Source organism: Impatiens glandulifera, chromosome 1 (genome assembly GCF_907164915.1).
Source record: "Impatiens glandulifera chromosome 1, dImpGla2.1, whole genome shotgun sequence".
NCBI classification, from domain to species: domain Eukaryota; kingdom Viridiplantae; phylum Streptophyta; class Magnoliopsida; order Ericales; family Balsaminaceae; genus Impatiens; species Impatiens glandulifera.
The window spans coordinates 161,690,385-161,762,054 of NC_061862.1; the positions used below are offsets into that span (position 1 = coordinate 161,690,385).

At 32.8% G+C, this 71,670-nt stretch overlaps 8 protein-coding genes, 1 long non-coding RNA gene and 1 pseudogene across 11 annotated transcripts; 5 read left to right on the forward strand and 5 right to left on the reverse strand.

Annotated features, from left to right (window-relative positions):
• Nucleotides 1-604: 604 nt before the first annotated feature.
• Nucleotides 605-6,626, forward strand: LOC124914020 (probable LRR receptor-like serine/threonine-protein kinase At1g05700). Its single transcript, XM_047454480.1, has 12 exons — nt 605-701; nt 794-1,343; nt 1,647-2,104; nt 2,208-2,346; nt 2,486-2,557; nt 4,705-4,776; nt 4,860-5,110; nt 5,224-5,447; nt 5,530-5,659; nt 5,730-5,792; nt 5,910-6,099; nt 6,197-6,626. Exons 1-12 carry the CDS (start codon nt 605-607, stop codon nt 6,609-6,611), a joined length of 2,661 nt encoding a protein of 886 aa, XP_047310436.1. The 3' UTR covers nt 6,612-6,626.
• A 2,568-nt stretch (nt 6,627-9,194) lies between these two features.
• LOC124918725 lies at nt 9,195-11,910 on the forward strand. 2 transcript variants are annotated; one of them, XR_007097508.1, is made up of 5 exons: nt 9,200-9,625; nt 9,800-9,918; nt 10,011-10,127; nt 11,496-11,553; nt 11,657-11,910. It is a non-coding gene; the product is annotated as an uncharacterized LOC124918725 (long non-coding RNA). The 2 variants fall into 2 exon arrangements; XR_007097507.1 differs by having other exon boundaries at nt 9,195-9,918.
• Nucleotides 11,911-18,004: 6,094 nt separating this feature from the next.
• LOC124914029 lies at nt 18,005-26,164 on the forward strand (annotated as a pseudogene).
• A 3,300-nt stretch (nt 26,165-29,464) lies between these two features.
• On the reverse strand, nt 29,465-30,839 carry LOC124914038 (transcription factor bHLH87-like). Its single transcript, XM_047454504.1, has 2 exons — nt 30,431-30,839; nt 29,465-30,355 (listed from the first exon to the last, which is right to left on the reverse strand). Exon 2 carries the CDS (start codon nt 30,344-30,346, stop codon nt 29,465-29,467), a length of 882 nt encoding a protein of 293 aa, XP_047310460.1. The 5' UTR covers nt 30,347-30,355; nt 30,431-30,839.
• A 5,190-nt stretch (nt 30,840-36,029) lies between these two features.
• Nucleotides 36,030-36,963, reverse strand: LOC124918726 (ESCRT-related protein CHMP1A-like). The gene has a single exon (XM_047458774.1). It carries the CDS (start codon nt 36,815-36,817, stop codon nt 36,206-36,208), a length of 612 nt encoding a protein of 203 aa, XP_047314730.1. The 5' UTR covers nt 36,818-36,963; the 3' UTR covers nt 36,030-36,205.
• A 2,550-nt stretch (nt 36,964-39,513) lies between these two features.
• Nucleotides 39,514-44,296, forward strand: LOC124920538 (anoctamin-like protein At1g73020). The gene is made up of 16 exons (XM_047461038.1): nt 39,514-40,182; nt 40,608-40,677; nt 40,766-40,881; nt 40,975-41,101; nt 41,185-41,285; nt 41,363-41,454; nt 41,533-41,637; nt 41,708-41,974; nt 42,057-42,192; nt 42,271-42,384; nt 42,452-42,522; nt 43,000-43,130; nt 43,203-43,285; nt 43,386-43,493; nt 43,597-43,755; nt 43,842-44,296. Exons 1-16 carry the CDS (start codon nt 40,006-40,008, stop codon nt 43,947-43,949), a joined length of 1,965 nt encoding a protein of 654 aa, XP_047316994.1. The 5' UTR covers nt 39,514-40,005; the 3' UTR covers nt 43,950-44,296.
• Nucleotides 44,297-47,570: 3,274 nt separating this feature from the next.
• Nucleotides 47,571-48,675, reverse strand: LOC124918727 (dof zinc finger protein DOF3.1-like). The gene has a single exon (XM_047458775.1). The coding sequence runs from the start codon at nt 48,289-48,291 to the stop codon at nt 47,713-47,715; it is 579 nt and encodes a 192-aa protein (XP_047314731.1). The 5' UTR covers nt 48,292-48,675; the 3' UTR covers nt 47,571-47,712.
• Nucleotides 48,676-50,718: 2,043 nt separating this feature from the next.
• On the reverse strand, nt 50,719-56,985 carry LOC124920539 (serine/threonine protein phosphatase 2A 55 kDa regulatory subunit B beta isoform-like). 2 transcript variants are annotated; one of them, XM_047461040.1, is made up of 15 exons: nt 56,715-56,976; nt 56,051-56,132; nt 55,855-55,958; nt 55,609-55,707; nt 55,398-55,517; nt 53,995-54,198; nt 53,466-53,557; nt 52,899-53,017; nt 52,385-52,508; nt 52,120-52,243; nt 51,887-51,955; nt 51,692-51,783; nt 51,539-51,616; nt 51,374-51,441; nt 50,719-51,278 (listed from the first exon to the last, which is right to left on the reverse strand). In XM_047461040.1, the coding sequence occupies exons 4-15, from the start codon at nt 55,678-55,680 to the stop codon at nt 51,148-51,150; spliced, it is 1,293 nt and encodes a 430-aa protein (XP_047316996.1). In that variant the 5' UTR covers nt 55,681-55,707; nt 55,855-55,958; nt 56,051-56,132; nt 56,715-56,976; the 3' UTR covers nt 50,719-51,147. The 2 variants fall into 2 exon arrangements, with proteins under 2 accessions (XP_047316996.1, XP_047316995.1); XM_047461039.1 differs by lacking the exon at nt 56,051-56,132 and having other exon boundaries at nt 56,715-56,985.
• An 8,015-nt stretch (nt 56,986-65,000) lies between these two features.
• LOC124918728 (inorganic pyrophosphatase 2-like) lies at nt 65,001-66,140 on the forward strand. The gene is made up of 4 exons (XM_047458776.1): nt 65,001-65,165; nt 65,273-65,394; nt 65,476-65,677; nt 65,757-66,140. Exons 1-4 carry the CDS (start codon nt 65,028-65,030, stop codon nt 66,123-66,125), a joined length of 831 nt encoding a protein of 276 aa, XP_047314732.1. The 5' UTR covers nt 65,001-65,027; the 3' UTR covers nt 66,126-66,140.
• Nucleotides 66,141-68,642: 2,502 nt separating this feature from the next.
• LOC124918729 (serine acetyltransferase 5) lies at nt 68,643-69,742 on the reverse strand. The gene has a single exon (XM_047458777.1). It carries the CDS (start codon nt 69,698-69,700, stop codon nt 68,816-68,818), a length of 885 nt encoding a protein of 294 aa, XP_047314733.1. The 5' UTR covers nt 69,701-69,742; the 3' UTR covers nt 68,643-68,815.
• Nucleotides 69,743-71,670: the final 1,928 nt, after the last annotated feature.

Below are 71,670 nucleotides of genomic sequence, written 5' to 3' on the forward strand. Positions count from 1 at the left end.
TGGTTATTACAAATGAATGAAATAATGTTAAGCGAGATGTGTGCCTAGAAATGATGTTAAGCGTGATGTTAAAAGTAATGATAATATAATTAATATATTTATTTAATGATATTTAATAGTTACAACTTGTGATGTGTAATTTGATAAGTCACTTAAATTTTATTAATATATATTAATATTAATATATTCGGGTATCGGGTTTGGGTTTCCAACACTCCCCATCCCCGACCCCGAACCCGATCGGGTACTATTTTTCACTCCCCATCCCCGACCCCGGCCCCAAACCCAATTTAAAATACCCGAACCCGATCATCGGGTACCCACGGGTATCGGGTATACGGGTACCCATTGCCATCCCTAACCCCAACCCTACAATATTATTTTATACCCATGTGCCATATTGTTTTTAGGAATTAACAAAGCTGACATTTGATAGAGTGTTTTACAAGTTACTATTATATCTACAACTATATAGTCTACTCTAGGAGAATTACCAATTTACCCCTAATTAAGACTACATGGAAATTCCCTATATATATGGAGATGACAAACATTTATCAATAGCCTTGGTAAATCTTAAAGATGGATCACTAGCTAGTTATCCATGGCAATTAATAGTGTGATAAGATTGCATCTTCTTATTGTAATATTGTTGAAGCTCATTGAACTTCCTAATTTACATGCTCAGGATGATCAAGCAGGTTTGACAAATAAATTAATGATTATGTAGTTAATTTTTTTTTTTTATTGATGATCCTGCTTGTTGTCTGTTTGATTATTATATGTACTGCAGGATTCATAAGCTTAGATTGTGGGCGACCTAATGGTGGGTATACAGACAGGGATACAGGGTTGAGATATAATTCAGACAATGACTTCATAGACACTGGAGTAAGCCAAATAGTCGCCCCTGAATTAAAAGGAGAGACTTTGTATCAACAATATCTGTATCTTAGGAGCTTCCCAAATGGAACTAGAAACTGCTACACTTTGAACACTCCTCCTCAAGCGAAGGGAAAAACGTTCCTAGTAAGGGGGAGATTCTATTACGCAAACTACGATAACAAGCATTATCCCCCTATTTTCGATCTTCAGATCGGGGTTGACGTGTGGGGCACCGTTGAAATGTTCAACGAGGGTCAACCAGTAGACAAAGAGATCATGTATACACCAAAGTCAGATTTTATTCAAGTTTGTCTTATCAATACCAACTCTGGAATCCCTTTCATATCGGCTCTAGAGATAAGGCCTTTCAGTGATGATACCATTTACAAGTCGACAGATTATTCTCTCAAGTATCGTGGAAGGTGGGACTACGGTTCAACAAACGCTAACTGGTATAGGTACGTAATTATTAAGTAATTAACAATATTGAATAAAATAATAAGGCGAAGCCAGGATTTAAACTTTACCCGGACTAAACTTTTTTCAAAAATCTATCCGCTCATAATAAATAAACCAAGTTTATGTCGCTATTACCTTTTAGCGACCAAAAATTAACAATAATGACAGTAATATCTTGTCGTTATTGTCAAAATACATACAAAATATTTTTGGCAGCAGCCCGAGCAGCATTGTATATGGATCTGTCCATTATATTGTACTATACCATACCATAGTAAGATTTGGTTTTTATTATCGATCAGGTATAAAAACGACATCTATGACCGCATTTGGATTCCTGTGAACATAATAAACAATACTAGGCTCACAACCGAGTCTCCCATCGCACCTAATAAATACCAGCTCCCTCTCCTTGTCATGAATACGGCCAGCTCTCCCCAAAACCCAAACGATTCCTTGGTTGTTTCATGGGGCCCATTTAATATTAGTGATCAACTTTATGTTTACTTACACTTTGCCGAGCTCACTCCCTTGGCTTCGCGAGCATTTGACATTTATATCAACGGAAAGCTCGTTCAGACATCTTATTCTCCCAAGTATCTCCAGACAGAAACTATTGTGGTACCATTAATAGATGTTAGCTCAACTTATGTATTATCTCTAAATCGGACCAACAATTCTTTGCTACCTCCTCTCTTGAATGTCTTAGAGGCTCACTCAATCAAGAAAGCAAGCAATACTCAGACCACTGATACTGACGGTACTTGTGTAAATCATACATTTATCACATGAAATTCAATTCCCATTTAATTCGGATTAATTGTCTTACAAACTTATGCATGTTTATAAATATATATATATAGTTGGTGCTATTATGGGGATTAAGTCAACATACAAGGTGTTGAAAAACTGGCAAGGGGACCCTTGTGGTCCTAAACCATTTCTTTGGGATGGGATCGTGTGCAGTTACAAGAATCTCAATCCACCACAAATCATTTCCTTGTATGTCTTAGACTCTTATATATATATATATATATATATATATATATATATATATATACACTACTAATTCAAGTTAATTTGTTTCCATCCATAGATCTATATATATCTAATTAGATAAGTTAATATATAATTTGTGCAGGAACTTATCTTCAAGTGGGTTGACTGGGGAGATATCTCCTTTCATTATGAATCTCACGTCATTACAAACTTTGTATGTGCATCCTCTCGATATCTCAAAGTCATATCCCTCCGTTTTTATTCAAAACCTTATATATTATTTCTCAATTTAATAAAATTCATGAACCCACTCCTTCGTCATGCTTTCAAATCTAAAATTCTTTTAGGAGACTAGAGGGTATGTTTATTTCATGATTGTGGGTTTGAACTCCCACAACTCAAACTCAAAATCAATAGAACCAGGTTTTGATTTATGTTATTTAGGTTTCGTAAACCTATAATTGGCACTATAATTGGAGGTCAAAATTCTAATTCTTAAGAGTAAATATTTTAATATTAAGAATTGAAATTAAAATTACAATGAAATTCAATCTAATGGAATTTTATAATTCTAAATTTCACTATTTTTTTAAGTTGAAATTATAATTCTAAATTTTTTATTTTTATTTTAAAACAAAATAATTTATTATTTTATCATTTAAACACGATTAAAGTTACATGTTTAAAAGTTTTTAATCACTAATATATTTTTTAATTTAAAATATTAAAATATTGAACCAATAATTAATTTAATAAGTTAACATTAATATTGAATCATTATTTTATTTTTTAATTTATAAACTTAAAATATAGAATTTTATTTTTTTAATATATAAAATTAAATGAACTCATATATATATATATATATATATATATATATATATATATATATATATATTAAAATTTAAAAGAATATAATGACCATGGAGCTATTTGACTTTGTCAAACCAATATTTTAATAAATAATATATTAATATTATTTGTATTATATTTTTTTATATCAACCTAAGAATTGAGATTAAATTATAATTTAATTCTACAGTTTTTCCGTCATCGTATCAATATGAGTTATAATTTAATGTCACTGTAATTAAAATTGATCCTAATTTAAGTAGGAACATAATTATATTTATTTATTTTTTTAAATAATTCGCGTGTAAAGAGTATATATATCCTAATTAGTTTATATACTATATCATTCAAATATGAGTCTAGCACGATGAACAAAAACTAGTTAAATAGTTTGGTGGTCGACATAAATGATAAATAAGGCAAATTTGTGAGAGAGCAATTAAAGATAACTAAAAACTAAACAAAAAGAAGCAAGTTAACACTAATCTATACATATATAATAATGCTTAATTTTTAAAGTGTCCGGATTGCCGGGTCGAGAGCTGTGGTTAATTTGAATACTTGGGTCGGATTGTGAGTTGACCCGCCTTTAAATTTAAAACGGTTAAAAATAAAATTAAAAACGCTAGAAGTATGTTTCGAACTTGCAACCTAACAAAACAAGTACAACTCTTTAATCAACTAGGCTACAAAGACTTTATATTTTAAATTCAACACCAAATTTGATAACGCGAACGTTTTAATATTAATATTAGTTCAACTTTTTAACTAACTAATCTATATATATATAATGATGCTTAATTTTTAAAGTGTCCTGGGTCGAGAGTTGTGGTTAATTTGGATACTTGGGTCGGATTGTGGGTTGACCCACCTTTAAATTTAAAACGGTTAAAATTTAAATAAAAAATGTTAGAGGTATGTTTCGAACTTGCAACCTAATAAAACAAGTATAACTTTTTAACCAACTAGGCTACAAAGACTTTATATTTAAAATTCAACACCAAATTTGATAAACGCGGGACGTTTTAATATTAATATAAGTTCAACTTTTTAACTAACTAATCTATATATATATAATGATCCTTAATTTTTAAAGTGTCCGGATTGCTGGGTCGAGAGTTGTGGTTAATTTGGATACTTTGGTCGGATTGTGGGTTGACCCGCCTTTAAATTTAAAACGGTTTAAAATAAAATTAAAAATGCTAGAGGTATGTTTCGAACTTGCAACCTAACAAAAACAAATACAATTCTTTAACCAACTAGGCTACTAAAACTTTACATTTTAAATTCAACACCCATAAACTTAAAACGGTTAAAAATAAAATTAAAAATGTTATCCGTAATTTTTTTTACGATTTTTTATATTATTAATCGTGCAAATGCACGGGCTAAATGCTAGTTCCTCTAATTTCTCAATCCATCTCTAGGTGTACCATTTGTGACTTTTCCTTTTTCTTGTAATAAAGTTTTTCTCGCGAGCTTCACAATTACTTATTTTAATCTTTTCAGGGATTTGTCGAACAATAATCTATCTGGGAATGTTTCAGATTTTCTACCTCAATTTGGTTTGTTGCGCATCTTGTAAGTGTTGCAATCAGCGGTTTTCTAAATTTTATTTGAAAAAATATTTGCGTTGATAGTAAATTGTTGGCCACCTCTTGTAGAAATTTGAGTGGAAACAACTTTACATGTCCAATGCCACAATCACTCCAAGGAAAGATAAGTGATTATTGCAATGTAAATTCAACATTAATAACAACACCAACACCAAGCAAGGCTGGTCATAATTATACTATTATTGCAATAGTTGCTTCTGTTGGCGGGTTCATATTTCTTATAGTTGCTGTTTCAATTCTCCTGTATTGCATTTGCATTAAAAGGAAAACAAACCAGACAACAACAAAAACAACAACTGGTAATTAAGATTTCAAAACTCACACATATATACCTGCCTTGCCTATTTGTATATATATATACATTGGACTAATTTGTTGAACTGTTTTTAATACACAATTCCTATATATACAGTGCAAAGCCCGAGGATTAGCTTTAACAAAGGCAGTTCTAAATTTCAGATTAAGAATTGTCAATTTAGTTACTCTGAGATTTTGAATATCACAAACAACTTCCAGACGTTTCTGGGCAAAGGAGGCTTTGGAACAGTCTATCTTGGCTATGTCGGAAACACCACGGTTGCTGTTAAAATGCTTTCTGAGTCATCCACACAAAGTTACAAGGAATTTCAAGCCGAGGTAATATATTCTTTTCATGTTTTGAAAACCACATCCTTCCTTCCTTCTTTAACTCATTCATTCAATTTTATTTATTATCTAGGCTAAGTTCTTGGTGAGTGTTAATCATAAGAATTTGACTTCTGTCCTCGGCTATTGCGACCAAGATGATAAAATGGGACTTGTCTACGAGTTCATGGAAAAAGGAAATCTAGAAACTCATTTATCAGGTAAATAATAAATTAAATGGACCATCTTCTATATGTATTTGATCAATTAATAATAATTCAGTGAATGATACAGAGAGAAGCTCACAAATATTGAGTTGGGAGGAAAGACTTCGAATAGCAGTCGATGCAGCACAAGGTCTACCAAATTTCAATTTAATTAATTACTCATTTTATCAATTTTACGCCTAATATGCTGTATTATAACTCTTAAAAGTATTTATTCTAACTAATTTTGTTATATATACTTAATTAGGATTGGAGTATTTGCACAACGGCTGTAAGCCAATGATAATCCACAGAGATATTAAGTCTTCCAATATCTTACTAAACGAGAAATTTGAAGCAAAGCTGGCTGATTATGGGTTATCGAAGACAATCCCCGTAGAAGGAAACAATTATATCTCCACGGTTGTTGTTGGCACTCCTGGTTACGTTGATCCTGAGTAAGTTAATTGATATGTAGCCAGTATCAATCTTTAATTTATTCATTGTTATAAGTTTCCATCTTGATTTTGATTGCTTTGAATGAGGTGTCTCTAGGTACTATGTTACAAATAGGGTGACAGAAAAGAGCGATGTTTATGGTTTTGGAATCGTCCTCTTGGAGATAGTGACGGGGAAGTCCGCAGTGTCAAGGAGGCAAGGCGACACCCATATAATTCAATGGGTGGGTGGAATGATATCAACAGCGGATGCTAATCAGATTGCTGATAATAGGCTAAGGGGAGATTTTGACACAAATTGTTTATGGAAACTTGTGGAATTGGCAATGGCTTGTGTTTCGCGAGAATCGGTGAGGAGGCCAAACATGACTCAAGTTGTGATGGAGCTAAAGGAGTGTTTGGCAAGCGAGATAGCTCGTCACGACACAAGATCAATGGGTTCGGTTAGTGGCGGTTTTATGTCAATGGGGCTAGTGAGTAATGGGCAGCTAACGGGTCCTCTTGCAAGGTAAAAAATAAAGAAAGAAAAGGAGATGATGATAACAAAACATATATAGAATGTGGTATATATATAATATATATATATATATATATATATATATTGTGACTTCTACTTGTGGAATGTTGAGGGTACTTCTAGTTCTGGAATAATAATAATAGGAATAATAAGAAGAAGAATAAAAGGGCGTTGAGTGTTTGATATTTGGTAAGAGATGCAAGTTATATAAGGTATATATACTATGTTGTTTGGTTTGATGTGTATTTAAAAACGTGTTAGATGTGCCAAAATGTGTAAAACGTGCCAAAAATGTGTTAAACGTGTTAAACATTTGAAAAACATGTTAAACGTGTTAAACATGTCAAAAACGTGTTAAATTTATCAAAACGTGTGAAAAACATGTTAAATGTATTAAAAATGTCAAAAACGTGTTAAATGTTTCAAAAACGTGTTAAATGTGTAAAACGTGTTAAACATGCCAAAAACGTGTTTAACGTGCCAAAAATGTGAAAAACGTGTTAAACATGTTAAACATATCAAAAACGTGCCAAAAACGTTAAAAATGTAAAAACGTGTTAAACTTGTCAAAACGTGTGAAAAACATGTTAAACGTATTAAAAATGTCAAAAACGTATTAAACATACAAAAAAACGTGAAAAACATGTTAAACGTGTGAAAATGTGTTTTAAGTGTGAAAACGTGTTAAACATGTCAAAAACGTGTTAAATATGTCAAAAACGTGTTAAACGTGTCAAAAACGTGAAAACATATTTAAGAAATTAACATTTTGAACCGATATTTTATTTTACAAACATAGAAATTGAAATTGAATTACATTTCTATCATTTTTTCAAACATAGGAATTAGAATTGAATTACAATTCTATATTTTTTCCAAACATAGGAATTGAATTGTAATTCAATAGAATTCAAATTTCAATGTCAATTCCAATTCCAATTCCAATTCCAATTCCAATTCCAATTTCAATTTCAATTCTAATTCTAATTCCAATTCCAATTCCAATTCTAATTCCTCCTCATCTTAGTACTTTATAAAATATATATATCACAATTTTCACAACAATATTCATATATTGATTCTCCTTCCTAACAAACAAATTATGTCTAAAAGTAGTGATTTGTGATTTGTTTTGTGTCCTGGTTTTATTATTTGGCAATTGTTGCTGGTCTTGTTCAGCAAATAAATGATGATGGTTAGATTAATTTATAATTAATTTAATAGTTATTGGACCTTTAATATAATATTTATAGTGTTGGACAGGGCTATTATCTAATAAATTTAAATTAAAGTAATTAAATACAGTATTAATGAGGTTTATGGAATAGGTAGGTTTTAGAATAAATGCGTAATAACCAAAATGTTATTTAAATATCTATAAGAGGTTAATTTATAAATAACCAAAATATAAAAAAGATGGTTATGATCCACAATCTACACAGAGCTACACTAGATCAGGCTCATTGGACTTAATACCTGTCGATTGGTATTAGTAGGGTTACGGCGGCATTCAGTATGTAAAAAAATATCTCTTGTCTCCATCAACAAAGAGGATTCACATAGTGAGAAATTCCAAAGTGAGGTTAAGGGTTGTGCTAGATTGGAAGATCCATCAACCGAAATTCATCCCAATGACAATTAAGAACAATGGAAGTTAAATGTATGTTCCGCTTCTAGTAATTGAATTGATCTATCATCTCAAATTTCTTGTTTATCATTTTATGACTATTTAAAGTGTATATAAAATATTATTATATTTGATTTATAAAATAAAACCATTGACATCTTTATAAGACTACCTAAATCTTCAAGGCACTAATCGTTGATATTGTTAAAGACTTGAAACTGATACATGATTTGGAGGAGGTGAAGTTGAATATTACTAAAGACGGGGTTTACCCAACAAAGTTCAGGTGGGAAAAACTTTGGGCCAAGGCTGGGGTTTACCCTTTAATTTTAAATAACAAATCATCACAAAAATAATTACTTTTAAAAATAAAGAATATAATTATTTTTTTTATGAAAAATATTACTACAAATTACATCATTAATATCTTTTTCGGGTAAATAAGGAATATAAGACTTATCTATAAAACATTATTAGTTGATTGAGGAATTCCGAGAAGTATTTGTGACGAAAATTTACTGACGAATAAAGTCGGTCAAAAAATTTTGACGATCTTACTTACATCATTTGTGACAAAAATAATAAACGTCAGAAAAAGTATGAAAATAGGAAAAAAAATGTAGAAAACAATTAAGCAAATTTAGCGACGCTCATATCCATCGTTTTTGTGGACACTAAATACATGACACAAATTCCACGGAAATATTCCGAAAGTATTTTTGATATATTTTTCGACGAATTTAGATTTCAACATATTTTTGACAAAATTTGCGAATATTTTTCGACAAATTCGAATGTCGTCAGAATTTATTTTTGTTTTTGACAGATATTTTGACGGATTTTGTTATTAAAATTTCCTTAGGAAGTTCCGTGACAAATTTATTAGCCTAATATTTTGTAAGGATCATAATCATTAGACCGTTCCTAGTCGGTTTTGCAATCATCGACTCCATCATCACCAAGTTATCTCTAAATCTCAATCGATAAATATACAAGACTCTTATCTTTGACTTTTTCAGCTTGATTGCTCCTTTGATTAATAGTCATGTATGTATATCTGATAACTGCCAGATGAATTTCATCTATGCGTTAATTTTATTATAAATTTTCGTCTTCTTTCTTCCTCTCTCTCCATTCCGGAAGCCGGGAACCTCTTCTCGGCGGACTTCTACTTCGAGGCTGGCAACAAAGGAAAGTTATGCTTTGCTGCGATTGACTAATCGAAGTTCCTATTCAAGAAGTAAGAAAAACTTTTACCGTTCTTCGTAACCGTCAATTACTGAGAAACCCATAAGAAGAGGACGATGATCAACTGTAATAATTGTAAGGTCTTCTCGTCGGCTACATCTATGATGACGGTCCTCTTCTAATCGGCGGATTTGGTAAGTTTGGTTTAGGCCAGAGTCAGGTCATTCTTAGGTCACCGAGGTATCGATTAAAGATTAAATCTCTTAATATTTCATCTGAAACTTGAGACAAAATTTGAAATCATATTTGGAGGACTGATATAGAGAATGTGCATATGAATATAAAAGCTACACCTACTGATTTGATAGGTGAGCCTGTAAAGAAGTTGCATACTGCTCGGAGTTGAAATGATCAAGTTTGTACTGATTTTTGGCTGTGATGTCGAGATGCCATTGATGCAATTTGTTATCGTGTCAATCTTATTCAGGTTAGTTTTTCTTAAGTTATCGATCAGGTTAGTTTTTATGTTGAAATTGAATAGGATGATTGTTAAATTAGTATTTTATTTGTGATCTACAGGTTGAATTAGTAAAGTTTGCTGTTGCAAACAGTGATATTATAGTTCCTGGTTACACTCATTTGCAAAGGGCACAACCTGTTTTACTACCTCATCTTCTTTTATCCTATGTTAAACAAGTTTCTTTAAATTCCTTTTTGAATAGTTTGTTAATTTTGTTTCTCTAGAATCGTATGTCTTAATGGCTTGAAATTTGATGCTTGAGCTTCTCATGTCATTTGCTTTAAACTTGTACCTTTTTTTTTTATAATTGCAGGTTTAGTATGAATGATTTTTAAGCTTGTTTTGGCTATTCAAAGTACACTTTCTTCTGCAACAAGCATGAGTTGATCAAACTTGTTCATCCTTCATCAAATAAAATACTGGTGTAAACATATTGTTTAGAGAATTAAGAATTTTGGTTTTCAATGAAATGCTTCAAACTACATATTATTAAAAGTATTTAGAACTGATTCGACTACTCGATAAGAATAGAGGGAGATTTTGGAATAATTTTCTCAATGATATATCTTTAAAAGAGTAAACACTCATATGAACATATACATAAGTAAAGAAGTAACATTGATGAGAGTGCAACAATTTAACTTGTGCTACATGCTAAAGATAACTTGTGAGACTTGGTTAGATATTGATATTTCCACACTCCCCTCAATATAGGAAGTAGATTTATGCCCATATAAGAGATTACCCAAATGTGACTTGTTTTCTTTTGGATTTATTCCTGTTAATAATGAAAAATAAGACTTGTTTGGTTTTGAATGTTCTTAGGCAACATACTACAAAGAACAACATAGTCATTCTTGAATCTGTTTGGTTTCAGCACGGAACAAAAAGCAATAGAAAAGACATGTATTAGTTGGATTTGTTTGTACGGAGAATAAACTATTGGAACCCTCATCCAATGGGGGGGGCAACAAAAAACGTGTATTCTACATGTATAATAATAATCAAAGAATCCTAAGCTGGGACCAAGATTAGAATCTACATTTATTGAGAATAGTAGGAATCTAATATAAGATGAGAAATGAATTGCCTAAGCTTGAGGGAAGAAGACCAGAGAATATTCTACATGTATAATAATAATCAAACAACATCTAACTAATTATATATATATATATTCTTTAACTAATAGGCTTTTGGTCAAGCCCCATTGAGGCCTAGCTCAGTTACAACTTGTCTTTGATTGGGTAAACACATGTATATCAAGTTAATTTGCGGTAGATGTTAATAGTTAACTTGTAGAACTTGCCTTAATTTGGCGTATCTCAATTAGATCACCCCAGCAACCCCAGTACCTTTTTTCATGGATTTTGCTACAAAATGTCCTATGGTTTATTTGACTACTGAATTATTGTTTCCAGATTTTCCCTCTATTTCATTTGTGTCTAGCCTTCACTTTTTTAAAATCATACTGTCGTCTTTAGGTATCTCTCTGTTTCCACGAATTCTACTCATGTTTAATGTATAAATGTATTTGTGGATTTCAGAGGATTTCAAGAAATGACCGAAAAGATCTAGATCAATACTGATTGCATAAGTCGCAAGGTTCTTTCTTCTTAATCTTATCAAACTCTCTTGGTCATTATGGGCTGACAACTTCATATTAAGCTATATTGTTTGTAAAATTCCATTTCGATTTATGATGCAGATTGGCGATCTTAAGAACTGTTCATATGTTGAGGTAATTAATCATTTCTTCTATCTTGATGTATTTCACTGCCATCCATCCTTAGAGAATTACTTCATGATGTGAATGTGATGAACTTAGCCATCAATATCCAATATTGTTCAGATTTGCTGGTATTTTATTGAATCTTGGAAGCAATTTATGATTAATGGAAGAGTTGATGTTATTGATAAGTCATGTTTAGACTTGATGAAGCTTCGGTTAAAATTCTTCTTAGTTATAAGTGACTAATTAATAAAGATGTTAGAATGAATGATTTGTTGATAGCCTTGTTTCCTTGTTCTTTGAATCGACACAATAGTATTTAGGCCAGGTCTTCCATCAATCATTAAGTGAATAAGATCTTTCTTCCATAATAGACCATTATGATAGGCCTATTGATCTATTCTGTCAGTTAGTTCTTGAACCTAAGGTCTTAAAATTGTTGTAGTGTTACAAAATTTCCTCATTTTGATTGATATTGTATTTAGAAGTTCACATTTTGTTTTTGTTTTTCACATGCAGGTTGATTATCTGAATTTGAAGATCAGTAAAATGATACATTCACATTTCACATAATGAGTGAAGATAAACATTAAACTTCAGACAACATTAATCCATAATCTATTATGGAGTATAGAGTTTGAGATTTTGTTTAAGTGAAAGAAATGTTTTTTTCTTAGTAAATTTAAACTTAATATTTTTAAGAAATAGTTATTATTTGTTTTATTTTTTATTATTAAAATTTTAATTTATATAGTTGAGATAGTCTTTTATATTTGATGAGATGATTTTCAAATAGGTAAAATTATGAGAAATAATTAGTAAAATAATTTTTTTTTAAATATAATACTTTTTGACAGATATTTCTACATAAACGTCATGAATTTTCCGACGGATATTTCTACATAAATATCATGATTTTTTCGATGGATATTCTTACGAAAAATTTCAAATAAACAAACAAAATTATATGTCGGAAATAGTGTCAGAAATATTCGTCACAAATTTCGCAGGTAAAAATATCATGGAAAAACCGTCACAAATATTCCTGACAGATTATATATTCGTCGAAAAATTTACTGACGACTGAAATACCGACATTTATTATTTAAATGGAAAATCTGTCACTAATTATATATTCTCGTCAGAAATTTTGTAGGAATTATACGTCGCAAATGCTCTGTTTTCTTGTAGTGATGGGTACCCTATACTTGATACCCGTGGGTACCCGATAGTCAAGTTCGGATATGTTAAATCGGGTCGGGCATGGATAGGGAAAAAAAGTACACGATCGAGGTCGGAGATAGGGAGTGCGCGAAACCCAAACTTGATATTTGTTTATATTATTAATAAAAATAAATATTTTATTATGAATTAATGTGACTTTTCAAATATCTCATGACAAACATTTTTTTTAATAGATCATTTATTATATTCTTATCCAAATTATACTTCAATTTTATTTTTTAATATTCCTAAAAAAAATATTCTCTCTTTATTATTCTTCAATTCTCCATCTTTAACTTGTTTTTAAATAACAAAATGATACTTTTTTATATATTTTTCATCTTCATTCTTTATTTTTTTTTTCAAACTTTATTCAAACATTTTTTTTTAACTCTAAAATGAAGTTATTATTTTCTTCAACATCTACAACAACATAAATATGTAAGTAAAGTAAGTAATGTTTTTGTTTATCTTTCCAACATTTTGATTTACTAATTTTAAAATGATTTATTATTTAATAAAGTTATGTTTTTTCAACTTATATAATCTTATAAAAAATTAATCGAGTAATGGGATACTCGTTGGGAAATTGGTATCTGGCAAATCGAAAATGGAGATATAAAAAGAGATACTCGTCTAATCGGATAGTAAAATAATCGGGTTCGGGGATGGGTACTTAACTACCTGACAGGTATGGTACGGGTACAGTACCACGGAGTACCCGTGGTCTCTAAATTATCTATATGATTCTAATAGTTTCATTTTGCTTTTGCTAACATTGTAATTAGATAATGAGATATAAAAAATGATTTGCATAAATTTATTCTTGAAATAATATATATAGGTAGCGTTTGTTATACTGTATTAGTTATATAGGTATTAATTGTAAGAGGTATAAGTTATAAAGGGTATTAAGAGGTATAAGTTATATATGTTATTTGTATTTGGTTGAAAGTATAAGAGGGTTATAAATTGTATAGATTTAATGATTTTGTGTTTGGTGGGTAGTATAAAAATGTTGTATAAAATGTAAAAGACAATTTTGCCCTTTATATTTATATAAATTTAATTTAATTGTTAAATTAATATTTACTTAATTTTTTTTATTATTTCTTTTCATTAATGTATTTTTTATTATTACTTGTAATTTGTAAACAATTTTTTTTTTTGTTATGTTATAAAATGTTGTTAAAAAAAAGGAGATCTTTGTTCATATTAAATAATAAGACTTTGATTCTCACTTCCAGTTTTTGTATTTCTATATTCATTGGGAAATTTTATACTCTTTTATCGAATTTAAAAAACAAGTTTCTTATCATGGTATTAAATTATGACTTTAGTAATAAGTAATTTTTTTACCTCATTTAAAAATATACTAGTTGTTAAAGAAAATGATTCAAAACCAAACAACTTACACTGCTCACATAATTAATTAATAAGATAATAATATAATTATATAGATTCTGACAAATATAATTACCAAAATTATAATTAAAATAACATATATGTTTAAGGGAAAAAAATAATCAAAATAGAAAGATAAATATGAAAATATGACTTTTAAAGAAAAAATACATAATCAAATTTAAAGGTAAATATGTAAATATATTTTTTATACATGTTTATAACTGGTTTTACTAGGTACAAGATAGTACCTAGTTTAAAGTATAAATTATATCACTTTTAAATATTGTTTATACAAAATAATAAACCAAACAACTAACTAAATTTACTATTAGTATTATAATCCTATATATACAGTTTATTACTGCATAACAAACACGGCCATATAGTATAGTGCAGTATATTCTCTCAGAATAAATATTTTTATAAAAAAGTTTGTTGAAGATTATGTGGAATATAAAAAATTAATTGAGAAATACGTGGAATGTCGTGTAAAATAAAAAATATAAAAATAAAATATTCTTAATCACCCAAATAAGTCAAGTTAATAAAATATTAATTAATTTGATAACTAAAACTATTAATTTTGAATTATAAAAAAATAGTGCATGCATAGGCAATCAAAATCTAGTTAATAAAATATTAATTGACTCAATCAGGTAACTAAAACTATTTATTTTAAGTGTTAAAGTTTATGGTTTAGATAATAAGAATTTATTAACTTTATAAATCCCTAAATTTGATTTGTATAATTAGTTGGTTGGTAAGTATATAGGTTTTTTAATTATTTAAACAAATCTATATATATATATAAAATGATGCTTAATTTTTAAAGTGTCCGGATTGTCAGGTCGAGAGCTGTGATTAATTTGGATATATGTGAGAGTAAATGGATACTTGGGTCGGATTGTGGGTTGACCCGCCCATAAACTTAAAACGGTTAAAAAAAAATTAAAAATGATATAGGTATGGTTCGAACTTGCAACCTAACAAAACAAGTATAATTTTTTAACCAACTAGACTAATAACACTTTATATTTTAAATTCAACTCAAATTTTGATAAACGCGTGACATTTTAACAATATAAGTTTAACTTTTTAACTAACTAATCTATATATATATATATAATGATGCTTATTTTTTACAGTGTCCGGATTGCCGGGTCGAGAGCTGTGATTAATTTAAATATATGTGAGAGTAAATGGATACTTGGGTCGGATTGTGGGTTGACCCGCCCATAAACTTAAAACGGTTAAAAATAAAATTAAAAATGCTATAAGTATGGTTCAAACTTGTAACCTAATAAAATAAGTACAACATTTTAACCAACTAAGCTAATAACACTTTATATTTAAAATTCAACCCAAATTTTGATAAACACCGTGACATTTTAACAATATAAGTTCAACTTTTTAACTAATTAATTTATATATATATATAATGATACTTAATTTTTAAAGTGTCCGGATTGCCGGGTCGAGAACTGTGGTTAATTTGGATATATGTGAGAGTAAATGGATACTTGGGTCGGATTGTGGGTTGACCCGCACATAAACTTAAAACGGTTAAAAATAAAATTAAAAATGCTATAGGTATGGTTCGAACTTGCAACCTAACAAAACAAGTACTACATTTTAACCAACTAGGCTAATAACACTTTATATTTTGAATTCAATCCAAAATTTGATAAACACGTGACATTTTAACCATATAAGTTCAGCTTTTTAACTAACTAATCTATATATATATAATGATGCTTAATTTTTAAAATGTCCGAATTGCCGGGTCGAGAACTGTGGTTAATTTGGATATATGTGAGAGTAAATTGATACTTGGGTCGGATTGTGGGTTGACCCGCCCATAAAAAATTTATCAAAATATTTTTTTTCACGGTTTTTTATATTATTACTCGTGCAAATGCACGGGATACATGCTAGATTTTTATAATGTTTATTAAAATATTAATATATAATAATTAAAAAATATATATATATATATATTTTAAAATATATAATATAAATAAAAATATGATAGTTTATTTTTTTTTCAAATTCCCATAAACAATATTAATACGGGAAATTTGACGGAATGACCCTAAAAATGCATTTAGATGGGTCGGTGACCAGTTCATAACCACTTTAAAATAGTTTGAAATAGTTTGAAGAAATTATTGTCGCGTAACGGGAATGGCAGTATCGTCTCGCGATGGAAAAAATTCTGGTTGGTCTATAATTGCATTACTTTAATGGTGCCGTCGCGAGACGATCTTTCCATTCACGTTATGATCTTGCTCTTCGCGTCTCTTTCCCTATTTTTTTGTCTTCTTCCCTTTTTTACAAATATATATATATTTTAAAATATATAATATAAATAAAAATATGATAGTTTATTTTTTTTCAAATTCCCATAAACAATATTAATAAGAGAAATTTGACGGAATGACCCTAAAAATGCATTTAGATGGGTCGGTGACCAGTTCATAACCACTTTAAAATAGTTTGAAGAAATTATTGTCGTGTAACGGGAATGGTAGGATCGTCTCGCGATGGAAAAAATTCTGGTCGGTCTATAATTGCATTACTTTAATGGTGCCGTCGCGAGACGATCTTGCCATTCACGTTATGATCTTGCTCTTCGCGTCTCTTTCCCTATTACTTTGTCTTCTTCCATTATTTATAAATTTTTTCATCGCGAGACGATTCTTCCATTTACGTTACACGACATAGTAATTTCATCAAAATATTTTGAAGTGGTAACCGTCTAATTAATTTTATACACCAGACGGTTTGTAGGTGATTTATTCAAATTTCTCAATAAGAAATGCTATTTTTTATTTTATATTTAAACAAAACATAAGCCTCTTCCTCTCCAGCCGGCGGAGTCGACCGAAGATCAATGAAGTCGATTACGCCGTTGAATCGGCGGCGCTACCTCCATCGATGGCGGGATGATTGTGGAGGAAGAAGACGATTAGTTCTTCGTTCATTTTGTCCTACAATGGAGGAGGTATCATCTCACTGATAAATCACTAGCATATAATTAGTTTGCAACTGATCACTTATAAACGACGACTGCTCTATCATCATTGAAATAATCTTGGTAGGTACTAGTATTTTACTTTTATTAATAGATTGCAAGACAATATTGCTGAAGTGGCCCCATAGATTGTCCCAGTTAATGTCTGGTTGTTATCAAAGTTTTCGGTTTAGGGTTTACGTTTTTTTTATAGATACCAAATGCTAACTTCCCAAAGTCATACATGGAAGAAATAACTTCCTAGGAATATGCTAGTTAAGGAAAATGTTGCATTTGATTTGACTATGTAACTAGTCTTCTAATTAAAATATTGTTTAAGCTATAGATGCCCACTAACCCAGCTATTAGCCGACTATCCACTAACCCCACTACTTGATCAGATGATTAATCTTTATTTAAGCTAAAAACTGACTTTTTCTCAATAAAGTTGACATATTTGAGGGTGCCTTACAATTATATGTACATCAATATATGTCCGGTGTCCATTCCAGGCGAATTGTCAATTTGCCCCTAAGACAACATGGAAATTTCTTACTATATATATATGGATATGCATCATGTGTACACAAACAAACGTTTACCATCCTTACTATTATGTCTTACAGACTTACCATTTGAGCAAGAAAAAGTTTATGATTTCAATTTGATCACGAAGATCAATGGCAATTAATTGCATGATAATATTCCAATTTGTTATTGTAATCTTGTTGCAGCTGATCATTGCACTTCCTAATTTACATGCTCAGGATGATCAAGCAGGTTAATTAGTTTGACTACTTAGTTATAACTATATATGGATCGCATTAATTTATATATAGAAAAACTCATTGAATCAGACTGACCTACTACTCAACCTATTTTTGTGTGATCCTTTTAATTCTCTGTTTTACACTGCATGCAGGATTCATAAGCTTAGATTGTGGTCAGACTTCTAATGGGTACACACTACACAGACACGTATACAGGATTGAGATATAATTCAGACAATGACTTCATAGACACCGGAGTAAGTCGTATGATTTCCACAGAATACCAATCAAACACGGCGTATCGACAGTTCCTGTATCTAAGAAGCTTTCCCAACGGAACTAGAAACTGCTACACTTTAAACCTACCTCAGGCGAATGGCAAACCATTCCTAATAAGGGGGAGATTTCTGTATGGAAACTACGATAACAGTCGTTCCCTCCCTAGATTTGATCTTCAAATTGGGGTTGACGCGTGGGACACTGTTGATATTTACAACGAGTCTATTCCAATAAGAAAGGAGATCATACACACACCAAAGTCAGATTTTATTCAAATTTGTCTTATCAATACCAACTCTGGAATCCCTGTCATATCGGCTCTAGAGATAAGGCCTATGAATGATACCATATACAGGACAGCGTATTCTTTGAACTTTTATGAAAGATGGAACTTGGCTTCATCTGTAAATAACTTGTATAGGTAGGTAGGTGATCATTCATTACCATCAATATCATCTTTAGTTAATTGATTCTCTCATGGAACTGATCTAACTGTTGTTTTTCTTTCTTAAAAGGTATAAAGATGACATCTATGACCGCATATGGCTGCCGGGGAACATTGAGAACAGCACTAGTCTCAGCACCACATCGCTGATCATGCCTAGTAAATACCAGCTCCCTAACATGGTCATGAGTACAGCCAATGTTCCCAGAAACCCAAATGACTCCTTAGTTATATCATGGGATCCTGTGAACATTACCGATCAATTCTATATTTTCTTACATTTTGCGGAGCTTACTCCCAATGCAACACGAGAATTTAACATTTATGCCAACGGCAAGTTATTGGACGGGCCTTATTCTCCATTGTATCTTCAGTCAGAAACTTATGTTGAACAAATAGATGTTAAGTCAACTTATATGTTATCTCTAAATCGGACAAAAAACTCTATGCTTCCTCCTCTCTTGAATGCGTTCGAGCTCTACACAATCAAGCAAGTACTCCACTCTCAGACTAATGATAAAGACGGTATGTTAGTTACCTTATAAGCAATTCAAATTCATGTGTTACAACAGATATTGAAGATTTACATTTACAAAGACTGATGGACTTGTTTAACTTGGGGGTATAAACATTGAATTGTATATGTATAGTTGGTGGTATTATGGGGATAAAGTCAACCTACAAAGTTATGAAGAACTGGCAAGGAGACCCTTGTGGCCCTAAACCATTTTCTTGGGATGGGATTATCTGCAGCTACGTGGGCTTCAATCCACCCCAAATCATTTCCTTGTATGTGACCTGACTGTTAATGGTATCTATAACATTAAATATATATATAATATTTGATTAATTTGTGCATGCAGGAACTTGTCTTCAAGTGGCTTGACCGGGGAGATATCTCCTTTCATCAAGAATCTCACGTCATTACAAACTTTGTATGTGTTTCCTCCTTCTATAAATCTTGAGGTTAATTGCTTGGTATCTAACTAGCTAGATTTTACTTTAGGAGAATGTCTTTTTTAAATCAACATGAAATTTAATTCGCACTAATCATGAGAAAACCAAACAAAGGCACTATATGAATTTCTACGAATATAACAAACAAAGGAAAAACTTCAAAAACAAAAAATGTATGCATGGAGTTGTCCATCCATATTCCATACCCCCTCTCAGAACAAAGATTTTTTCACTAATATTACTCCATGCACTACTATGTCCAGCTGCCTGGTTTCTAGGTTTTGAAATCCTCTCATTCGTTTCTTTCCCCTCATTATCCATTTTTTTGGAGTACATGAAGTGGAGGATCATAGAAATAGTTATTATTAAATATTTATTTATTTTCTTAAATTATAGTTTAATCTATATCACCACTATAAACTGAAGTTCTTTATGTGGGAATTATCAAATGATTACTAATATATGACTTAATGTGAATATGTATAATATATTTTTCTTTTTAAAGTAAGATAATTCAATAATAAATTTTAAAAAGCCACCTCCTTTTAAGTGGAATTAAAATAGGTGTTTGATTGATGTTAATCAGTTCAACTCAATTTTATTTAATGTGGAGCATTTTATTTATTTATTAATTGGATTATAATAATTTGAAAATACATTTTATGATATTTATATGTATTAACTTTGCTCCTTTACATTCCAGTTGTTGTTCGGTCTTTTTTTTCATTCTATATTTTGTTCAGTCTTTGTAATAAAATAAAATTTATCTTTTGTTTAAAAAAATATTTATATGAATTTAGTTTAAATATTATTGTTTTAAATATTATCAAATACTTGGTATTATTATGGATTTTTTTAAGTAAAGTATTACTTTGATCTTTAATTTGAGGGATTTATCGAATAATAACCTATCTGGGAATGTTCCAGATTTTCTATCTCAGTTTGCCTCGTTGCGGGTCTTGTAAGTGTTGCAATTGTTTGCATGGTTAAATTTTAATGGGAAAAATATTTTGTTGAAAGTAAATTGTATTATGTATATACTTTGTTGTGCACCTCTTGTAGGAATTTGAGTGGAAACAACTTTACATGTCCAATGCCACAATCACTCCAAGGAAAGATAACTGACTATTGCAATGTAAATTCAACAATAATAACAACAAAAAGCAAGCCTGGTCATAATTATACTGTTATTGCAATAGTTGCTTCTGTTGGTGGCTTCTTCTTCTTGCTTCTTTTAGTTGCTTCAATTCTCGTATATTGCATTTACATCAAAATGGACAAAGGGCAGCCAACAAAAGGTAGGAGGAACACACATATTATATGAATGAGCTTTGTAACTTTGATTTGGTCATGAATTATTTTTAATACACAACTCATATGTTGTATACAGTGCAAAATTCGACGAATAGCCTGCAGAGCCATAACATAGGCAGTTCTAACTTTGAGCTCAAGAATTGTCAATTTAGTTACTCTGAGATTTATAAAATCACAAACAACTTCCAGACGGTTCTTGGCAAAGGAGGATTTGGAACAGTCTATCATGGCCATGTCTGAAACACTGCAGTTGCTGTAAAGATGCTTTCTCAGTCGTCCGCACAAGGCTACAAGGAATTTCAAACCGAGGTAATTATTTTAATAATTATCTTGTTTTGAGATTTCTTTGGTTCATTATTAATTAAGTTCTTGACCTATTTTCATTGATTTATAAATATCCAGGCTAACTTATTGGTGAGTGTTAAGCATAAGAATTTGATATCCATAGTCGGTTATTGCTATGAAGATGATAACATGGGACTCGTCTACGAGTTCATGGAAAACGGAAATCTAGATAATCATTTATCGGGTAAATAAATGGAGACCATCTTGTATATGTATTCATGTATTTCAACTAATAATAATTCAATGAATGATACAGAGAAAAACTCACAAATATTGACTTGGGAGGAAAGACTTCAAATAGCAGTTGATTCAGCACAAGGTCTGCCAATATTTCAATCTTACTAATTAGTTTTATATATTTTATTCAAATCTGACACTATATATATACATAGGATTGGAGTATTTGCATAACGGCTGTAAGCCAAAGATAATCCACAGAGATGTTAAGTCTTCAAACATCCTACTTAACGAGAAATTTGAAGCAAAGTTGGCTGATTTCGGGTTACCGAGGACAATCCCTTTGGAAGGAAAGAATTACATCTCGACGGTTGTAGCTGGGACTCTTGGTTACATTGATCCCGAGTAAGTTAGCTGATATATATGCAGTGTATTATATTTGATTCACACATGCACTATTAATATTATTATATGTGATTTCTTTCGCTGGATGGATCTCTACTCTAGGTACTTGGTCACAAACAGGCTGACTGAAAAAAGCGATGTATACAGTTTCGGAATCGTCCTGTTGGAGATAATAACAGGGAAGCCGGCAGTGTCAAGGAGCCAAGGCGACGCCCATATAATTCCATGGGTGAGTGCAATAATATGATGCAGCGTGCGTGGCTAGGATGAACCTTTATCAAGATTCGTTGATTCTTACGAATACCGAAATTGATAGATATTGAGGAAACCTCGTTTTCTGATTAATAATCCTCCCTAACAAAGTGTTTTAAGATCCTTTAAATACTCAAACCCTAGCTTGCAAAAGAAATAAACAACTTTTAATAAATTGCAAAAAAACACCCGAAACTAATAAAAAATGCGATTTTGAGCCCCTAAATGTTTCCGCCCGAAAAACACTAGGCAATCGTCGAAATCTGACACTTGCGAGATATTTTCGGATGCTGCAACTTTCGCATAAACGCCTCTTCGACTCGCACCGCATCATTCCCCCCAGGGTAGAAAAGATTCGTCCTCGAATCTGGAACCGCATCATCCTCATCAGAAGAAGACTCATCCACAAAAGGAACAAGATGCTTCACATTGAACACATCAGAGGTACGCACATGGCTGGGAAGGCGTAAACGATAAGCATTGGGGTTGATCTTCTCCACAATCTCAACAGGACCAATCTTCTTAGCAGCAAGCTTGCTATATTCATGAGCTGGAAAACGATCCTTAGTCAGAATAGCCCACACAAAGTCACCAACTTCAAAATCAACAGCACGCCTTCTCGAATCAGCCTTCTCTTTGTACTTGGCAGTAGCAGCAACCAAGCGGTCATGAGTGGTCTGATGAACCTGAGCCAACTGACCAACAAAATCCGCAGCAGTGGAATGAGGACGCACCTTGCTGGGCAGCGCTAACAAATCAAGAGGAGCACGCGGAGACAGTCCGTAAATCACATGGAAAGGACTGAAACCAGTGGAGCGATTAACAGCATGATTGTGAGCAAACTCGGCCTGAGGCAGCTTCAGATCCCAAGCCTTAGGATGATCCCCAATTAAACTGCGCAGAAGGTTCCCCAAAGACCTATTAACAACTTCAGTTTGGCCATCAGTTTGCGGGTGATAGGCACTGCTAAAATTCAGCTGAGTATTAACCAAACGCCAAAGACTCCTCCAAAAGTGACTCACAAAGCGAGTGTCCCGATCAGAAACTATGGAGGCAGGAAGTCCATGAAGGCGATACACATCCCTGAAATAAAGCTGTGCAACAGCCACAGCATCAGAGGTTTTCTTGCAGGGAATGAAATGAACCATCTTCGAGAATCGGTCAACCACCACAAAAATCGAATCAGAACCACGCTGGGTACGTGGCAGCCCAAGGACAAAATCCATACTGACATCAGACCATGGTTGAGTGGGAATAGGCAGAGGCAAGTATAACCCGGCATTAGTCGAAGCGCCCTTAGCCAACTGACAAACACGACAACGAGCAACAAAACGCCCCACCTCTTTGCGCATCGAAGGCCAGAAATAAGAAGCTGCAAGAAGCTGGAAGGTACGATCACGCCCAACATGGCCTTCTTTGTGGAGTTCCTGAATCATCTTCAAACGCAGGCTGCAATCTGGAATGCACAGCTGCACACCACGGAAAAGGAACCCATCCTTTTTTGGGGTAAGAAGGGCCGGGACAGCACAGGGACTAAGGCTTTCTCGAATGTGTCCCTTAGCCAGCAAGTCCTCCACCTGTCTACGCAACTCTTCATGTTCTTTGGGACTCATGCGGTAATGAGGACGGTTGGGTAGGGCAGCACCTGGAACCAAGTCAATGTGATGCTGGATATCACGCAAAAGAGGCAAGGCACAAGGGAGATTCTCAGGAAAAACATCTGCAAACTCCTGTAACAGCGGCTGCACTGGAATAGGCACCTCAGAACTAGCACCACAGGTAATCAGCGAACAAAATGGAGCAAACACCATGCCCAATTCAACCATGGCGGTCTGAAAAGGACCCCGAGACAACAAGGTGGTAGGGGGGGCGCATGATGAGTGGGGGCAGCACCCTTCTTGGGCTGATTTGGCATCAACACAATCTTGACTCAGCCAGGACAGACGATAAGGCTTGGGGTGAGGTTCAGTGGACAGACCCAGCTTCGAAACTGCAACCTCAGAAATCACATTCTCACAACTCCCAGCATCAATGATGAAGGTGCAAACTTTGCCACCGATGGTACAAGTGGAATGGAACATATTATTACGTAACCACTCGTTGTCAGGAGCACGAGGGGTTAAACATGATCGACGAATCACCAAAAGGGGGCCAACATCACCAGAAACATACTCCTCCGCTGCCTCATCATCATAAACATCATACACTGGGGCTGAATCTGAAGGAAGAGCAGAGTCAGGATCCTCCACCTCAGTAAAAAGACCACGATTGGTGGACTTTGGGTTGCGACACTCTGCTTGGCGATGGCCAACTTCACCACAATTGAAACAACGCAAGCCACCGGGACGTCCCTGCGGGGGGGCTGTAGTGCTGCGAGGGGGGGCTGGGGTGGGATGGGCCGGCTGAGAAGAAGAACCAATGCCACTAGTGGGGACAACCTGTTTTCCAAAGCTACCCGAACCGCGCCTGGCTAGCTGTTTCTCAGCTTGTGAAGCACGCTGATGTGCCTCAGAAACAGTCAAGGGATCAAACATATTCAAAATATCCTGCAACTGGAGGCGAAGGCCACCAATATAGCGAGAAACCAACTGGAGAGGGGACTCAGACAGGTCAACACGAGCCACAAAGGTGTAAAACTCAGTGGAATAGTCATCCACGGAACGAGAACCCTGACGAAGATTCTGGAACCGCTGGTACAGGTTACGTTCGTAATTATATGATAGAAACGCAGCCCTAATATGCTTCCTGAATTTGTCCCAATTCGTGAGCTTTGTCTTACCATGACGAACACGTGTCTGTTTCAACTGCTGCCACCATGCTTGTGCACGACCATGTAAGCGGATCGTAACAAGGGGTACACGACGATCTGCAGGAACTTCCTTGAAATCCAGAATCTCTTCAACCTGAGAAAGCCAATCAATAAACTCTTCCGGTGATAGACTACCATCGAACTTAGGGATGTCCACCCTGAAAGCCTGCTCCCAGCGATGATTGGGGCGTTCAGGGGATCGATTCCGAAGACCACCAAGAGGGTTTTCATCTGTCATCGTAACATCATCTTCAGGGTGGTGCATGTGCATAGATGCATCCATCCGTTGCGTCAACCATTCAACCTGCCGCCTCAAATCGTCGTTATCACGGCGAAACTCAGCGTTTTCACGTCGCAACTCAGCAAGGTCACCATCATCAGCACCAGGGGTAGGGTTGCGCGGCTGTCTTCGGGGCGGCATACCTCAGGGTCGACTGGAAACTGATACCAACTGATGCAGCGTGCGTGGCTAGGATGAACCTTTATCAAGATTCGTTGATTCTTACGAATACCGAAATTGATAGATATTGAGGAAACCTCGTTTTCTGATTAATAATCCTCCCTAACAAAGTGTTTTAAGATCCTTTAAATACTCAAACCCTAGCTTGCAAAAGAAATAAACAACTTTTAATAAATTGCAAAAAAACACCCGAAACTAATAAAAAATGCGATTTTGAGCCCCTAAATGTTTCCGCCCGAAAAACACTAGGCAATCGTCGAAATCTGACACTTGCGAGATATTTTCGGATGCTGCAACTTTCGCATAAACGCCTCTTCGACTCGCACCGCATCATAATACCAACAGGGGATGCTGATCAGATTAAGGATCATAGGTTAAGGAGGGGAGATTTCGACACAAATTGCTTATGGAAAGTTGTGGAATTGGCAATGGCTTGTGTTTCGATAGAATCTGCGAAGAGGCCAAACATGAGTCAAGTTGTGACTGAGCTAAAGGAGTGTTTGGCGAGTGGGATAACTCGATCTAAAGATTGTATGGGTGGTGGTAGTGGTGATCCTCGTTTTATGTCAGTTGGACTCATGAGTGATGGCCATCTAACAGGTCCTCTTGCAAGGTAATCAAAAGTATGAGGAGGTTATTGACTTTATTTTCTATGTTTCTATTCTATATTTAAATGAATAAAATTATTAATCGAAAGATACTTGTAACATATGAATGATCAAGTGGTAACCTTGATTCATTTCTTTCCCATTGTTCATATTTTGCATGACATGCAAATCGCAATACATTCATTTCTCTTTTTTCATTTTAAAACATTTACATGCTTAGAAATACAAATAGAAAACCAATGTCTTATTAAAAAATCACTTATAATGGCAGTTTCTCTGTTTATATTTCTATCTTGGATAACTAATTAACAATAATTAATGTCTTTCATATTTTAAAATGTCAAGCATCTTTCTATCTATGAAATCGTCATCCAAAAGCTGGATATGCTCATTTCAATGTTAGCTAAATTACAATTTTAATAATAAAATATTTGGCCGTTTAAACATGCTGTCACTATTTATTTTTGTAACATTTCTCTTACAAGAAATCCGCAATTTTCGCATTACATTGACAATGATGAATACCAACAGTTACGATATTGTCTGTCCTGTCATAACATGCATATTTAATTTATATTATTTATATAATTTGATTTATTCATCGTATAAATATTGCCCAAAATTAAGGTCAAAGTTGAATTGTCAGCAAAATACATCATATCAGATTGCTCTTTGCAGTTTATTGATTCTGATGATTTCAAACAAATTTTGACACAATTCTCCCATTTATATTTCTTATTTATTTATATAAATTGATGAATTATATATAGTTATATTATACTGGATATCTTCCTAAAAGTATAAAAATTAATGTTTCTACCATTTCAAAAACAATAACGTTCCAAATTCGAATGTCAATCCCAAACTGGAGAACTTACTTGATCTAGGGCTATTTGAAAAGAATCCTGATTATGAAATTAACTTTTCTGTCTTTGAAAAATGTGAAATTATATTTTTCCATAGAAATTTTTTTTACATGAAATAAATATAATTTTGGACATTATTTAGGTTAAATTATTTCTTATTAAAAAATGTATTTAATATTTTAAAAAAAAATTAAGGGTAATTTGATATTTTTATTAAGATTGATGATAGAGTTTTTTGGGAAAAAAAAAATCAAATAACTCACGATTAAACAAGTCAAAGTTAAAGATGTTAGTTTTTTTAAATAATTAATGCAAAATAATATAAATAATAGTTATTTGAGTTCTTTAAAAAAATTGATAAAAAAACTAATAATAAACACCCAACACAAAAATGTTCATAATGAAAGAAAAAAAAAATATTAACGAGTACATAAGTTATGACAACCTCAACCGGTTTACCCATTAAAAACTTTATAATTATTATAATAGAACTATGTATTAAACGCATTTATAGATAACTATCCTGGAATGGTCTAAGAAATGTTAGGCAGTTATACTATAAAACTTATACAATTACATAAAGATCAAGGGTCCAAAAAATTTTAAATTGTCAATATGCTTAGTAATGTTAATTATTTAATTAATTTATATATTATATATTTTCTTTAGTGTATTAATATTTGTTTATATAGTATGAAATTTATTTTATATATATAATTTAAATATATTTTTTAATTTTGTTAAAATTATAATTAGTATCATTTTTTATTTTTGTGGGTAACAATTTTCTTTTTAATTTGACCTATAATTCGATGCCTGATTATAATATATCTGTCGGTTGGTTAATAAACTAAAATGTACAACCAAATCGTTCGATCGGTTCAGTTTGCTCGGTTTGATGATTGACTCGGTCAGTTTATTCGGTTATGTCGTTTTTTAATAATATAACTAAAACTTAAAATTAATAAAATAACTAAAAATCTTTTTTAAAATATGTATCAATTATCAATTTCAACGAATAAAAAAAACTATATTAATCACCCACTATTGAACAAAAATTCATTACCCATTTTAACGAATAAAAAAAAAAGTTATACCAATTGAAGTTTTTAATAATTGATCAAAAATCTAATTAACAAACAATAATTAAACTCAAAAATTAAAATATTAAAATTAAAATAAACACAACCTAAGATCAATTGGTTAATAAAAGTGTAGAAAAAGAATGAGGTTAAAAGTTAATTTATGTCACGATATATGAAGAGTTTCTCTTTCGTTCCTTGAAAAATGGAGTTTATTTGTTCAAATGAATGAAGACTGATACTACATTAATGCTTCTCCCAAAATTATAACATGCCAATTGGTGGACCGGTTTATCAATCAATGAACCAACACACCGAACCAGAACGTTCTGATTCAAGCTTTTTCAGATTGCCGGTTTCTTGGTTGGGTTCGTTAGTGGTTCGGTTTTGAATGGTTTGATCTGGTTTCAGGCGGTTTGATTGGTTGGCTTACAGACCTAAATTATAAAGCAAGTCAAATAATACGCAGAAGATAAGAGGGTAAAAACAATCGAGTTGACCGTCTTTATCTGAAATGAAACATGATTAAGTGGATTTACGGGCTAGGTGTAGTCCTGACCCGTTGAAATTAGAAATGAAAACAGCTTTCTAAACAGAAAAATATAAGTTTTTTTAAATCAATAAATTAAGAATGAAAGGAGAAAAGTTCATATTCACGAATTGGGAAACTCAACCTCCCTCATGTAGACCTCCCACCAGCATCAATATGATATGAACATTCTCCTTTAATTTGAATTGAATTTTGATCATTATTGTGAAATAAGGAATTTTTTTTTATTTTATTACAATTACTTTTAACAAACTTGTCTTTTTGTTTTTTAATTGTGAATCTTATTTTTATGTTTCCTGTGCAAATGAAAAGTATATTTGGTTTTATACCAAAAGACATTATTGTAGTATAAATAAAATTTTCAATTTTTATAGTTGTAACAACCAATTTTTTAGATTACATTTGAAAAAATTATAATTTCATTATTTTGAATTGTATTCTAAAATTCTGTTTATATCTCGTTAACTTAAAAAATTATTAAAATAATGTTTCTCCGCTTCAATTCTAGTCAGCATAAAGATATCATGATTGGAATATTATATTTGATTAGCATTAATATATAATATAATGATTGATTATGGATATAAAGTTGAGATTAATAGTTGTTTATGGGTTTACAAATTCCAATTCCATGGGGCACGTACATGGACCGACCATGCATAATCAATCAACGAGATCTTCTAAATAATTAAAATACAATTAATTATCAAAAAAAGATCATTAGACAAAAACTATATCAAAAAATTCGATAAATAAACATAATTAGTAAATCATAAACTACAGTAATACTGTTCTTGGGCACAAGCAGAGTATTTTAAAAATCAATTCTTTAGTTCTTCTTGGGGTTGTTTTGAAAGAGAAATCGGGAACGAGTGGTCGAAGTAATTTGGAGTAGGAAAAAAAGAAAAGGGATTTAGATTTGGATTTGGATCAAACTTGTGGTCTAGGTTTTCTAGTGACTTAACCTGGGACCTTAAAAATTTAAGGTAATTTGCAGCCTCATCAAGCATTGAAGCAGTATCCATCTTGCTTCCTCCTGGCACAAGCTTCTGCAATGCCCTAATTCTCTCACCTATCCTTTCTCTTCTCTGTCTCGCCGCCACCGTTTGTGGGTCCTTTGAAATTCTCACGTTTTTCCTTTTCGGCTTCTCTACTACTTCTGAACCCATAACCACTGGCCTCAACGCCGCCTCTCTGTATATCATCTCCTTCATCTGCGCCACTGCCTCCGGTGAGTTCTTGTTTGGTTGTTGGAAACTAATGTTTGATGAAATTGGGAGATTTTCTGATCTGGGTAATAATTTCCTGACCTTTTTGGAGTTTGGGTTTGTTGGGTTATCTTCTGTTTTGATCTTCAAAAATGACGCACCTTCCCTGTTCGATGAAATGTCTGAATGAGATGTTATTAGCAGGGGATGATTATAATTTAAGCTTTTCCTTTTGATTGAACCAAAGTTCCAAAGATTATCGCAGTGGTTTGAGAAATCATCTTCAATTACTGAAGAGTTATTAGTACAGTGATGATCAAGAGAATCGAGTGAAGATCCTTGAAAGCTGTCATACAATTGTGGTCCATTAATATTTGATGATGGCTCTTGAACATCATCAAAAACAGCATAATTGAACATGTTCTGCTCATTATTGCTCCATAAGTAAGATGAACTGTTTATCGAAGAAGAGACATCCCATCCCAAGTTATCCATTGATTTTTGCTGAAAAACCAAACCAAAAACATTAACTACATATGCCATGAGTTTAAATAGATTGAAGGAAAAGATTAAGCTTACCCTTAATTTGGAGAAACCCCAACTAAAGATGGAAGATGTTGAAGAATCAAGATCATTCAGTTGAACATGGTATCTTAGAAACTAAACCATTTTTCAGCACACAAACAACAAGTTATGTAATAAAGATGAATCAAATCAATCAAGCAAGATTGATTTTGTTTGTTGAATATATATTATATATATAAACCTTAATTGGGAAGGAATGAAGAAAGGAAGGAACAAAGAACAACACGAAAACCCGTGTGCATTTATATATATATTATGTTGGCTATTTTAGCTTAAACCAGAGGAATGTGAAAAGGAGAGGAGGGGTCGGATAAATTAAATAATAGTTTTTCTTATTTCTGTCAAATAAATAATTATAATAATCGATTTTTGCAGAAAGATAAGGGTTTCGGTCACTTTGGTCATGGTGAGCTACTGGGCTGTATAAATATTAATTTCTTATTGAAGAGGTTGCAGAGAAATTAAATTAAATGTTTTTTAATTCTTATAAAAATCATTTTAATTTGATATCATCATTTCTCTCGATGAATACGTCACAATGTTTATATAATGATATAATTAATTACTTAAAACTCAGCATTAACTCTGATAGATAGACAGTTTCTCTAGAATATTTGAGATTTTGTGGTTGTGGGTATTTATGTAATTACATCCCCTTTGATCTTAATAACAAACAATAAAATTTGAATATGTTTTATTTTTAATTTTTTTTTTTATAAAAAAATATGGTAGAGCCTTTTAATTAGTCCATGATAACAAAAAGATTGCATCATGGTTTGAATATATATAGTTTAATTATTTTATTTTTTAAAATGTCAGTCTGTCATGCAATAATTTAATTTGAATTTATATAATTAATTTTTTGACAATCTTGAATTGGAGTGAAAAATTATGAGGTTAATTTCTCACAACTTATCTCAATTAGATTCCATTAATCTTAATGTTTTTAATTTAGTCTTAAACCATATTCATATATTTATATATAAATCAACATAAGACACAAATAATGAGAAACGCAACTTTAAAGTCAAACTCAACCGTTAATTGCTTAATTACAAATAGGTTAATTAAATATCTAAACATTTTGTCTTTTAGGATAAAATAAATATGATTCTCAATCACTTAAAAGAATTTTATGGAAGGGTTGTTGTGTTAATTAATCAATTATGCCTAGTTTGATTATAGAAAATATAGTATTAATTATGGTTCTCTTTATGGGTCTTGTGTACTAAGTGCTGTATTATATATTTCTATAATCTATATAATTTGTTTTTGTGGTCTTAATTTAAGAAAAATAAAAAATATAAGATGATAATCTGTTTCAAAGAAATTAAAAAATATAGGATAAATTGTTTGAGTGTTAAACTAAACAATAACAGATCGTATAAAATAGTTCTCGATTCAAAATATATATTCTCGATTTTATCTTGAAACACTTTGAATGAAAGTGGAGTTATGGTGGTGGAATGTCATGGATTTATGTTAATTCTCTTTTATTTTTATTTTAAAAAAAACGCATTCAAAATTATTATTTTTTTAATGCATGATTCTATAGTATATTAATTTGCAGATAAGAAAATTGGATGGGAATGAGTTGTACAATATATATTTTGATAGTAAGAAATATATATAGATAGAGACACCTATTTATTTGATGAAAATATTTAAATTCTATCACACCCTTTGAGTGACTATTGTGTCCTTTTCCTCACTTGTGTTTTACAAACAATCAACATCATTAATTTAAAATTAAAATTGACATAAAATCTTAACTCTTATTATGTAAAACATTTATAAAATTATATCACTTTTATACAAATACTTAATTTCACTTTATAATAAGGTATATGTTAAGAACAATACAATTTTGGGTTAGAGAAGACAATTTAATATATATATATATATATATATTAAATTAACTTTATAAAATTAAAAATATTTTATTATGTAAATAATAATTCACATTATCTTTGTAAGGTATGTAAATATTAAATGATTCAAAAGAATGTAAGATAAGTTTTAAAAAATTATCAAAAAATTTTGTGTTTAATTATTTTGTAAGATAATGAGTTGTGAAAATATAATAATGACATTATTGTATTTGAGTTGAATGGACATGCGTCTACCCAAATCAATACATTATGTAATATTCAGATCCAAAAATTTTGGTCTAAATTGTGTCCTTTCAAGATTGGAGATTATATGAAACTCAATTTTTATATTCCTTAAAGGTCATAGTTCCATAGACACTTTGTTGATCAAAATTATAATAAGTGCTAGTTTTGTTATGGGTTAGGATTTTAGAAATGATCCATTGGATCAATTGTTTTTCATGCAAGGTTAAAACGTTGGTAATTTGTATCACTTTGTTTTTTTTATCGGAAAATATAAGTAAGTTAATTTTTTATAAAAGTGAGGATAATAAATTAGAAATATTTTTACGAGGCTACTAATACAACAAACAATCACTAGATAGTAATTAAGATTTAGATCCACATTTAGTGGAAAATTAAAATATTCCTTTCAAAATATGTTCCATGAGTATAATAGAGTAAAAGTGGTTTGGAGTGACAACAATTAAGAATACATGAAGTAGAAAACTTATAAATAAATACTTCTTACCAAACAAGTACAGTTGACATCACTTTTTTTTTAATTCTTTTCAATTGAACTAAAAAATTAATGAGCCTCATCCTTTGATAATGGTATTTCATTTGGCTGGAATGAAATGTCAAATTTGTACTGCTATTTTTATTCTAGCTAGTAGTTGACCGATTACAATCATTCAATGAATGAGTTTCATATCATTTGCCACCCATCAAAGTGCACAGTTTTACCACTTATTTTCTTATTTATTAAAATGGTCATCTTATTTTGAGATATATAGTTTAGGAGTAACAGATGTTAATCAAATTTAATTTGCAAATAGTACTAAAAAGAATGTAGGTTATCGGTTTTATTGGCTTTATACATTTACTCCATCATTAATTTACGTTTATAACTCTACTCGTTAAGGACTTATTTGATTTGAATTATTTAAATAACCAAAATAAAAAAATATCATTTCATACTCCCTATTCTCTATTATATCACTAAATTCATTAAATAAAATAATAAAATATTTTCTATATTAAATTAATATTTTTTATTTTATCCTTATATATTAATACTCTTTAAATTTTTTTTTTTTTATCAAAAATATTTTATACCTCCTCAAAATTAACACAAATTATTATTTTCAAATAACATGTTATAATTTTAACCCAAATTCTCTAAAAATTAACTTATTAATATCTTAAAACATATATATTTTTTTTTTAAAATTTGAAAAATAGAATTAGTTTCAGCTAAATGAAATAAATACAAGAAGGATAAAAGAAATAAAGACAGTATTGTACAACAAAATTATTAATGTACACAACGATTTTCAAGAAGTCACAATCAACTATACGAACTTAACTAATTTTAGATAGTGTCATAATAATAACGTTAGGTAGACGATTCATTTAAATATACACGACAATATAGAAGAAGATGAGAGATGAGACTTCGTTTCAATCTCTTCGGAATACAATTTTTTTCATATCTATGAAGTCCGTCAAAATTTCACTATAAATAATAGTCTAACCAAAAAAATCTTAACTTCTCATATCTTTCTCCCAACAAATATGTTCCTGAAAGACAAAACATAATAGGTTAATAGTTAATACATAGTATTATATATGTTATTTAGTATAAAAGTTTGTAATTCAGTATATTAAAAATAATTAATAATATAGACAACATAATTACTATTAAGTGGAAACGCAATGATTGACGGCATGAGGCCGCGGTTGTGTGGGCCTCAGTTGGGTGAGTCCAAAATCCAGCCGATCCAACGGTCGGCCCTCCATCAAAGTGGTCCTTTTTGTTTTGTTTTTTTCTTTCAAGACTAAGGAGGTCAAGACACTCCCCAAATGTCAAAATCGTAATTAATTTATGAGTCGGGCTGGATGGTCGGCTCGGGCATACAGTGTCTTTTGGAGTCACTTCGGTTGGGGGTTCGGTCGGTCAGCCGGTCGGGTGGTCCCACCGAATAGTTGAAGAAGCAAGGCCACGCCCGCCAGTCATCATCTGAGTCACACGTGAATATATCTTAAGTGGCTGCTCCTGATTGGATGAATGGGAACTAGATAGGCTGACCTGCACATGGCAAATCGTGAACTGTTTGGAAAATGTAAACAAAAATGGGACCAATTCATCTGAATTTTGGATCAGAAAAGACAAACCAATATATTCACTTTCAATCCCCATATGGGTATTGGCATTGACATTGAATCTCTCTGTCTCTTTCATATATAATTTATGTTATCTTGTTCTTCATCAACTATGATTTTTGATCCATTCTCTTCAATGGGATCGATCGATGATTCCATGGCTGAGTTAGTTGTCAAATAATGGGTAAACTTTGGATTCACATTCTATCAATAATTTGGCAACTCAAGTCTCAACCCCAGCATAATCTATTTCAAACACATAAATCACCATCATCCTAAGAATTAAGTGTTAAGCAAGTTCTTGATCATATCCAATGACAGATTGGCATATGACTACATTCATGGTACCTTTTTGAATAGTGGTGACTACTCAAGATGAAGAACAAATGAGGGCATGTTGAGGTTTTTAGGTACATGAATGAACAGTGGAGCTGTCACATTAAGATTAATTTAGCTAAAACGAAACAAAAAGCTGAAAGTCAGTGATTTGGTTGGTAGTTGGGAAGGTTAGACAGGAACAAATGTAGACAGATTGATCGATATTATTGTCTGCATTAATATTGTAATTCAATAAATGTTGTTTACTAATTTGATGTGGTGTTGTTGTTTTGTTTTCATCTCCAGCCAAAACATGGATAGAAAGAAAGAACAATTAATAATGTGCCCAGTTTTAAATATATATACAAAAACTGGAAATCTTTTCAACCTGGATAGAAGCTGCTGGTTCATGAAAATCATGTGGTAAAAATAGGAAGATTTTGTATACTCAGATTTGGATTCTTTATATATCCTTTTTTTGACTGCATGGGTCGTTTGGCTCCAAAGTTGTTATGATTTGTTTAAGGATGTCTGGAATAAGCTAGTCTGAACCATCTAATACCATAAAGAGATTGATTTTTAAGATCTTAAGTTGAAAAAGGGACACCATTTTCATTCTTGGTGAGGTTTAAAGGGAGATGTGGCTGGGACATTGATGCAATATTGGAGACTTTCCTCTATTACATGTCCACCAAACAGCAGCACCCAGAAAGAGACCAAACAGTCTTAAAATAATCAGTGCTTCTGCAGTCGATCAAGGATTGTAGTACTATTTTTTACAAGTAAATTCAGACATCATATCCATATGTTGTAACAAAAAGGTTTTGATGCTTGATATGTTAAAATTCATATATGTGTAAACAGACAACTTCAACCAAGAACAGTTTCCAATTGCAACAAGAATAAATGATGGTATACTCAAAATCCAAATTCAGATCAATTCAAAAAACCCCTGTCCTATAGTATTCTCTAGTTCATCAAGGTAATCAGAGAATTAAACAGAAAGATGACACAACCTTAGAAAAAAACAGTTACCATATATATATATATATATACTCAATGTTCTTCTTCTGCTTCAAGTACTACATGGAATGAGAAACAGGGTTAAATAGATGATGCTATAAATTTCATGGAAAGTAATAATATGGCAGATTATTAAACAGGGTGGGTGGGGTTTTCATTCTCGCGACCGGATTCAGCCACGGGCCTTAAGCTCAGCAAGGCGCTTTGACAAGCCATCTTCCTCTACTTTCTCCTGTGTCCTGCTTGGCACAGCATGAGCTGCTGGCTGAGGCAGACCCACTGATACTTCGAGCCCATAATCATCCGCAACCTGTTGCATTAAGGCATTCACCTCGCCCTCTGGAGTCGAAAGAGAAGTGCTTCCAGCCATTGAACTTTCCATAAACTCAGCCTGAACCTCCATATTAACGAATTGCCGCTCAAACTTGTCCATGGTCTCGGACATCTTCTGTAAATTTCCGGTGGTGAGAGATGACTCAAGGGATTTGACAATTGATCCCATGGATTTACTAATAGTCATCATCTTAGCTTGAGTATCGAGTCTGGAGACGACGGCGTCGAGGCGAGACGAAAGGCGAAGGTAATTCAACTGCTCGCTGCGCTTGCGAATGGAGTTCTCTGCGTAGATACGAGCGCCGTCCATGTTTCCTTTCTCGATTGCTTTCTTGACCTTGAGCTTCTCTGTTTTCTCTTCCTTTTCGCATTTCTTTGCCTGGCGCTGGAGACTTTTGGATGTGAATTTGAGCTCCATGATCTGGTTCATCAATTTATCGGTGTTACCCATTGTCTATGATCGAAGGAAGAGAGAGAATTTGCGGATGATTGCGGTGGAGAAGATTGAAATTGATCGAACACCGCGTTTTAGGGTTACGGAGAGGAAAGTGCCTCGTAAAGATTCATTCTTCAAGATTTCCGAGAGGATTAAGGTTTCTTCTTATCAAGTAATCTTGTTTAGGGTTTGTAAAAAAATATTATAATTATATTTTGTTTTGAAAATTAAATATCAAAATTATGTATATTTTCGAATTTTTATAAGTTTTAACAATTCGACCGCCAATAAACGATGGCTTCAAATTTAATAGCTTACGTCAATTTTAGTTCTACTTTATAAATTACTAGCATTTAGCCCGTGCATTTGCACGAATAATAATATAAAAAATCGTGAAAAAAATTACAAATAACATTTTTAATTTTATTTTTAACCGTTTTAAATTTATGGGTGGGTCAACACATAATCCGACCCAAATATCCATTTACTCAACATTATTATATATTAGTTAGTTAAAAAGTTGAACTTATATTAATATTAAAACGTTCCGCATTTATCAAATTTGGTGTTTGAATTTAATATATAAAGTCTTTGTACCCTAGTTGGTAAAAGAGTTGTACTTGTTTTGTTAGGTTGCAAGTTCGAAACATACCTCTAGCATTTTTAATTTTATTTTTAACCGTTTAAAATTTAAAAACGGGTAAACCCACAATCCGACCCAAGTATCCAAATTAACCACAGCTCTCGACCCGGCAATCCGGACACTTTAAAAATTAAGCATCATTATATATATATAGATTAGTTAGTTAAAAAGTTGAACTTATATTAATGTTAAAACGTCCCGCGTTTATCAAATTTGGTGTTGAATTTAAAATATAAAGTCTTTGTAGCCTAGTTGGTTAAAGAGTTGTACTTGTTTTGTTAGGTTGCAAGTTCGAAACATACCTCTAGCATTTTTAATTTTATTTTTAACCGTTTTAAATTTAAAAACGGGTAAACCCACAATCCGACCCAAGTATCAAAATAATCACAGCTCTCGACCCGGCAATCCGGACACTTTAAAAATTAAGCATCATTATATATATATAGATTAGTTAGTTAAAAAGTTGAACTTATATTAATGTTAAAACGTCCCGCGTTTATCAAATTTGGTGTTGAATTTAAAATATAAAGTCTTTGTAGCCTAGTTGGTTAAAGAGTTGTACTTGTTTTGTTAGGTTGCAAGTTCGAAACATACCTCTAGCATTTTTAATTTTATTTTTAACCGTTTTAAATTTAAAAACGGGTAAACCCACAATCCGACCCAAGTATCCAAATTAACCACAGCTCTCGACCCGGCAATCCGGACACTTTAAAAATTAAGCATCATTATATATATATAGATTTTTTAGTTAAAAAGTTGAACTTATATTAATGTTAAAACGTCCCGCGTTTATCAAATTTGGTGTTGAATTTAAAATATAAAGTCTTTGTAGCCTAGTTGGTTAAAGAGTTGTACTTGTTTTGTTAGGTTGCAAGTTCGAAACATACCTCTAGCATTTTTAATTTTATTTTTAACCGTTTTAAATTTTAAAACGGGTAAACCCACAATCCGACCCAAGTATTCAAATTAACCACAGCTCTCGACCCGGCAATCCGGACACTTTAAAAATTAAGCATCATTATATATATATAGATTAGAATTTTATTATATATAAAGTCTTTCTACATTTTTTTTTATTTTTTTTTTTTATTTTTTTTTAAGTTACATTACTTTTCAAATAATTTATCTTACAACCAATATTCAAATCCCAACCAATTTTAGTGGTTTGCTTTGAATTTAAAAGTTTGGGTGAATATTAGTTATAGCTTTAGAGTTAGTTTGATATTTAATTATTGGAATAAAATAAGGTTTTATTTTAAAATTCAACAATTATATCATAATTTAAATATCAAAATTATTCTTTATTTTTTTTAATATAAATTAATTATTAAATATAAATATAAATATAAAAAAAATAAGGATAATTTTGTCAAAATAATAAATTTAAAAAGAAATGTTTTCTTAGTTTTAATCAAACAAGGTTTTGAAAAGAAAAAAAATCAAACAAAAACTTAAATCACTTCCTCAAACAAGGCCTTGGAGATAGTTTGATATTGGTTTTTGATACTTTATTTATTTTTTTTATAATTTTTTTACTTATAATTATTAGTATCAAATTACAAATTATTAAATATTCTTATTTTATTTTACATAAATTAAATTTTAAATAAAAAACAATATAATAATTTAACAAATTAAAAATTCTAAACACTTATTTTCTTAATGGATAGACAGACAGGTCTCAATTTATACAAATTTTAAAAATTAGAGTTTCAAATAACAAAATTCAAAGTTAAAACCTCCAAAGCACAAAAATTTCAAGTTTGAGTTGTCATTTGAAATTGTATAGTGTATTATTAATTTATCATTCCCTCCAAAAATGGTGTGAAATTGAATTTTTGAATAAAAAAAATGTTATTTCATATAAATTAATATTTCGTTAAGTTTTTTAATATTATTTTTTCTCATTCAACAAAGATCCAGCTCAGCTTTGAATCTGACTTACTAATTATTATTATTAATAATAATTTATTACTACTACTACTACAGTAGACTACAGTGATGAATATGAATTGAAGTAAATGTCATGACAAACACTAAAATGCAGTCTTTGATAAGCTCTTCTCCTCTGTAAAGGCGCCTTTTTTTTTGTCAGCCCTCCTCCTTCTTCAATACCCTTTATCTGAGAAAACAATGTCGCATTGAAAATACTCTGATTCTTCAAAGTTTCAATTTGGGTTTTGGGTCATTTAACGAAACAACACCAAATCAGCGATTGCCCACAAGGCAATTATATCGGAAACACGTGTCCACCCATTTCCCGTCTTCCATTTTACACCGCCATTGCCGTTTAAGCATACATCTGTAGATTGTTCTTCCTTTTGTCTCCCCCTCACCTGCGATTTCAGAAAACAAAGATCATTTCGTCTTTCATTTATTGCAGCAGCTAGAAGGAAAACCAAAAAAACCCATATCATATACATCTGTCTTGTCCCTTGACTTTCATGCCAGATCTTTGAGCTGATTTAGGGCTAAATGTGGAGACCCTTTGTCGGTTTCTCCTAATACTGTTGTTTTGTGTGTTTGCTTTCTTTGTTGTGCTATTGGTTGGTTCGACGAGATGAATGGGCAGGAAGATGAAAACGAAGCTCCTTTTGAGGTAGCGGTTGTGGTTACAAAGAGGGAAAGAGAAGATGGCGATGAGTGCTATGATGCTGTTGATGTTCTTGTTGATCAATTCAGGAAGGTTGGTTTAATCGTTGATAGAGCTGTTGGGCTCCAACATGAATTTATAAAGGTTTGTTTCCTTCCTTTTTACATTTTAGCGGTTTTGTGCATTCAATATGAACACTATTTATTCCTTTTAAAAACTGTGTATCAGCTAGTTTTCGTGGATTTTGAACATCTATATTGAAAACCCGAGTTCTTAAAGAGGCTGGGCAACCTGAATTTGTTCAGATCATTTGACAAGTTCATTGGCATAATCGTTGTTTGTATATGTGGTTCTGATTTCCTTTAATAGATAGGTTTGAAAGAATGGGTTAGACTTCTTTGTACATTTTTAGATAATTTGTTGCCATTCTAGTAACGAACAATTCAAATATAACTTGATCTGCTTGTTCAAAAGAAGCATTGTCTTCATATGAAGGAAGGTTGTACTCTTCATTAATTGTTTCCTGAAAAAGAAGAATGACAGCTCTACTATTTAATATCTTTTCTCAGTTGGCAGCAACTCTCCAAGTGTTGGGAAAGGCTGCGTCTGAGTTACAACTGAAGAAACAAACGCATATCGGTAGTTACTGCTTTGGCCCGTATTTATAAAGAAAAACACATTCCTTCTTTTGCTCACATAATATTATATTTTTTGCTTTCTCGTCTAGGGGTGGACGTACAGTTTCAGTGGGAAGAGACTGGAGCTTTCGTCAGACAAATCGACGGTTCTCTCTTCAGTTGGAGTGAGCGTTACCAATGTTATCATCACTTGGTTTATGGAATAGTTGCGTCAATTTCCAGCCTACAACCTCTCTTGTATTTTTGTCTGCAATTGTTATCCTTTTGAACTTATATATGGTTTATAAATTTTTAATAGGTAAACGAGAGTGATTCCTATATAGCCCTAAAGTATGAGAGCAAAGAGTTGTGCTGGAATACTGGGGAATCACTTGTTCGAAAGCTTGAAACGGAATCTATTGTGAAAGAAATCTTTCCGTTGCATGGTATCCTTTCCTTTTCATATGATAAGTTTGAAAAAGCGTTTTTTAATCTCAAAACAGGCCTTGTCTTCATTATTATTTTATAGATGAAATAAAAAGGAAGCCGCTTCAGAGAACTTGGGCACTCAATTGGTGGGATTTCACTGAACAGCCTCTTAATGAGATCTATTCATATTTTGACACCAAGGTGAAAAAAAGACAAAAAAGTTATTAAATCAGTTTGTCATTTTATTTTGATGGCTAAACATAGTTTCCACACTGCAGATTGCGGTTTATTTTGCGTTTCTGGGAATGTATACACGATGGCTCTTGTTTCCAGCTGCATTTGGATTAACAATACAGATAGTTGATTTTGGGTAGGCTGTCTCATATCAATTTCTAATTGAATTATTTTGCTTGTCCACACTGATTACTTATCTTCTTTTTTTCCTCAGAGCTTTACAGCTATTGGTACTTCCCGCCTTCTTCATAAGCATTGTAACATGGGCTGCACTGTTTTTCCAGTTCTGGAAACGTAAAAACTCCGCTCTTTTGGCCAGGTAATAGTTATTGCAATTTTCAGAACCAAGTGAGATTTTGGGGTCTAATCATTTTGGTTTTTCTTACTAGATGGAAAATTAGTCATTCAATTGGACCATACCCTGGATATAAAATTATGGACACTGAGGATATACAGATCCCTTTGGAGAAAGTGGAGAAGAAAGGAAGCCTCAAACAGTTGAACGAGAAGGAGTTATATCAGCGAGAGGAATGGTCTGGACGGCTGATGAGATTCAGAAATGACGCCATAATTATCTTAAGCATCATATGTCTCCAGCTTCCATTTGAATTAGCTTATGCTCATCTCTATGAGAAGATCGTATCTGACCTTCTGAAGTGAGTATAGAGATAAATCTGGTAGTTGTAAAAATGAGTGCATACTCCTTATGACATTAGCTTATCTATCTTCCATTGACAGGTTTGGACTTACAGCAGTCTATCTGTTTTCCATCCAATATTTCACGAGACTTGCAAGCAAAATATCAGTTAATATGATCAGAAAACATGAAAAGAGTGATAATACTGAATACAGGGCTCGGAGCCTGGTTTACAAGGTATTTTTCTCACTTTGCCTCTTTTTTATTCTACATCTTTTAATCATCTCATTACTAAATCACTCGAGCATTTTGCAGGTGTTTGGTCTGTACTTTATGCAGTCGTATATTGGACTTTTCTATCACATACTTCTGCATCGCAACTTAAGAACCCTTCGACAAGTTTTGATTCAGCGGTTGATAGTTTCACAGGTAGAAACATGATTTACCTTTCTATCCAATGATCTATGATCCTAACGTTTTCATTTATCCTTCTTAGGTGATTGAAAATCTAGTAGAGACTTCTCTTCCGTATCTCAAGTACAGTTACAGAAAATTTGGAGCTGTTCGGTAAGTCTTGCTGCATATTATTTCTTTTTATTTTTTTTAATGTTGGAAGCTAGCATAGCCGCCACAGCCATGACATCCACTTCAACATAATGCGTTCTAAGTGAGAATTGAACCGGTGACCTTTGGTCTATTAGGAACTACTCTTGCCACTTGAACTATCTTAGCGGGTTCCTATTATTGAATTGGCATGCTGTGACTTGAAACTCTGTGGTTCTCTTAAAGTGTTTTTCTTTGTTGTAGATAAGAGGAAATTCCTTTTAATTTAATTTAGCTCATGGAAAGGACAAACTTTTCATAAACATAACACTTGTCATTTTCCATCTTCAAATTCATCTGAGTTTCTCATCATTTGAAGGATCTACCCATTCGTTGGGTGGTAGCCAATTGTTAAAACGAGTTTGACTCTTTGCTCCAGATTCCACTTTGAATAACTGGAAAGATTCTTGTATTCCTTTCTCAAAGTGTTACCTTATATAGAAACAAGAAGAGGTGTGATAAAGGAGCTACAGCTGGGAAAAAAGTGTCCATCTTGAGGGTGGAGAAGGATTTTATGAAGCCTGCATATTGTGCGAGTATTGGTGAAGGACTCGACGATGGGCTATTTGACGGTAAGGGATGATGAAAACACACACAAATAGAAATGCTTAAATGAACCATTTTCCGTTTCTCACTTGATGCAGATCTACTGGAGTTGGCTTTGCAGTTTGGATTGGTGATGATGTTTGCTTGTGCATTCCCTCCAGCATTTGCATTTGCGGTGTTGGTACATATTGCTCCCAAATATAAATTTATTATTATTGAAATTGTAAGTGGCTTTGATTAGTAAACAATGAGATACTCTCTCCATCTTTGTTTTGACATAGAACAACATTACGGAAATTAGGACGGATGCATTGAAGCTTCTTGTCATGTTGAGAAGGCCTGTTCCTCATGCTTCCGTGACAATTGGCGCTTGGATTAACATATTTCAGGTATCTTTCTATCTTTTGTTTAGTGATAATAACATGAGCTAGTTAATTAATCTGTTTATACATAATTAACACGCACTGAGGTTGGTTTCTTTATGAATTTCAGTTCCTGTTAGTGGTGTCAATTTGCACCAACTCTCTGCTTTTAGCGTGCTTATATGACCAGGAAGGAAAGTGGAAGGTTGAACCTGGACTAGCTGCAATTTTGATAATGGAACATCTTCTCCTTTTCATTAAATTTGGATTCTCTCGCCTTGTTCCAGAGGTAATGAAATGAATTTTCCATTATCTCTCGTTTCTTTTTCTGGGTAATACGAGACATTTGATCCATTGGGGGGTAATAATAAATAGGAGCCTGCTTGGGTAAGAGCCAGTCGAATGAAGAATGCAGCAGAGGCACAAAACCGATACTCTCAGCAGCTTCTGAGGAGTATTTCCGGAGAGAGGAAAAGAGATTGAAATGATCAAGTGTGAGAGTAGAAGATAGGTTGGAGTCTTGACATGATTTCTCAAAGGACTCCAAGGTGTTGTTGTTGGAAGCAAAGTAAAGTAAGTAGTGAGATTGTTTTTAGGTAAGAGAGTAAGTAACAAGTACAGCCGCTCAGGTATTATTTCCACATTAGTTGTGTATGAAAATATAGTCAATTTCATCAACTGTTGTTCCACTTTAAAGGTCTCATGCTCTACCTCTACGAACCAATTTTGTGTTTTTAAGGATCAGACAAGATGTGTGGGTTATATAGATATATAAACTTCAAATTTGTTGAATTGGGCTTCCAATCAGATCAAAGATTATTTTCATGTAAGGTTTTGTTTCTTGAAACCATTTCTCACCTTCAACATGTTGTTTAGGATGAGAGGTTAATTACCCAACTATATTTTGGATCTTCATTTTTTTTCCCACATTTTTGTGTATCTTATTTAGAAGATTTTGTACTTGGATTCTTCTTCTTGGATTAATGCTTGTAAATTTTGGAATTGCATTCCTTGACAATTCATTGATACCATTTATATTCACTTTCTCAAAACTAAACCTTCAAAGTAGATAGTGATTTTTTATTACAATGTTTGGCAAGAAGATATTGAAAATCTTCTTTTTCGGCTTATAATGTGCAACACCAATCACTGGTTAAATTATAGGAAAATTTTGGCAGAGAGATTGACTTAAACTAGGGTGTTCTTATTATTAAGAATCATGAATATCAACAGTTGAGGCAATAGTTACATAAACTTGAAATTAGTAAGAATTGTTTATTTTGTGTTGTCCTGTTTTCTAATAGTTATTTTTTCAATTTTTTTTTTGGTAATGTTTTTATCGTTAAGCTTAAAACAAATTCTCATTTATATCATTTTGTATGGATTTAAAAAAAATAAAAAAATTAAGAATCATCCATTTGAGCTAATGTGGATAAAAATATAGAAAGCTTGGAGTAATTACTACTTAAACCTGTCTATTTCTCTTCTTAAGGCCGGATTTGGACACCCTTAGGCTCTGCTAAGGGCACTCAACCTGACAAGGGCTGCTTAATTTCTTCAAATCTGGCCTTTACGCAAATACAACACATTTAATCAAGGGGAACTAGCTAAACCCTAAACCCATTTGCAGATTGTAGAATTTTAACCTGCCATCATTCATTTAATCATATTATATATATAGTTTGCTAAGTGATGATATACCTGGCTCTCAAATCCTTGGACATCAACTTTATTTCAATTTAAGAGAACAAAAGATCATGAATTTCATTCCACTTGTAATGCTTTGATATACTTTGATCATGTAAGTCAAAATGAAAAAATAAAATTGGGTGAATTGGATATCTGTAATATGGTCCAGTATGTATGATGCTAGTGGGTGGGGGGATCATCCGAGTCTGTTTTACAGAGTAAGAAGCCTAAATCAAGTAAATTAGTTCTTCGATCAGTAACTAGATAGATAGTTAGTCAATTGCATTGCATTGCATTCATAGCTAGTTAGCCTAGCCTAGCCTAGCCTAGGCCACCGACTTATTATAGCCCCAACAGACAGTTGATTGAAAATGAAGTACACAATATTGCTATTATTATTATTATAGGCTCTACTTAGATAAATACATATTGGTGGTCCACTCCCCCTCATGAACACACATTAATATTAATATGGGTTGTGGCCCTTACTTTTCCACCGATCAAAATTAATGTTATTAATTATGTATGATCATAATTCATACCTATAGCAAAGATAGGGATGAAGAATATCATCTTGGAATGGATGGATTGATTATTCAACTCATGACCCTCCTTGATCAATTCAATATTTTATCTAGTCAAATCAACCACTATTCATTGCATTTTGACAGATTCACTTCATTTTTATAAACAAATATCTATTGTTATCAAGAAAGAAAGAATGAAAGATGTTGGAAACCAGAAGACCAAAAGGGAAGAGACAAGATATGACATATGATCAAATCCCCATGCACGAATCCGTCCAATTAGTTTGGCTACTTAAATTAGTTGGATTAAAAGCATGGTAGTCCACCACCCCACCCCCAATCTAATCTTTCAAGACAATCTACCGTGATATAATGGCATGATTTTTTTTTTCTTTTTTTATTTATATATTTTAAAGAGCATAACCCATCCTTACTAAGAGGGTTCGAATAACAAGATTGGTTTTTAAGAGATTAAATGTCGTGTTCGATTCTCACATAAAACACCTTAAATAAGTAAAAGTCATGATCACGAGACATCACGAGACGTAATGTTAATTTTTTATACAAACATATAAAACATAAGTGGGTTATGAATTTTGGGTTATGAATTTCTAACATATTAATGCTTGAACCCTAATTGCTTAAACAACAAAAACAAAAGGGTAAATCATAGATATGACGTCCACACCCACCTCCATTGATTAATAATATATGCATTCATTTATACCAACATAGCACATGCCTCCTCACTCATACATCCATCCAATACACTTTTCATTCACTTCAACACCCAACAAATATATATAATTATTATTATTTTTTTTCTATTTCTCATCCCCACTATGTTTGTTTTGAGATAATTCTACAACCTATTTCTATACATGCAGATTTTTTCTTATATAATAAGCAAATATAAGTGACTTTACAAATTAATAAGCACATTCTGCAACAACTTTATACTTTTGTTTTAGTAAAATTGTATTGTGTGAAATGGGTCACACTCAAATACTGTCAATTTACCATTTAGTATCTAAATAAAAATGTGTCTAAGTGTCATCATAGTTAATTATATTGAGAGAAGAATACTATATTATTTAATATAAAATAATCCAATAGGCTATATATTTCATCTACAACTCTCCATTTTACAAACATTAAAAAATAAACCAAAAGACAAGGTTCTGAAAATCGATCTGGTAATTTTTTTTTTGAATTATGGTCCGGATTTAAAACCTTTGTACTATACAATATGAGTAAATTAAAATTGTATGAAATAGGTGTCCTATACAGTCTAATGTAATAAAAATCAATGATTCATTAAATTCTTAAAATCTAAAAAAATTAATGATAATTTCGAATATAATCATATTACGGTTGATAGTTGCTCATCATATTTACTATTTTAAAGAATATTTACGCGATAATGATAAATAAACTTCAGTATTGTGTTTGTATAGTTTATTCTTCTTAGGTATCCTTGAGGCTGTTTCACATCCCGATCCCGAAGATGAAAAGCTTGTATCAGATCAATTGAGGAATGCGCGAAAATGTGATAGTTCATGGACGAACCTATATAGGGGCTCGGGTGGGCGGAAACACAAAATAATATATATTTTATCTATTTAAACTCTCATTTTAACAACACAATTTATTTTTCAAGCCCACTCTAACTCGAATTCATCTCCGGTGGAAGCTGAGTGTATATGATGGAGTTGAAGATTAACCAGAGATAAATTACAAAAGTTATGGGCGCTGGAAAAAAACTCCCCTGGATTTGAAACAATCTTTCGAACTAGAATTTTCAGGTTAAAAAAAGGTAATCATAGAAGTCAAAATTCGTTTAGTTAAAAGAAAGAGATTAATGGGTCATTGTTAAAAAACATGCCAATAAGAAAAAAAAAGCCAATCATGTTACAAATCACACGAACTAATTTCAATAGATACATATAAATAGTGGTATTATGTATAATTGAGATTCTTCGTAAACATGAAAACAACATCAATTAATTAATTAATTAATTAATTTAATGTTACAGATAAGTAGAACCTGGAGTGTAAATTGAAAGGTCGGGCCAATTAGTACCACTAAAATCTCCACCACCACCGCCGCCTTGTAAATTCAACTCCGCCTCTAAATCTCTCATCTCATCTGCCGCCGCCGCCACTCCGTTCGAACAGAGCAAATTGCCGAATTGATAATCGGACGTCAACAAGGGGCTGAAACTCCCGCAAGTATCCAACGTTTGCATTTCGTTGCCGAAAAACGTGGGGAAAGATTCCCGCACGGCCACGACTGGCGGCGGGGAAGGAGGAAGAACGTTAGAAGACGATGATGATGAGTTTTTCTTGTTGGAAAGACGTTGTTTGGCGGCGTTGTTGTTGTTGTTGTTCTTACGTGTTCCGCCGCCGACGGGAATGTTACGAAGAATGCCTCCTTTGGTCCAATAACGACGGCAACTCTTGCAGAAATGTCGTGGTTGAGAGAGATTGTAATTGTTGTAATAACAGAACTTGGTGTTCATTGAATCGCAACGAGGGCATTTCAAGTGTTGGTGCTCTGGAAATGGTGGTGGTCTGATTTGAGGGAAAGATGAAGAAGGGTCTTGCATATTAGGATCAAAGGCTTTAGCTTTTTGAGATTTTTTTGATGAATCGGAGTGGCTAGCAAGCAAGCAAGCAAAGCAGAAGAAAGGGGTGGGGGAAGAGAGTAGTAATAAATAAGGGGACAATTAAGTTGGTGAAGAAATCAAGATATTTGAAAGCTCTGCATCATCATCATCCGTAAAGGGAAAAGACAGAAAATCAAAGGCAGAAAGGGTTGATCAGACAAATGGATTGTTCAAGTGAGTGTTTGAGCAGAAAAAGATTCAAGAAGATGAGAGAGAAAACAAGATATGCACTAAAAGAACTGATCAGTGTTGTTTTGGTTTCTGCGGTTGTGCCTTTGTCTTGTCGAAGTTTTTTTTTTCTCTCTTTCTCTCTCTCTGGCACAACACCTGTCAAGGGGAGAGAGGCTTAAGATCAGCTTAAGAAGAAGATTATCTTATAGAATTATTTAATTTACTTCATTTGTTTTATAAATAGCAAACATTAGTGTCATTAATGTTGTCGGGATTTGATAGGACAACATTAGATTTCAAATTTACTCGAATGCTATCAATTTAATCTCGACATCGATCTTTCAACTGCTTCCTTGAAAGTCGACGCCTAAATCACTTGGCATTCCTTTAAATACATGTGAGGCGATCATTAAATAGGGATCAAGTCCTTCTACGCCCCTCCCTACGTATCCCAATGGTGTAAGACCGTCGACTTATTTGTGATGAATCTAAAAGTTTTTCTAAATCGCTTGTAACGATATCATATTCTCATAATTTATCCTTACTCAATGTTTTAACTAATCCAATATTATAATGTAACTTTTTATTTGATTGTTATGAGCTCAATTTAAGTATCATAATAATTTCACAAATTAATTAACTATTTTATCATCAAAATAAAAATCATAAACAAACCCAACACAAAAAAAAATCTATATACACTTTCAGTCTAAGTTTAAAGTAAAAATTCACAATTTTATGGCAGATAAGAGACAACATTAGGTATAACATGTTGTTACACTATTTTGTATTTGATTAACGGTGATGTGCAGCATTCCAATTTTTTGTTTTATTTTAAATGACAATTTTATTAAAAATAGTGCAAAATGCAGCACAAATGGAAGAAGAAAAAAAAACACGGTAAGAAGTTTATATAGAAATAATATAAGATTGAAAATTTCAAATATGGTACAGCCTCATTTTTTCTATTGAAGTGAACTCATGCTTATGAGGTCAGATTATGTTTTTAATATTGAAGATCATTTTGAAAGGCATTTGATGAGTAATATGACCAATATATAAAGAATCATGTGAATGCTTTAGTACCAAACTTGGATTTGATTGGATTGATGATGCATAACAAAAAGATTTCCAAATATCTTGAACAACAAAGACATATTTGGCTTATTCTTATTATTGCATAGGTTTCCAAATTGTGTGACTAGTTAGGTTGTGCTAGCCTACTTGAGTGACTGCAAAAAAGAGTCATCATTTTAAGACAAGTTAAATCAGATTTTACTTTTTAACAAAATGAGCAATATATTATGAATACCAAAATCAAACTTTGATGAAAGTTCACATTATCTCTCTATTAATAAACTTTTTGCAAATGATCTAGCTACAATTCAATAAATACAATAATGTTCTTCATTTAAAATAAATTATTACTTTTTTACACCTAACATGCCATCTGGATACGACCCAAGAATCGACCATTAAAATCTAAACAGAAGGAAACATCAATTCAATATATATATATATATATGATTTTTTGGTTTTAACCTTTTGTGTGTTGCCTTGTCCTTTTTGCCTCTTGTTAGAGAGGAATCTTAAGTGGCATCAAGAAGAAGAATGTGTCGGTTATTACAAGGAACGTGCATTATATATTAAGACTTGATTAACTCTCTTCAAAGAAGCCTAAATCTTTTTTTCTCTGCAAAATTGTTCATCAGCCAACATGAGTGGCTCCTCCACCCAACAGATCCGGCGTGGGAAATGCAGCAAGAAGTTTACTGTCAAGGGTCACTCTGGCGACAGATATATCATAAAATCTCAATGGGACGGATGTAATCAGTTTGTTGTAGCAATGGCTAGCGACCAAAACGATGTCAATGAAATGACGCAAACACCCAAGGGAAATTGCATGGCATGTGGGTGCCATTGGAGCTTTCACGAGAAGAATCCCGAAGAACAGAATCCAGAAACGGACTATTCTGTTCATAGTAATATACAGGAACGCTATACAGAGTGTTGCAAGAACCAGATATTGAAACAGTTCTATGCAAATGAGACGCACATGAATGATGGATGCAAAGAGTTTGTGCCAGGAGAAGGCCCTGGCTTTGACCTAATCTGTGATGGTTGCAACTGCCACAGGAGTTTTCACAATAGGGAGCAGCAGTAAATGCATAGTAATTGAAAATGGTAATAAAAATATGTAAAAGAATAAGATGTTTAAGAGTACATTTTGTCCCAACAATCTTTGTGCTAGTCACAACAACATGATCAATGCACATCCCATGAAAAGTGTTTTTGTCTGTCATATGATATTGAGACCTAAAAACCATACCCTTTTCACCCTGCCCCCCACTATGGCATCTGCTGCATGTTCGATCCATTAAGAATGAAAGTCAGAAAATTAAATCACTAAAATTAAATAAATAGAAAGCAGATCAGATCTCTTCACGTTGGAGCGCCAATCTGCCATGGGGATATAGAAAGGAGGACGAAGAACTCATTCAGCAGCTCATTGAAGTTTGTGCTAACCCCTTTTTCTTTTTTCCGCATCTCCTCTATTGATGGGGCCAGATATGGTGTGTCCTCCTCTGATGACAATTAGTTTGGCTTTAAAGTATACATCTTCCTTCATGCATAATACATGTATAGGCTGTTAGCTGCCGCACAAGCAATTGAATTTTCTGTTGGATGCCAGGCTAAGTGGAGCAATTTTGTAGTGAAATCAAAAGCATTCCCATTTGCATCCACTCCTTGGTTCTCTGCACATGTTCACAATAATATACTCTTAACATGAAACAATTTGCTTAACAGTAATGACAAAAGTAAATTCGGATCAATGAAAGGTGAGGCTGACCTCGTCTGACAACTCGTGTCAAACTACTAATGGATCGGGATGGCCTAGATGGAATCTGAGTTTGATTCCTGCATAATAATAGCCAATATTGTAAAGTGCATAGGTAGTTGTACTTGGCCTCGTTTTTAAGGGATTTTTTGTGCTATTAAAGTAGTAGATACCTACCTCATGGGATTTTTGCTAGCCTCCAATGAAGTTGCTTCTGTGCTTCCAGTAGAAGATCCAAACACTCGGAAAAGATTGCTACAAGTGAAAATCATTATGACTTCAGATATGATGTTTTTAAGGGAAACAACAGAAATGCAAGTAGACAGACACCTGTAGGAACCCGATGCCACACGGAGACCATCTCCACTCAAGCAACATTCAAATTTATCAAAGATGGAGTCATTGTCATAAAGATCACAAAGCTGCAATGCATAATCAGCTCCTTTTTAAAAATATCTCAAAGGTAGAAGAAATATTTCATTTTTTTCTATAAGCAAAGATGTGGCTAGAAAACATAATACTCACCCTGGGTCTAAGATGCTCGTGAACCTGAAATGTTGTCACTGGACCCGAATCCATATTAATGTCCCACAACTGAAGTAAAACAAAAGCCAAATTCCAGGGAAATAGAAAGATAGGAGTCAGGTCAAACCTTTATCCTAGGCCCTAAAGATGATGACATGTACAAAAATAACTCTAAGAACAAGAATGAGCAAGCAATTGGACTGATATAAATGAAAGAGAGACAACAAACAAACCTTAAGTGTCATATAATCACGACTCAGGATGTACCTGCCTTCCTTTCCAAATTTTATATCTGAAATTGATGCTATTATTTCAGTGAAAAAAGACCTTGAACCAGGTGCCTCTTGTTCCTCAAATCTGTAAGCAAATGATTCATGATCAATCTAAAATCCACATAAAATTCTAATATCCCAGATATTTGTGATGTCATTTCAGATAAGTATCAATAATCATCAAATCGTTCCAGAATAAAGTAGAGTTACCACAAAATGAACTTACAACTTAGAGTGGGTATCACATAGAGCTGATTGACGCAAATCAATAAGGCGAATCGATCCTTTTGAACTACTATATGCCAACATATTACAATGTGTGGGATGAAATTCTGCTGATGTTATCACCTCTGGAGGAACATAAGAGAGATTGATATGAGCATTGGAGAGTTGAAGAAATTAAAGAGGCTGATTTCAATCTTAACTACTGAAGAAAACTATAACAAATTAGTTATTTTACAGTATGAATTATCAAAGCGTAAAATTTACTAGTAGCAGTAGCAAAAAACACCCCTTGCAATTTAATACAAACATAAAATGGTTATTATCAAGACAAATGGCATACCATGCTATTCTGGAATCCCTAGATAACCTAGTTAAAAATATACCACCCTAGCAGTGCAAAGATGAGGTGAATAAAATATATAGATATAATCGTTTGACATATCTGAGATAGTCAATGTGAAGATAAATATGTTGAATGAATAGGCGGATGGAGAACATAATCAAACAAGAAATACCAGTTAGGTCCTCCATATTTGAAGGCTTCACATCAACAATATTGAAGCTTTGATTGCTAATTTCCAAGTTCCAAAGGTTTACCCGCAGGTCATCAGCCGATATAAATGTTTCACCGTCACTGAGATAGAGAGAAATTGAGACTCAGCTGATGTTGCAAAAACTATAATATAAATGAGGCAGTATGCAGATATTTGTTTTCTATTCATTTATTGGAGTTCATGTAATTATATGAATGAATAATAAAGTGTCTTATTCTAGTATTGTGTATGTGTGACTTCCCACTTATAGGCTTGTTATGTGTCATTTGGTCTCACGTCAACGAGTACCAAGAACAAGAAAAGAACTATGTTGCATATAATTCCAGTCATTGACCAGAAACTTCTCAAGTCATGCAGACATGGATTTTGCGATAAGAGAAAAAGCTGGAACAAAGTAATAATGAACTCAGACATTTTTCTATTGGTAAACACAAGACCTGCACCAAACTAAAAAATCGCCAGTAGATTTGTATTGCAGATGTAGAGCTTTAAAGAACAAACATAAGTATTATTTCTGAGTTTTCCCACCTATTATTTGAAATAGAATTGATGTGGTAATCATGTGCATGAGCATATACCCTTCTACATCTTGCAACGAGGCTGGTGTCATGACTTGTTACCTGCAGATTCTACTCGGTAAGTTGCAATACAGATGCTTCAGAAATAAAAGTTAACGACATATTACACCAATAGTACAAAATCAACCATTATTAGGTACAATTTGGCACTCTATAAAGGAAGATATATAGTTTAGGGTGTGCTTCAACAATCCCTGATCTCACAAGCTGCCTTTTTCTCCATTCAAAATTTTTTTTATCTTATCACACCAGGTATCATACCACTCAGTAGCCAGAAATCCTTATTCTTTCCTGGTGGCAATATCCAATTGACAATTACAGATTCTAGCTAGAATTAGCAGTCATATTCATGACTGTATCTGGGCATTTACAAGGAAGAAGATAAGCTTTGTATATCTAGTCTAACGACGGAACACCATGTTTCATCGAGAAAGAGAAGAGGATAGTAGAAGTATAGAGTATTGGTTGATATTAACTACCACTGGAAAACGTAGAGATGAAATTCCGCCTGGTGGGAATGTGAAGTCACTGGTCAGACTATTGAAGCATTTGTCAGGGTGACTACCATTTACAGGCAATGGTTTAAGGCCAGAAGAGATGCTCGAACCAATGCTACCATTTCCAGCAGTTTTTGAAGGATCTATATTCATTTCAGAGATTTTCTTAACCTTCTTTTCTAGAACCTGCAGAGAACGAAAAATATAATAAGCCATAAAAACTACAAAGAGCCATCCAAGATAGAATCTTGGATTATCTATGTACAGACATAGAGATCAACATACTCTAACATGTCTGTTAGGATAAAGTAAAACGTGAAAAACATCTACTCCAATCTAAAATAAAATAAAAATTCATATGGCTGAAAGATATTAAATTTGTCCTGAATTCTTGTTCACATATCCATTTTAGAACTTCTGCAGATATCAGTAACTATCCGGTAAAAAAGGATACTTTTGATATTGGAGAACTTTCTACCAAATTTCAAAATACCGGTCATATCCAACAATAATCATCATTTTGTCATCCTTTTGTATGTTTCAACAACTAACATATCACCTGGAGATCTAATGACATATGGCAATCATAAAATTAGCATAAAACCTACCAGATATTACATAAGAAATCATCAAAGGATTTCAGGACCCAAGAGTAAATAGATTTACTATCTTATCTGACGCATCTTGCAGTATCCACTGGAAGAATATTCTAAACTCTAAAGTATCAATCCAAAGCACAAAAAGTTTAACCACTTCTAAAACTCAAATGTTCTCTATGCAGGAGGACTGACATCATTTCCCAATTTTTCCATGTCCGAAGGTGTTCAAAAACAGACGCTTTCCTATATACTACATATTTACACATTTGCTTAGAATAGGACTTTCCAGATCTTCATTCAGACAATCTGACTTCAAATGCAACCCCCACAAATAATTCATTGGATTTCTTCATTAAACTTTTAGTTTTCAAAAGTGGGTAAGATTTGAATTCTTCACTTGTCTTCTAACAATTCTCTAACACCTAAACCAAATCTTGGCTTTTTCTATTAACCTCTCATTTTTTATCCAACAGTAGAATATGTAAAATGAAAAATTCTTTTACTAGCAGTCTAACACTCTGACCAATACAATTAAGTTTATGAACAACAAAGATTGATTCCTTCACGGATCTGCACAAGAAGCAGACTGAAAAAGAAATGCAAGATTTATCATAAATCAGATGGTCAATGGTATCAATTGGAAAGTATTTGGTCTGCAAAAATGATATTAAGGATGGAGTTTTATTGATTTGTTGAGATTATGGCAAATTGACAGAAAATTAAACACTAAAAATCTAACGGACCAAACATAAAGAATATTAAATTTTAATGTAGGATGAGTCACACCTTCCACAACTTAATGGTTTTATCATTGGTAGATAGCATAAATATTGAACCATTAGCTGTCTGGCACCATCGAATTTTGTTGATTTTCTCTTCTATCTCCAAACTCTTGAGATAATCAAACTGGAAATAGAGAAATAAAAAGAAAAATATGTGGAACGGCTTAGAGTAATTGAAATACAAGGAACGGACGAAGTTTCATAAGAGTAAACACCTCTGGTTCATGACTCTGAAACTCTGTTTTGTAGCGGAATTCTGGATGTCTACTAACTGAATAATCCATCATTTCCAAACCTCTTCTGCTTCCACCATGCTGCAATGCACATCATTTTGAAAAATAAGTGAAAAGGCTGCTTTTGTACTCTCGGATGTCTAGACCAAGCATACGCAAAATGCAGACGTGTTGAAAAGTGACAATCCAGGTACACAGATCTAGTAAATTTGGAAGTAAGAAACCTACATCCTTTTTATCAGCTCTTTCAAACAATACAACTCTACCCCCACGATCACCCGTAGCAAGATGGTTGCCAGTCTTATCAAATTCAATAGCTGAAATGATATCAACTGCAAAGGAAACAAAAAAAACATTCAGCAAAAAACACATAAAATAGAAGGTTATATAGTACAGCAACTAATTTCTTCTATAAGCAACATACCCACTAATATAATCACAGAGTTAATAAAATCCAAGCTTCATTCCACTTTTACATACATGCATATCCTGCTTACAAGATATAGCTTTATACAGCCCCAAGAAAGAAGTTAGCAGGTGCATCCATATGAAATATTGTACAATGAACTAAGAAATGACCATAAACACTCAGACTCGCAGCTTATAACAATTTTCTCAGATCATTCTACATCAATTAGTAGCATTAAAGTTGGGCATAGTGGAAAACTCAATCCATCTAATGTGTAAAGCAGGTTCAATTCAAGCATCAATTCAAGGTTAAAGCAACATCAATTCAAGGTTAAAGCAACAGTAAAACACTCACATTCTAAAGACAAGCACAATCTGATAATATGTAACATGTAAGAACTCAATTACTAGCCCTACAAAGATTGTCTCTTTACAAAGAGTTTATATCATGGGTATAATAATAGCATGCAGGGAAATATCAATTAAGAAAAAAAGAGTTTAAATTTAGCAAGGAAGAAAAAAAGGGGTTAAATGTAATGACTTTCTCAGTAACAGTAGAGTAAGAATAAGCGATTAAATTGGGATTTGCAATCAACGATCTGGTATAATATGCAACACTAAATCGAAACATAAATGAAAATAATTATGGATCCAAAAGAATGGTGTGATTGCTGCAATACCTTCTTGAACCTCTTCACCGGCTGTCCGTTCGCCGAAGACCTGGGAGAATTTCCAGTCGAGCGGCGGCGGCGGAGGAGCAGCCGCGCCATCTGCATCAGTAGCGTCCATCTGTTCCAGGAAATGATATAAATCAGAGCATCAAACGATCTCTTTCAGGGTAGTGGTAAATGTCAGATTCGGATTTAACCATTCCAAGTCGAAGCCTTTGCCCCCCTTAGATTGGATTTCCTTTTCTCTCTCTTCTTCTTCTCTCTCCACTGCTATTTTTTTTTTTTTTTTTAGAAATTTGGGATTTCGAGAAGAACCTTACTGTTTTTATTAAATTCATGGCAATTTATGAAACTTTATTAGTTTAGATAAAAAAATTAAAATTTATAGAAAAACTGTAAAAATAATATTATTAATTTTGTAAATATATAATGAACACTTAATTAATTTTAATATTAATTTTATATTAAAGTAAAAATAATAATAAAAAAATAAATGGGTCCAGGCGTGACAAGATGTCCCATTTGTGTCTGACTTTTCAACCTTTTTCATGGTTTTAAAGTCTTTTTCGTTTATCCTCCTGACATATTTTGTCGTAACCCTCAACACTAAGTAATTATTTATTAAAAAATAATGAATTTATTACAAAATTATATTTCTTTTATAAGTTTATGTTTGAGACTCAACTGAATAGCAAAACAATTTTATATAATTGTGATGCTGAGATACTTGATAAGTTCATAAACACAACAATATTAATGTATTTATTATATCTCTTTGTCTTTGATTCAGTACTAAATAATGTTTGGTAGGAAGTATTAAGAGATATAATAGTATTATTATAGTAGAAATTATATAGTAGTTTTGATATTATAGTAGAAATAAAAAAAATGATTGTTTTTGCCACATTCCATGTGAGGAGAATATGTAAATAGAGAAAATTTAGGAGTAGAGGATCCTATCTCCAAAATAAACATAAACCCACATATTAAAAAAAATAATTAAAAATACTTAATTCAGGAAAATAATATTTTGAAGAAGTTTACTTCTCTTTGTGTACTCTAAACATTAAAAATAAACCCTAAATTTTAAATAGAATGCAAATATAAGAATTCTTACATTTTAATTGACATTTTCAAATTATCGTACACATTTATCAAACTAACAATAAAACATGCATAAAATAATATATTAAAAAATGATAAAATTACTTCATTTACGGAAAAATCATGACATGTTCAACTGGTTGGACCCTCTTTTAAAATCCTCTCTTTCGATGAAAGTTTCCCTCTCTCTCGATAAGGAGCCAAATTTGACCTATCTCAATGCATGACCCTTCTTTAAAATTCTAATATCTCTTTATGAAAAAATATTCTGACATTGAGACATTCCATGAGATTTACTGACCCTCTCTATACATGATTTTGAAGAGTTTTTAAGAAAGGCACAACTAGTAGAACATGAGTTGAAATAGCATATTCAAACCCAATAAAGAACTTCTTTGTATAACTCCAAACAAAAAAATTGGAGTCACATATCTGATAAGTGTCCACTCTTAATTCAAACCACAATTATATCGTTCCTCAAATTCAGACTATTATTAACTGTTGAGTTAGGAAGCCTACACTTATAATAAACTCTACATTGTTAATTAGAGTTTTTTGGGTTTTCTTTTTGGTTTTGGGCTTGGGCCTGACCAAAGTTATTTAGGTTTATTACCTGAATGTTTACCCTATAAATATGTGATTATTAAGGGTTTACATTTTTGAGACAGAATTCTAGAGAGATAAAGTGTGAGGCAAAAACTCTGTATTTCTTTTTCTTCTTCATAGTAAATTTGGTGGTGGCTGAAGTGGATGTAGCTCAATTTGAGTGAACCACTATAAATCTGTGTGTTCTTGTGTTCTTCTTTCTTGTGTTTTTACAGATTATTTTCAAGCAGGTCGGATTTGGGAGATACAAATCCTAACAACTAGTATCAGAGCAGCTAGGCTAGATCTGAGCATTGGAAACAATGGCAAGTGAGAACAGTATAGGACATGGGATTGGAAGATTTGATGGGACAGATTATGCCTTCTGGAGAATGCAGATTGAAGATTATCTCTATGGAAAGAAGATTCATGTTCTTTTGAGTGAGAAACCAGAGAAGATGGATGAAGCTGAATGGAAACTCCTTGATAGACAGGTTTTGGGAGTTGTTCGATTGACGTTAGCCAAGACGGTTGCTCACAATGTAGCAAAGGAGAAGACCACCATGGGTCTGATGAAAACTCTTTCTGATATGTATGAGAAACCATCTGCTAACAACAAGGTACACTTAATGAAAAGACTATTTTACTTAAGAATGGTTGATGGTACTTCTGTCACTACTCATTTGAATGAATTCAATACAATTGTGAATCAATTGCTATCTGTTGAGATTGATTTTGGGGATGAAGTTAATGCCTTAATTTTGTTAGCATCTCTACCAAATAGTTGGGAACCTATAAGGGCAGCAATTAGTAATTCAGTTGGAAATGCTAAACTGAAATTTATTGAAGTTAGAGATCATATATTCTTGCTGAAGAGGTTCGTAAAATTGATTCTGGTGAAACATTCAAAGGTTCTGCTCTGAATGTGGAAAACAGGGGAAGAGGTAATGATAGAAATTTCAACCGAGGTAAGAGCAAATCTATGTCAAGAAGCAGGAGGAGTCAGTCCAAGTCTGGGAGGACATTTGAGTGCTGGAATTATGGTAAACAAGGTCATTTGAAGAGGAACTGCAAAGCACCGAAGAAAAAACGGTGATGATAAAAATGATGCAGCCAACGTTGTTACAGAATCTGTCACTGATGCGTTACTTCTGTCTGTTGATAGCCCGATAGATTCATGGGTTTTGGACTCAGGAGCGTCTTTCCACACCACTGCCCACAAAGAATTAATGGAGAATTATGTGGCTGGAAACTGTGGGAAAGTTTATCTCGCAGATGGTGAGCCACTGGATATTGTTGGCATGGGGGACATCAAATTGAAGATGGCAAATGGTTCTGTTTGAAAGATTAATAAGGTGAGACACATTCCAGGTTTAATGCGCAATCTGATTTCTGTTACACAACTTAATGAAGAAGGTCACAATTTCAGTTGTGGAAATGGTGCGTGGAAGGTGACTAAAGGAGCAATTGTTGTTGCTCGAGGTCATAAAACTGGAACGTTATACACGTCTTCAACTTGCAGAGAAACAGTTGCTGCTGTAGTTGATAACTCGAAGAACAGTGAGTTGTGGCATTGCAGGTTGGGCCATATGAGTGAAAAAGGGATGACAATTCTTTTGAAGAATGGACAGATTCCAGAACTGAAGTCTGTTGAACATCAGTTATGTGAAAACTGCATTCTTGGAAAACAGAAACGGGTGAGTTTCTTAAAGATTGGGAATGAGCTCAAGAAAGAAAGACTAGAGTTGGTACACACTGATGTGTGGGGACCTGCACCTGTTTCTTCTATTGGCGGATCATACTACTATGTGACTTTTATAGACGATTCAACAAGAAAAGTATGGGTTTACTTTATGAAGCACAAGTCTGAAGTATTTGCTATTTTCAAGAAGTGGAAGGCTTTGGTTGAAAATGAAACAAATCAGAAAGTTAAGTGTTTGAGATCCGACAATAGAGGTGAATATATCAATCTAGATTTCAAAAAATATTGTGCTGTGAATGAGATCAGTATGGTGAAGACTGTTCCCCGAACACCTCAAAAGAATGGAGTAGCTGAACGAATGAATCGAACATTGAACGAGCGTGCTAGAAGCATGAGATTGCATGCAGTGCTGCATAAAACCTTCTAGGCAGAAGCTATTAATACTGCTGCCTATTTGATAAACAGGGGACCCTCTGTTCCTCTTGAATTCAGAATTCCTGAAGAAGCTTGGAGCAATAAAAAGGTAAATCTTTCTTATTTGAAAGTGTTTGGTTGTTTATCATATGTTCATATTAATGAATGTGATAGGAGCAAGCTTGATCCAAAGTCTAATAAATGTTTTTTCATTGGTTATGGTGATATCGAGTTTGGTTATCGTTTCTGGGATAATCAAAATCGGAAGATCATTCGTAGCAGAAATGTTATCTTCAATGAACAGGTTCTCTACAAAGATTGTGTTGGGAAGACATCAGATGGTGATTCCAAGTTGGAAGAGACTGGTATAGTCGATTTGAGAGATTTTTCAGCTGAATATATACCGACTGTCGAAGAAGAACAATGTGTTGTTGAAGATGAAATCATTGAGAACGTGGCTCTAGAGGTAATCAGCAAACACCGGTTATACAGTTGAGAAGATCATCAAGAAATCGAAAACCAGTTGATAGGTGGTCTCCATCTCTGAACTATATCTTGTTGACAGATAGAGGTGAACCTGAATGCTATGAGGAAGCAATACAATCTGATGAATGGGTTAAGTGGGAGTCTACGATGAAAGATGAGATGGACTCTTTGATGTTGAATCAGACTTGGGAGCTCACTGAGCTACCAAAGGGAAAGAAAACACTTCACAACAAATGGATCTTCAGGATTAAAGAAGAACATGATAAAACCATGAGGTACAAGGCAAGGTTGGTTGTGAAAGGATTTCAACAGAAAGAAGGTATTGACTACAATGAAATCTTCTCTCCAGTATTTAAATTGATGACAATCAGAACTATTTTGAGTTTGGTTGTGAAAGAAGACCTTCATCTTCAACAAATGGATGTCAAAACTGCTTTTCTTCATGTTGATCTAGATGAAGAAATTTATATGCGACAACCAGAAGGATTTGAAATCAAAGGAAAAGATGAACTTGTGTGTAAGCTTCAGAAGAGTCTGTATGGTTTGAAACAGGCTCCAAGGCAATGGTACAAGAAGTTCGATAGCTTCATGAAAAGTAACAATTTTTTGAGGTGTGAAGCTGATCATTGTTGCTATATCAAGAGGTTTGATAAATTGTACATTATTCTAATCCTCTACGTTGATGACATGTTGATTGCTGGAGAAAGCTTGTATGAGATTAACAAGCTTAAGAAAGAGTTGTCTGAAAATTTTGTAATGAAGGATTTGGGTGCTGCAAAACAAATCCTTGGGATGAGAATTTTCAGGGATGAAGAAGTTCTTAAGCTTTCACAAGAAGAATATGTGAAGAAAGTTCTTAGTAGGTTCAACTTGTATGATGCAAAACTAGTTACTACCCCTTAGCTAGTCACTTCAGACTATCTAAAGATCAGTCGCCTTCAATAGAGGAGGAGAAAAATTACATGGCAACTGTTCTGTATGCCTCTGCCATTGGTTGTAATATGTATGCGATGGTTTGCACAAGACCAGACATAGCACATGCAGTGGGAGTTGTTAGCAGATTCATGAGCAATCCGGGTAGACAACATTGGAAAGTAGTAAAGTGGATACTACGATACTTAAGAGGAAGTATGGGTCTTGCTTTGTGTTTTCGAAAGTCTAATATGGGTTTGGAAGGATATGTTGATGCTGACAATGGTGGTGATGTTGATAGTAGGAAGAGCACAACAGGGTACATTTATACTCTGGGAGGTACTGCAATCAGTTGGGTTTCAAAATTACAGAAGATTGTTGCTATTTCTAGTTGTGAGGCAGAGTATGTTGCTATGACATAAGCTGCTAAGGAGATGATGTGGTTACAACCCTTTTTGCGAGAATTGGGTCAAGACTACGAGGGAAGTGTGTTACGATGCGACAGTCAGAGTGCCATTCATTTGGCAAAGAATCCTGTTTATCATGGCAGGACGAAACATATACAGGTTCATTATCATTTCATCCGGTCAACTTTAGAAGATGGAATATTAGCTCTTGAGAAGATTCCCGGGAGTGAGAATCCATCTGATATGTTGATGAAAGCTGTGACAAATGAGAAACTGAAGTTGTGTGCAACTTCAGTTGGTCTTCTTCGTTAAGACACCGAATGGAAAGCCACTACCGATTGAGAGATGATGAAGTTAGTCTCCAAGTGGGAGATTGTTGAGTTATGGAGCCTACACTTATAATAAACTCTACATTGTTAATTAGAGTTTATTGGGTTTTCTTTTTGGTTTTGGGCTTGGGCCTGACCAAAGTTATTTAGGTTTATTACCTGAATGTTTATCCTATAAATATGTGATTATTAAGGGTTTACATTTTTGAGACAGAATTCTAGAGAGATAAAGTGTGAGGCAAAAACTCTGTATTCCTTCTCCTTCATAGTAAATTTGGTGGTGGCTGAAGTGGATGTAGCTCAATTTGAGTGAACCACTATAAATCTGTGTGTTCTTGTGTTCTTCTTTCTTGTGTTTTTACAGATTATTTTCAAGCAGGTTGAATTTGGGAGATACAAATCCTAACATTAACATCACTTTCAATTCAAACCATGGTTCCCTCGATCGATTCTCATTCTTTTTTAATATGCACTTTGTCCCGAAAACAGACATAATTTTAGGATTCGATTCCCTAAAATAGAGAAGATGTATAAAAATAGTAAATTATTTTGAAATTTTAGTTATATATTAATAAAATATATAAAATAATTAATACAAATGATGTATATATAAAATTATTTATTAAATTAATATTTGAATTTTTTTTATAAAAAAGTTAAAATAATGTTGTATATAATAAAAGACTAATAATGAGAATTGTGGGTAGAGCAACCTAAGATAGGGTAGTACTTATTGATCTAAAATACTAACATTTATAGGTTATTCTTCCATTTCAGACCCGATTTCTTCTCCAGAAACACAAATCTAATCATAGTTGATAATAGATTACTGAGTAAATTAATACTAACTAATCTCATTTTTACTAATTTTATATATTTATTTTTATAAAAAATATAATAAACTCAATGTAATTAATAAAGTGATTTATAAATAAAAAATCTTATTATATATTATATATTTAAATATATATATATATATATATATATAATATTATATATATATAAACTCTTTTTTTTTTCTCTTCACATTTTATTTTTATTTTTTCAAATAATAAATTGCCACGTTCCCTCTCCCAAAAATTTCCCTTTTATCGCTCATCATATGATATATGAGATTTTTATTTTTAAAATTGTTGTTTAGATAAAATACAAAATCCTCCAAATCTCAATCTAAATGCTCACAATCCATTTATGTTTGGAAATAGTTTTATTATATTTTAGGCAGTTTTAAATGGGCCTAGCTCCAGACCCATTAATTAAAAATGTATTTATACATATCCTTAATATTACAAAATAAAACAAATTATATACAATTTTAATTGAAAAAGATTAAAAATATACTAAAAATATTATCTACTTATATTATTATTAATACAAGGTTTATGAATCAAATAATTAAAATGATATAATTATTAAAGTTGATTAACTATATATAATTGTATTTAAAAAAAAGATTTGATGATCATCACCAAGTACATGACAATAGATAAGACCAAATATATAAATATTAGTTTAATCTAACGTTTTAAAAAAATAATGTAAAAATATTTATAAATATATAAAAAGGGATATATCTCAATTTAAAAAGAACATTTTAGATATTTAATATTTTTAAAATTATGTTTGTAAAAAAAAACAGTGTGATATAATTTGTTGAATAATAAAAATAAATAATAATTTTAAAAATTAAAACTATATGCATACATATAAACTAAAAAAATATTTATATCTTATCCAATTACACTATATTTGAATATTATTTAGCGTTCTCAAACCAGCCAATATTTATATAAAGAAAAAAAGTTGTGAACAAATCAGAGTTCAACTTCAAACAAATATATATATATATATATTTTTTTACAATTTAAATAATTTACCTTTTGTGAATGAAGTGTAATAAGAATTTAAAAGGAATAATATATGGAACTAATATTCTAAATCAATTAAAAAGAATATAACTTTGGATAATTCCATAAATAAATTGGCATCAATTTTGCACGGCATCCCCAGAATATGCTTCCACCAAATTTTCAGATTCTAGAGAATGAAAAAAGTATCGAATTTATATTTAATTTTCTTGATTAAACTAAAAATGCGAATATTCGGCATGCAGTTTCTAACTGTACTTGAAATGCACAAAAGCACACCGTCGGATTAGAGAAATCTACGGTAAAGAAGAAACCGCATTAAACTGCATGAGAAAAAAAAGTGGATTCTATTTGTGGTTGGGTAATATTCCTTTGGCATCTTTTCTATCTTCAAATCCAACTAGGAACTAGGATTCTATTTTGTTTCTCCTATATATATATATAATTGATTTCATTATCTATTTATATAAGCATCTAAAAATCACACATAATAACCTGTTTTGTGCTTTGGAGATATGGAAGACATTGTAATTGTGTTCGACTTCGACAAGACCATCATAGAACTAGACAGCGACAATTGGGTCGTCGATGAATTGGGTGCTACCGATTTGTTCAATCAACTCCTTCCCACCATGCCTTGGAACACCCTCATGGTACGTACTTTTATCTCTATCTTAGGTCGATTCTTTCTACTAGACTACCAATTACGGTTCTATTTGTTTAAATTCTAATTACTAATTTCTTGACTCTCTAACAACAGGATGTGATGATGAATGAGCTTCATTCACGTGGGAAAACCATTGCCGATATTGTCAATGTGCTCAGCCGTTCTCCGATACATCCCCGCGTCATTCCCGCAATCAGAACCGCTTATGCTCTGGGGTATGTATTTAGTAAATTCTTCTGTCAAGAAAGAAAACATTCAGATCTATAATTGCTAACAAATGTGGTTACTTATTATAGGTGTGATTTGAGGGTAGTAAGTGATGCCAATTTGTTCTTTATCGAAACCATTCTGAACAGTCTCGGGATTCGTCAATGTTTTTCGGAGATCAATACGAATCCCGGCTACGTTGATGATGAGGGAAGATTAAGGATTTCTCCTTATCATGATTTTCATTCTTGCTCTCATGGCTGCGATCTTTGCCCACCAAACATGTGCAAGGTATCATCATCATCATAATCCTCTTTCATTAGTCTTTTATATAATTGATATTGATAAAAAATGATATTGGGTAATGTAGGGTAAGATAATAGAGAAAATGCAAGCTTCATTAGTGGAGGAAGAGATGTCTATGAAGAAGAAGAGGATCATCTATCTTGGTGATGGAGCTGGAGACTTTTGCCCGAGTTTGAGATTGAGAGAAGGAGTTGATTTCATGATGCCAAGGAAGAACTTCCCTGTTTGGGATTTGATTTGCAAGAACCGGATGCTTGTCAAGGCAGAGGTGCATGAGTGGAATGATGGAGAAGAATTGGAGAGGGTTTTGCTCTTCTTAATTCATAAGATCAGCTTGGAACAAGAAGAAGAGGCACTACTACATTCAATCACCACCGAAGTTAGGTTGCTCGATAGGATGCCTCCATGCCCAAGACTCAATTTAACAATTTGAAATATGCATGTATCTTAGTTTTTGTTTAATCTCGAGTCTCAGATCCTATAACTTTGAGGATGAACTTATTATGTGCTCTACAACTAAGAGTCTCCACAAAATATGTATCTTAATTATTCAAATAAGCTTATAAATATCAGATTATTTTCATTTGGAATCTCTTATTTATTTATTTCTGTAAACAATAAAAACATCAGTTTTTTTTTACAAAATAGTGAAAATTCATTACAAAACAAACGCTTTAAATGTACTATTATATATAACAAAAAAAATGATAATGAAAAAAAATAATATCAACAATTGTGGGTTTGTTGGCATTGTGTGTGACAAACTGATTGGATCAAGACTCCAATGACATCAAAAATTGAAGAGTCAATAATAGATGATACAGCCTATTTAGCATCTAATTCAATATTCACATTTTGCCATTAGTTGTAGATGACAAAACACTTGCATATCGTATGACCATTACATCTATTGTCGCAGAAGAGAGGCTTCTAAATTGTGTGCAAGGACGCGAATTAGTCTTGCCATGTGATCTGAACAATGATTCTAGTTGAGGTTTTGGATCCATTAACAAGATAAGAGGCATACATGTTATTTTTGTTCATCTTAATTCTGGATGAATGCAAAACATTCTCTAACTCCCAAGTTAATATGCATATTTGAAGGAGAATCAAAATTCTCACAAATGAAAAAATCTCTTAACTTCTTTAAGGCTCACATTCTAAATAAATACAAGACATTTATTTTTATCAAATAATGAGTAATTTCTATTCTTTCACATATTCCAACATACGGTAGCAAAAATACTATTTCTGAAATTTTTATGTGAGGTTTAGATGGATTATTAAACGTACTCAAAAATATAAGTACCAAACAAAGACTAGTAATAGTAATTTTTAAGTTCTATGATTTTTTTGACATAATAGTAATACGTGTTCCATTGTCTCAATAGAGGTAGAGTAAATATAATAGATGGGAGAATGATACAATTTTATTTTAAAACAGTTTTCTGCGGTGGGAATGGCATTGTGGCATGTTTTCCTACAAAAAAAAAAAAAAAAAAAAAAAAAAAATGAATTTTGGGGAAAATGAATCTTCCAAATTAAATTTCAAAATTTATGATTAACATATGAAGATGAAAAGTTAGACTTATCATAATATAACCCGAACTAGTTGTGTATCTAATTGAGGTGTCATTTCAAATGCATTTATTACCATGAGACAATAAATTAATAAGGAGTTTAGTGACAAAGCTTACTACCTCTTTAACATCTGATTAAAAAATCACATTTTGTCACTGTTTGTCGATGGCAAAAGACATTGAATAACGTATGGACATTGCCTCCGTTGTCTTAGGAGATACGATTCTAAAATTGTGTGCAAAGACACAAATTGTTCTTTCCAAGTGATCCCTAACAAGGATTTTAGTTGAGACTTTCGATTCATCACCAACCAATGTAAGAGGCAATAATGTTAAATTTTGTCCATCTTGATTATAGAGGAATCTAACATTCTCTAGCTCCCAAGTTGATCTGTATTGAAGGAGAATTAAAATCCTACAATTGAAAAATCTCAAACTTTTTTAAGGCTCACATTGTAAATAGAAAAAAAAACATTTATTTTAATCAAATAATGAGTAATTTTTATTCTTTCACCCATTCCAAAAAATGGTAGCAAAAAAATTAATTTTAAAACTTTTATATGAGTTTTAGTTTGATTATTAAGAGTTGTTTCAGAAGACACATTAAATCTCCTAATAAATATATCAGAAATATGAGTACCAAACAATAACCATGTTCTATGATTTTGATTTTCTTGACATAATAGTAATGTGTTGTTGTTTCATTGTCTTAATAGAAGTAGAACACATATGACATATAGGAGAAGGATAAATATCATTTTAAAACATTTTTTTGTGATGGACGAGCATTGTGGCATGTTTTTCATAAAAAAAAAATTGGGAAATTATTCTTCCAAATTAAATTTTAAAGTTTTGGATTAACCTGTGAAGATGTTAGATTTATCCGATACAAAACTTTTAAAGACAATACTATAACCCGAGCTAGTTGTGTAAATTTAATTTGAGGTGTCATTCCAAATGAATTTATTGGCTTGAGAGAAGAAACTAATAGAGAGTTTAGTGACAAAGTTTGTAAGTTAATTCTCAAATAAGTTACGTAAGAGATCAACAATCCCCATTATGACCAAATAAGTTACGTAAGAGATCAACATTCCACATTATAATTGATAACCGAACGAACCGAGATATGAAGAAATTCATTACATGCTGGGACGGATATAAGAATTAGAGTTTGAGTGAACTTAAATTTTACGTAAATATATATATATATATATATATATATATATATATATATATATATATATATTATTATCATGTATTTTATGGTGAAAATTCACAAAATAAAAATAATATGTTAACGAAGTTTACTAAAGATGATCTAAACACTTTGTTATCAAAACGAGAAAGTTTAATTTAATAACAGTAGAATCAGAAATAAATCGTGTGACTCAGTCATATTTATTCCATAAGATAAGATAAGAAGAGCATACACAATTACTAAATTAAAAAAAAAAAAAAAAAAAAAACTGGGTTCAGCACTACTATAATACCCCCAAACTCAAACAAACACAATGTGTAGATCCAATCACAACCGTCCATAAAATCAGATGACAAAATCAGACCACATAGAAATAAAAGAGGTATGGTCCATAGATTCTCCTGGTACATCCGCATGTACATTAGGCTTATCTTTCCCACCCACTAACCTCGCCGGATTTCCCACCGCCGTCGTCCACGGCGGCACATCAATCAAAACCAACGAACCCGCACCGATCTTCGCTCCTTCCCCAATTCTAACATTACCCAATATAGTCGCACCCGCACCGATCAAAACCCCATCCCCAATTTTCGGATGCCGATCACCTCCCTGTTTTCCTGTACCACCAAGCGTAACATGATGAAGAATCGAAACATTATTCCCAATTACTGCCGTCTCTCCAATCACAACACCCGTCGCATGATCCAACAACACCCCTTTTCCAATCCGTGCAGCCGGATGAATATCCACGGAAAACACATCGGCGATTCGAGATTGAACCGCAAGAGAAAGGGGTTTTCGATTCTGGGTCCACATCTTGTGTGCAACCCTTTGAGCTTGAATCGCGAGAAATCCTTTGTAGTTTAGAAGGCAGTGAGAAAACGAGGTGCAAGCTGGATCACGTTGACGGGCGGCGCGTAAATCTGCGACAGCCGCTGCACGTAGGGAAGCGTCGGTTGATAAGACGCTGAGGAAGAGATCGTAGAGGAGAGTTGAGAGGAGGGTGGATGAACATAACTTGTTTCCGAGATGGAATGAGAGAGATCCGGCAAGGGAGGAGTGGGATAGGATTGTGGAATAGAGGTAACTTGCTAAAGCTGGCTCTGATTCGGCATCTCTGCGGGCTTCGGCTTTGATCTGAGACCAGACGCCGGATTCTTCGGCGTCGTCGACGACGTTTTCGATAGCTTGTGTCGCCGGAGAAGGCTTTTGAAGGTCTTGGACTGGCATATTTTGCGGCGGCGAGGAATGCGAAGAAGTTTGTTCAGAGAGTTCTTTTGGTTTAGGTATGTTGAGCTTTTAAAGGGGCCGAATCTGACCACTATAAGCCTTGTAGAATTCACATAACTACTTGTGGTTTTCTTAGCTTTTCCATACATTTTTTTTTTTTGGTTATAAAAGTTACATTTAAAAAATAATAAATAATATTATGACATTTGCATATAATCTTAATTTTCAAATAGGATAGTAAATCATAGAATAATAATTATCATTATATCTAAATATATTTTGTATTTATTTAATTGATTTGATGTTAAATGTAACGTAATCACAAGGGAGGGTACAAAATGTGCATTCAAAAGAATTTCCCTCATCGTCCCTATGTCTCTCCATCGAAAACATAGACCATGGGCACCAATAGAAAGCGAACCCTCGACTTTATCCCTCCCCATATGTTATAATTCTACTAGCTTTTATTCCGCAAGGACAATGTCGTCAAATACCCTTTAAACAACATTTATCCCATAGCGCTTATGTAGAATCAATCTGGAAAGACAGGAAGAAGCGCAAAGGACTCACCTTAGTAACATTGAGGAGTACTTGCCCGCTCAAGCTGTCCGCCATGATGCTCATGTGGGAACCAACCAAATGCCCGAATAGGGAGTATTTGAAGAACATGAGAGTAGCCAACGACTCTCTGAAAACAGTTGGAGCGTTATGTTCCTTAGTTTCGATTTACATTGAAAATGTGAAAGACATAATCAGAGTGGGTACAAACAGAGTTGAACCCATACTTGTAAGTTCCAAAAAAGAATGTGTTTGAAATAGCAAAACAACAAAAACAAAACTCCGATTAGAGTCATCGAACTTTGTACCTCATTCCCAAATCGAGATACGTAGGCAGCCCATGTGAGCTCGGTCCATCTCAATTTCAGAGAATCTCCGTGTAGCACCGTTATACTATATATTTTTAAAAAAATAAGTTTTTTTTGACAAAATTACATAAACGGAATTTTTAATATTATATATATCAAACTCTCTAGAGCTGGGTAACGGAATTTAGATAAAAAACTTGCGAGGCGAATTATAATTGTCATCCCTAATAATCAACTAAACGTTTGCTTCGTAATCGAAAGGTTGTGAGTTTGATCCTCACCGAGGGGATTTAAGGTGGATTAGAGTGGGAAATGCGTTTATTATTTTTGCCTCATTCTACTAATTTTGAAGTTTTTTTAATACCATCCCCGTTCCGTCTAATTCAGAATTATAATAGTTATCCGGATTTTTTGGAGTACTTCGGTCTAATCGGTTGAACCGGATTTTTTTATTTATTTTTAAATAAATAATTAATAACAATATTGACTAAATTTGATCGGTTTATTAACAATATTGACTAAATAATTTGTAATCTTTGATATGTTTATTAACTCATCAGGTTTTTCATTTTCAGCACAGATTCACTCAACTCAGATCTTCTACTACCGATTCCCGTGTTCCCCTGTTGCGGACCAATCAAATTGCAGCATTATTATTATATTAATAAATCAATCTGGGTAGGAGACGGAGGGAGGGAGAATCCGGAATCCGGGTTTCATTCCGGGTTCACACCAGACGCCGTTAACAGAATGGCCTGTTAACGTCAAGAAATAATATAATATTCATATGATCCGGATAAAATATCTTCGCTCCGGGCACCATGTCAGAGGGAAGGGTGAGAAGTGAAGAGCGAAGATTTCCCCGCCTAGGAGCCCTGACCCTCATGTAAACCCCCCAACCCACCCATGAGAAGACCGCTTGCTTGTCATGGAAATACACTTACCCGTGTATGTAAAGACCAAAATTAACATGGATTTTATATTTCCATTTATTAAATATTAATTCAATTAATTAAAGATAACATGCATCGAACAAATATTCGCTCAAATTACTTCATTCTTATTTTATTTTTTTATTAATTTTTTTTGCGGGGAGACGCTCAG

Bases quoted from the DNA above. Each gene is read 5' to 3' on its own strand.
- LOC124914020 (XM_047454480.1), top strand. From the start codon at position 605: ATGGCAATTAATAGTGTGATAAGATTGCATCTTCTTATTGTAATATTG. The intron at 2,347-2,485 runs GTATGTCTTAGA...TAATTTGTGCAG, and splicing joins CCACCACAAATCATTTCCTT to GAACTTATCTTCAAGTGGGT. The intron at 6,100-6,196 runs GTAAGTTAATTG...AGGTGTCTCTAG, and splicing joins CCTGGTTACGTTGATCCTGA to GTACTATGTTACAAATAGGG.
- LOC124918729 (XM_047458777.1), bottom strand. From the start codon at position 69,700: ATGCCAGTCCAAGACCTTCAAAAGCCTTCTCCGGCGACACAAGCTATC.
- LOC124914038 (XM_047454504.1), bottom strand. From the start codon at position 30,346: ATGGATAACTTGGGATGGGATGTCTCTTCTTCGATAAACAGTTCATCT.
- LOC124920538 (XM_047461038.1), top strand. From the start codon at position 40,006: ATGAATGGGCAGGAAGATGAAAACGAAGCTCCTTTTGAGGTAGCGGTT. The intron at 41,455-41,532 runs GTAGGCTGTCTC...TTTTTTCCTCAG, and splicing joins ATACAGATAGTTGATTTTGG to AGCTTTACAGCTATTGGTAC. The intron at 43,494-43,596 runs GTATCTTTCTAT...TATGAATTTCAG, and splicing joins CTTGGATTAACATATTTCAG to TTCCTGTTAGTGGTGTCAAT.
- LOC124918726 (XM_047458774.1), bottom strand. From the start codon at position 36,817: ATGGGTAACACCGATAAATTGATGAACCAGATCATGGAGCTCAAATTC.
- LOC124920539 (XM_047461039.1), bottom strand. From the start codon at position 56,823: ATGGACGCTACTGATGCAGATGGCGCGGCTGCTCCTCCGCCGCCGCCG. The intron at 51,617-51,691 runs GTGTCTGTCTAC...TTTCACTTGTAG, and splicing joins GTGGCATCGGGTTCCTACAG to CAATCTTTTCCGAGTGTTTG. The intron at 51,442-51,538 runs GTAGGTATCTAC...ATTATTATGCAG, and splicing joins GCTAGCAAAAATCCCATGAG to GAATCAAACTCAGATTCCAT.
- LOC124918728 (XM_047458776.1), top strand. From the start codon at position 65,028: ATGGAAGACATTGTAATTGTGTTCGACTTCGACAAGACCATCATAGAA. The intron at 65,166-65,272 runs GTACGTACTTTT...CTCTAACAACAG, and splicing joins TGCCTTGGAACACCCTCATG to GATGTGATGATGAATGAGCT. The intron at 65,395-65,475 runs GTATGTATTTAG...TACTTATTATAG, and splicing joins AGAACCGCTTATGCTCTGGG to GTGTGATTTGAGGGTAGTAA.
- LOC124918727 (XM_047458775.1), bottom strand. From the start codon at position 48,291: ATGCAAGACCCTTCTTCATCTTTCCCTCAAATCAGACCACCACCATTT.